General features: G+C 47.1%; 7 protein-coding genes and 1 gene segment (V, D, J or C); 5 read left to right on the forward strand and 3 right to left on the reverse strand.

Annotated features, from left to right (window-relative positions):
* LOC114800744 (casein kinase II subunit alpha) overlaps nt 1-1,842 on the forward strand; it is a 7,556-nt gene extending 5,714 nt beyond the window's left edge. Inside the window, exon 13 of the mRNA XM_028998481.1 lies at nt 664-1,842. Within this exon, the coding sequence (XP_028854314.1) occupies nt 664-797 (134 nt within the window). The 3' untranslated portion in view covers nt 798-1,842. The remainder of the gene's footprint in view (nt 1-663) is intronic.
* On the reverse strand, nt 1,815-5,138 carry slc2a10 (solute carrier family 2 member 10). 3 transcript variants are annotated; one of them, XM_028998477.1, is made up of 6 exons: nt 5,029-5,138; nt 4,600-4,646; nt 3,124-4,320; nt 2,907-3,029; nt 2,527-2,662; nt 1,815-2,311 (listed from the first exon to the last, which is right to left on the reverse strand). In XM_028998477.1, the coding sequence occupies exons 2-6, from the start codon at nt 4,601-4,603 to the stop codon at nt 2,221-2,223; spliced, it is 1,551 nt and encodes a 516-aa protein (XP_028854310.1). In that variant the 5' UTR covers nt 4,604-4,646; nt 5,029-5,138; the 3' UTR covers nt 1,815-2,220. The 3 variants fall into 3 exon arrangements, with proteins under 3 accessions (XP_028854310.1, XP_028854311.1, XP_028854312.1); XM_028998478.1 differs by having other exon boundaries at nt 5,053-5,129; XM_028998479.1 differs by lacking the exon at nt 5,029-5,138 and having other exon boundaries at nt 3,151-4,320; nt 4,600-4,695.
* A 1,372-nt stretch (nt 5,139-6,510) lies between these two features.
* tp53rk (TP53 regulating kinase) lies at nt 6,511-8,002 on the forward strand. The gene is made up of 2 exons (XM_028999062.1): nt 6,511-6,765; nt 7,429-8,002. Exons 1-2 carry the CDS (start codon nt 6,543-6,545, stop codon nt 7,911-7,913), a joined length of 708 nt encoding a protein of 235 aa, XP_028854895.1. The 5' UTR covers nt 6,511-6,542; the 3' UTR covers nt 7,914-8,002.
* Nucleotides 8,003-18,660: 10,658 nt separating this feature from the next.
* On the forward strand, nt 18,661-24,034 carry LOC114801027 (Ig mu chain C region-like). The segment is given in 7 exon segments: nt 18,661-18,751; nt 18,932-19,282; nt 19,918-20,238; nt 20,320-20,433; nt 20,924-21,259; nt 21,343-21,660; nt 23,519-24,034. Coding segments are annotated over 7 exon segments (1,854 nt in total).
* An 827-nt stretch (nt 24,035-24,861) lies between these two features.
* serinc3 (serine incorporator 3) lies at nt 24,862-32,866 on the reverse strand. Of its 2 annotated transcripts, XM_028998695.1 has the most exons (10): nt 32,714-32,866; nt 32,043-32,204; nt 30,737-30,930; nt 29,295-29,374; nt 28,461-28,598; nt 27,786-27,955; nt 27,586-27,676; nt 26,102-26,303; nt 25,794-26,024; nt 24,862-25,703 (listed from the first exon to the last, which is right to left on the reverse strand). In XM_028998695.1, exons 1-10 carry the CDS (start codon nt 32,858-32,860, stop codon nt 25,565-25,567), a joined length of 1,554 nt encoding a protein of 517 aa, XP_028854528.1. In that variant the 5' UTR covers nt 32,861-32,866; the 3' UTR covers nt 24,862-25,564. The 2 variants fall into 2 exon arrangements, with proteins under 2 accessions (XP_028854528.1, XP_028854529.1); XM_028998696.1 differs by lacking the exon at nt 32,043-32,204 and having other exon boundaries at nt 32,714-32,838.
* Nucleotides 32,867-39,997: 7,131 nt separating this feature from the next.
* Nucleotides 39,998-43,709, forward strand: LOC114801028 (WNT1-inducible-signaling pathway protein 2-like). Its single transcript, XM_028998972.1, has 5 exons — nt 39,998-40,330; nt 40,455-40,671; nt 41,712-41,960; nt 43,016-43,248; nt 43,440-43,709. The coding sequence occupies exons 1-5, from the start codon at nt 40,280-40,282 to the stop codon at nt 43,707-43,709; spliced, it is 1,020 nt and encodes a 339-aa protein (XP_028854805.1). The 5' UTR covers nt 39,998-40,279.
* Nucleotides 43,710-45,332: 1,623 nt separating this feature from the next.
* LOC114800890 (P2Y purinoceptor 1-like) lies at nt 45,333-47,101 on the forward strand. The gene has a single exon (XM_028998753.1). The coding sequence runs from the start codon at nt 45,404-45,406 to the stop codon at nt 46,412-46,414; it is 1,011 nt and encodes a 336-aa protein (XP_028854586.1). The 5' UTR covers nt 45,333-45,403; the 3' UTR covers nt 46,415-47,101.
* Nucleotides 47,102-50,834: 3,733 nt separating this feature from the next.
* On the reverse strand, nt 50,835-57,728 carry LOC114801109 (rac GTPase-activating protein 1-like). The gene is made up of 17 exons (XM_028999086.1): nt 57,661-57,728; nt 57,287-57,371; nt 56,501-56,703; nt 56,253-56,392; nt 55,826-55,895; nt 55,660-55,713; nt 55,501-55,578; nt 55,304-55,421; nt 54,313-54,470; nt 54,074-54,220; nt 53,756-53,863; nt 53,475-53,673; nt 53,105-53,210; nt 52,857-52,989; nt 51,962-52,082; nt 51,003-51,105; nt 50,835-50,921 (listed from the first exon to the last, which is right to left on the reverse strand). The coding sequence occupies exons 2-17, from the start codon at nt 57,366-57,368 to the stop codon at nt 50,864-50,866; spliced, it is 1,878 nt and encodes a 625-aa protein (XP_028854919.1). The 5' UTR covers nt 57,369-57,371; nt 57,661-57,728; the 3' UTR covers nt 50,835-50,863.
* Between the last annotated feature and the right edge of the window lie 11,544 nt (nt 57,729-69,272).

The raw sequence follows: 69,272 nt of genomic DNA on the forward strand, positions 1-69,272 counted from the left end.
ATATCTTCAGGCTGTTCAATTCCAATACTGAAGAAGACAACTTTAGTTGTCTCAACTTTAGTTGAAAAAAGCATTTGCGGTATGTGTATGTATTTGTGGATATTACCGCCATTACCTGAGGCTTATGCTACGATTTTCTTTTATAAATCAGTGGGTGCAACCTATATATATGGGCGCTATATATACCGTAATTTACGGTAGACATCTGGAGCCCTTTCACAACTCAATATTATTATCAATCATGACTTGTTTTTTTTATAATAAAAAAAATAATTGTTTTTGAAGATAAATAATAGTTTCTTTAGTCATGCAACGCTTTGTCACCCAACGATGTGGATCTGGTTGAACTTGAGCATGAGCATGTTCCTGATTGGAGCGTTTATTGTAATTAATGTGAACAGAGCTGCAGTGTTTCAGCAGCTCACGCTGAAGCTCTGGGGGTTTTTGTGTCCTCTTTGAAATATTTATGGAGAAGGTGTGTCCTGGATGTTTTATTCACACACACACACACACACACACTGTAAAAAAAAAAAAATAAAATCTTTTGTCATGTTAATGTCAGCAGATTATTAACCAGATTAGACCCCTTACTTCTAATGAATTGTAGACTAGAGGTGAGTTTTAGGCTGTAGTGATGAATGTGTCCCTCTGCTCCTCCTGCAGGCATCGCGGCGTTGCCCGCCTCCACTGCCCTCGGGCCCCTGGCCGGCTCGCCGGTCCTGTCTGCTGCCAACAGCCTGACCCCTCCGGTGCCCGCCACAGGGGCTCCTCAGTCTGCCAGTCCACTCCAACACTGAGCTCTGTGATGCCAACTTGTGGGACAGTGTTATCAGATAGGGATGTTTTCGTTTCGTTTGGAGGTGTGTGTGTGTGAGAGATCCACAGGTATTCCACTGTTCCTGAGGGTTGGTGTGTGTGTGTGTGTGTGTGTGTGTGTGTGTGTGTGTGTGTGTTCCCGTTCTGCAAAAATTACACTTCACAGGTGGTGATATTCAGTGTGTGTGTCCATGGTGTCGAAACTGAACCAAGCGGATCAGGTGTTGGGACCAAACACAGCACATCCTGTCGGGGGCCGCCTCGCCGGGTCGCCAAGCAGCTCTTCGTTTTCCGTTACGCACACGCCGTTGCCTGTTCACGAGCTGTTTCCGTAGTGATGGGACTACTGGTGCTGATCACCTGCAGCGGGCGGCGGAGTCTCCGGCGACCCAAGTCACCTGTACCTCTAGTCCCCATTATCCTCATTTATTATTATTATTATTAGTGGGTTTTTTGGTTTGTGGAGATGCTTGGACAACCCATTCGTTCAATTCTTCTTCATATTATAATTATAAACATTTATTTATTTAAAATCCTGTCCTCCCATCCAATAATAAAATAAGTAAAACCAAAGTTATTCTAAAGCTTGTGAAGACTTCAGTTCTTTTCTTTTTTTTTTCTTTTTTTTTCTTATTTCATTTAATTGAGTTCTCCATAAGTGGGAGCGTTTCTTCCTGCTTTCATCGGTTGAAGATCATGATCCAGACGGGTTACGCTGAGCTGTACGGTTTCATTCAGAAACAGTGCTGTCTGTGTTTGAATTATTTTTAAATAATTAGTTGCCACCGGGCCTTTCACAGTGACTTTAGAGGACCGTTCTGAGTTTCTTTTAACCCGTTTATAGTGCCAGAGATGACTGACGCTCAGCTGTACATATGAATATGCATATGTGAGAACCTCTGTACATGCATACGTCGACACAAATGAAGTGGTATAAGTCCTCAACATCACTGTATATATTTTTATGTCCCAATGTAGAAGACTAGTATTTGAGAATATTTGTGTAAATAAAGGTGTTTTATTTATCTGCGGTCTCTGTTTGAAATTATTTTGAATACTTAATAATAAAGGAAATGAGCTCTCTGGTAATCCAGAAGTTATAAATAGAATAGATAACACTTAAATTCCAAAAAGCTGGTTACAAAACAGATTATTTAAAAAATGAACACCATATAACAGTCCCCTGGAATTTCGTGCCATATGACCCCCCGTCCTTCCTGGCCATGCTGGGACTCTGATGGGCGATGATGAGGCTCTCAGCTCGTGTGTTGGGCCAAGGTGAGCTTCTGCAGCAGACCCTGACTGGCTGGAGGCTGCTGAGCTTCTGTAGAATCGGTGGAATATCATGTTGTGGATATGCCACTGGCCCTTCTGGTGTCGCGAGTTGTCCTCTTGGCCGGGGATCTACACCCCAGAGCCGCTGTTATCCACCCTCTGGTATCCCGGAGAAGAGACTCTATGCATCACCTGGCAGTATTCCGCACTGTTCTGGAACCTGGGGGATGTGAGGAAATCATAGTCCAGACCATGAGGGTGCTTCATTGATAAGAGCGAGAGTCTTTCTTAACGTTTGAAAAAGACATAATAGAACATTCTAGGAGGTGTTTCTTTTTTTTTTTTTTTTTTTTTTTTTTTACACCTGTTCCCTCAACCCAGTTTCCAGAAAAGCCACTAAATCCAGTGTGTGGTCCACAGACAACGTTCTTTTACCTCTTCTCACAGAGCTCCTTGTCTATCTGCTGAAGGGTCTTCCCTTTAGTCTCGGGCACCATGAAGTAAACGAATACGGCGGCTGCCACTCCGACCACTGCGTACAGCAGGAAAACTCCCGACACGCCGATCGAATCTAGAAGAGAAAAAAGCTCCCAATGTAAAAAGTGATTTATTCTGCTGGTTTAACGTTCTCAGTTCTCAGTGGCCACTGATGAACAAGGACCTGGTATAAAAATGTGACCTCCATCGTCTGCGGGAGCACAGATTTCAACCTCATTTGAAGGTTCTGGAGAAAAATGAGATCTGGCCCTTTAATCTTTAATAATCGATTTAGGTTCAGCTGGGCGTTAGAGAGTCATGTGCGTTTCTGCACTTACCGATGACATTGAGGAAGGAGAAGGTCACGACCAGGTTGGCCGCCCAGTTGAAGAAGCTCGTGAAGGCGAAGGCCCTCCCCCTCACACTGGCCGGGAAGATCTCACTTAGGACCAGCCAGGTCACTGAAACTCAGCAGCAGAAAAGTTCACGTCACCTCGACTTTGGCGAAAACAGCGTTTAATGGTCTAACGTTTAAACGGTGGAGGTTGCTCTCACTTGGACCAAATCCGACGGAGAATGCACCAACAACAGTCATCATGCAGACAAGGATGCCCCAGTTTGCCAGTCCGCGCTCATATGGTGCAGGTGCTTCAGTGAAGGCATCTCCGGAACGTTCAGCAGCCTTTGGTGTTTCCCAGGCCTGTTCCAGGCCCAGGCCGCTGTTGGTGGTGGCCAGAGATGGCATGATGGGCGTGGCATGGGTCGGTGCTGCCGCGCTGCCGTTCGCGTCCACCTTTGCCGAGCTGCACGGCCTCTTGGCGTCCAGCACCGAGTGGCCGCTCAGGATCCCGATGAGCAGCAGGCACACGGCCATCACCACGCTGCCACCAATCAGCAGCGGCCTCCGGCCCACCCGGTCGGCAGCGAGCATGGAGACGGCCGTGGCGATGACCTTGACCACGCCCAGGCCCAGCGAGGCCAGCACTGCTGAGGCGTTGCTGTGGAAACCCACCGAGTGGAAGACGGTGGAGGCGTAGAGGAGGACGTTGGGCTGCCCAGTGAACTGCTGGAAGAGGACCAGGCCGAGTCCGATGGCCGTCCTGGTCCGCATGTTGTCTTTGCTCTGGAAGAGGTCCAGGATGCTGTACTGCTTTTTGTCCGCGTCCGTGACGTCCTGGTTGGGACTGCCGGGTCTTTGAGGTACAGAAGGCAAGAACCAGATGGTGATGAACTGACCCAGTGACGGCACCATGGCAAGGCCAAACATGTACTTCCAGCCGCCCAGAACATTGGCCAGGATGTAATTTACAGCATAAGCAGCCAGGATGCCTACTGTGATGCCTGCTTCGTAGAGGGTCACCATCAGGCCCCTTCGCTTGGGTGTCACGACCTCCGAAACATAAATGCAGCAGGACATGGAGGAGACGCACATGGCGAACCCCACAGCGAAGCGGCCGAGTACGAGTGGAGTGAACGAGCTGCCAACTGCCAGGACCAAGCTGCCTCCGAGGAGCAGCACGTTGCTGGCCAGGATGGCGGCGTGGCGGCCATGCCGGTCAATAAACCAGCCGCCCACCACCGAGGCCAGCGCCGCCCCGACGAGGAGGGCGCTGACCACAGCCTCCTGCTCCAAGCAGTCCAGTCCGAACTCGGCCTGCAGCTGGAGCAGCGCGCCGGAGATGATGCCCAGCTCGTAGCCGAACACCAGCCCGCCCAGCGTGGACACGAGCGCCGCCAGGAGCACAGACGAGCCTGCAGGGTGCAGAGACCACCGCGCGTCACAAACAGGGAGGGAACTGCGGGACGTAAAGACGCTCTCGCGGCTGTTTTTACCACCGACCGCTTGCTGGTGTCGCCTTCACCATAGACAGAAATGAACCGACTGCTTACAGAATAAGGCCATGACATTTTTTATGCTTTACTGCTTTATGTTCTAGATGTTTCTTAGCAACAATTTGATGCTAAGAAACATGAGATGAGATCTTTTTCTTGCTACATTTAAAAATTGTTAGAAGTTGGACGCCCCCTTACCCATTTTCCATCCAGGGGTCAGGGACGAGTCCCGGGATCCATCCGAGCTGCAAACCAGGAATAGGAGAGCGGGAATAAAACCTCAGGACAGGACAGGGCGCACACAGAAGAGCCCGTAACCATGGCAACTCATGGCTGTTGATGCCCACTTGAGAGGGACACAACACGGGCCCCTGTTCCTGAACAGGGCATGACGGGCCTTATGATCAGATTAATAAAGGGCCTTATTGTCCGCATGCAGATTAACCTCCAATCAAATCATCCGGCCAGTAATAAAACAAAAAGCCGTCTATCAGGAGGGCGAACTGTCAGAGAATAAAGGTGCCCAGTTACAAAATGCCCAAGAAAATACGGATAAAGGTTTCAACGTTGCTTTTCATTCGGTTAATAGAGGTGTTGTAATTATTAATGCATCTAATCACCGCATACATTACTCTCCGTGCGCATCCGTACTTTTCCTCCACTCAGACCGCCTTTGTCTAGTTGTGCAGAGTGTGTGTGTAGAGTGTGAGGAGGTTCAGGATCAGCGCCTGCTTCCCATGCAGCTCCGACGGGAGGAAGTCGGTTTACGTGGCAGAGCCGCCTCCTCCTCCTCCTCCTCCTCCAGGTGGAGCTTCTTTGGAGGAACTCTGAAGGTGTCATGTTTCATCCACAGATTTGACTCTGTCGCCGGGGCGGTACAGTGAAAATAAAGAAATTAAAGATTTAAAGAATTCAAAATTAAAGAATTTAAAGAATAAAAAAAAAAGAAGATTTATTTCTGGTAGGAACGGAATAACCCAGTCCCACCAAAATGCTCTTCAATCAATCGAAAACATTTTTGTATTATTTTTTTAATTTTGTTATTCTTGCCTCATACTAAGATTGATTTGTTCTACAGTTCTAGTATTAACTATATACCAGCACTTGTAGTATACTTGTAGTATTTATTGCCAGTTCGGCCGCGCTGTTTTCGCCTAAATCTGAGTTGCCAGATTGGGCCTTTTTAAAAAACGTACACTTTCCGCAGACCGTGTTTGACCTCTGACCCCCTGCTGGAAACGCATGCCACCCAATTTCCACCCCGAGATAAAAAAAAAAAAAACGCAAAATGGACCACAATTTGAACCATGTGTCCGGCGGCGAGTGTCAGACATTTCAGGCCTTCCCGCACACCCGGCGTCCGGAGTATGGCGGCCACCCGAACACCCAGATGCATTCGAATAAAGAGACCTGGCTGACTGTGGCCGGTCCAGTTCTCCGGTCATCGCTCAGGAGCCGGATAAAGAGCCTGCTGTTGCTCGAGACATTCCTCTGTGTTTGTCCAGCATTCCAAGCTGCTCGAAAATGAATGCAAGTGGCTGATGGTTGGATCGGGTTCTGGAGGAAGTCAGCAGATAAGCATTTGTCTCATTTGTGAAGTAATTGTCACTTGTGATACACAGGAGCACAGCACACGGTGCACACAATGAAATGTGTCCTCTGTATTTAACCATCACCCTGAGTGAGCAGTGGGCAGCCATGACAGGCACCCGGGGAGCAGTGTGTGGGGACGGTGCTTTGCTCGGTGGCACCTTGGCAGATCAGGATTCGAACCGGCAACCTTCTGATTACGGGGATGCTTAACCGCTAGGCCACCACTATAAGATGAGATAAAATACTATAAGATAAGATAATATAAAATACCACAAGATAAGATAATCCTTTATTAGTCCCACAAGCAGGAAATTTACAATGTCTTGGCAGAATGTCCCGAGGGAGCAGCGTGTGGGCACGGTGTCTTGCTCAGTGGCACGTATGTAAGAACTGCGTCCACACTTTTCCCGGCTTTTTATTACTTCCTGACATCCCCAACAATTCCTTAGATGCTTGAACGATCAAGGAAAATAAATCCCGGCGCTGCAGTTCCACTCCGCGCTGACAGGCGGCGCCAGCGTCGGTTCCCCCGTCTGCCGGACGGCAACATGGCCTCGGACCGCAGCGACTCGGCCGCGCCGCTCCTCGCCGGCTGCGCGCTGTGGAAGCAGGGGGCCGAGGCGCGCATCTACCGCGGGAAGTTCCTGGGAAGAGCGGCCGTCGTCAAGCACCGCTTCCCGAAACGCTACCGGCACCCGCAGCTGGACGAGAAGCTGACGCGCCGGAGGACCGTGCAGGAGGCGCGGGCGGCGCTGCGCTGCAGGAAGGCGGGTGGGAGCTCACGGAACCCGCCGATAGCCCCCTTCCTGTCTTATTTATCAGTCGGGAATCCTGTAGTGTTTATTCATTCTGTCCCGAAACGTCGCGATTGTCCCCCGGACTACGTGTTGCCAGATTATGTTTTTTTTTATTATTATTATTTATTTAATATTTCAGACAAAATGCTTGTCGTAGCTGAGTATCGATGACCACATGTGGTCGCGACAGTTAAATGCCTATCGGATTCTTTCTTGTTTTCACGTGTGCGTTTGAGTGCGTTTTATTTCCTTATTTTTTTGGAGGGGGTGAAACTGTCTGTATCTGGCAGCAGTGCAGAGAGAGCTCCGCCCCCTGCTGGAAATCTCATGCCACGCCTTAGCCAAAGCCGCTGCATGTGGGGTTGATCTGCATTAATATTTGAGAACGTTTGACACCTGATTTTGGAGCCATTTCTCATTTAGTTTCATTCAAACAGTTCTTAGAAAAAAACCAGCATATTAAAAACGCTCACAATTTTGCGGGTAAAATATTTTCTTAAGAGTATTTGGTGGGACAGATGAGGTCTGGTTGTTTAAATGACACGAAATGAAAATGCAGAGGTTGACGTCTGGTTAATATAAATGGAATGTCACTGGTGTTGCACCTTTCCATTAATCTCATCTGTCCTTGCTGCAGGGATTAGCGTTCCAGTTGTGTACTTTGTTGACTACACCACACACTGCATATTCATGGAAGACCTGGTGGGCTCCATCACCGTGAGGGACCACATCGTCACCACCCAACAGTCTGGAGATAACCCGGAGAGTCTCGGTGGCCTAGCAGACGAGATGGGTCGTATTCTTGCCAAAATGCATGACGAGGATGTGATCCATGGAGACCTGACCACATCCAACATGCTGCTGAGAAACGGCTCGGAGGGGCCAGGCGCTGACCTGGTCCTCATTGACTTTGGCCTGAGCTACACATCAGCCCTCCCCGAGGACAAGGGTGTGGACATGTATGTCCTGGAGAAGGCCTTTCTCAGCACTCACCCCAACACTGAGTCCCTGTTCCAGCAGCTGTTGAACAGCTACACGGCCGCGTCCAAAAAAGCCCCCGCCGTCATTAAGAAGCTGGACGAGGTTCGCTTAAGAGGCAGGAAGAGATCGATGGTTGGCTGAGAGCTTTCCATGTTTATGGAAAAAAATATGTATATATTTAAGATTTCTGTTTAATTTCTGCAAATAAAACAAGTCCTTTTTTTGCTGTTGTGGTGATGCCTCTGCATTTTCTTTTAATGTTTGCGATATGGTTTTAAATCGACAGTTCTTCTACAATGTTCAACAATGTTTTGTCATCTGGGAAACCGTGAAAAGAATTCTCTTGATGGCTGAGCCCCTTACAGCAAGCCAATGAGGATTATGCAGCCTGGTATTGCCATGCATCCGGCACCATTTTGTCTTTAGTTAAGGTGAGGTGGGGTGGGGGGACCTCTGGGCTGAGGAATCTAAAGTTTCCCTTCACATGTGCACCTGTTCATCCTTCACCCAGTTTCTGTGCCCAGTAGGGCTGCAACAACGAATCGATAAAAATCGACTACTAAAAGAGTTGGCAACGGATTTTGGCGCCTCATAAACAGCGCGGAGCAAAAAAAAAAAAAAAGGACAGATACATGGCGGAGGCAGAGAACTCTGCGCGAAAATATGCAAAAGCAACATGGCACGGGAGCACCACGGCAATGATCCAGCACCTGAAACGCGCGTTTCATGAGGAGGAAGAAGGGAGTTCAGCAGCAGGAAAAGTCGCTACAGAATCCGACTTATGTTCCGTTTTGAAGTGAGGAACGTAATGTCCCTGGTGCTGGTGTTTAACTCGCCGCGGAGGAGAACTAGACGGGGACCTACAGCGCCACCTACAGGTGTGGAGGGGGGATGAAACAGCGTTCGGACTGTTCTCTGCGTCTCCGCATGGACGACTCGCCTATTGTGTCCCTACTGTTAATAACAGTAGTAAAGCAGGGGTGCTATAGTTACTTTGCATTAAAAGACTAAAGACATGTTTTTATTCACTAGCCTTTTTTGGACCATTCATTTTTCTATCTGTTGTCATGTATAGCTACACTGCAAAAAAAAGCATTTCTTACCTAGTCATTTTGTCTCGTTTCCAGTCCAAATCTCTAAAAAATCTTAAATCAAGATTACTAGACAAGAAAAATGGCATGAGAAAATTAAGTGATACTTCTGTTTGAGATTATATCTCATTAAGATTAGTTTTCTTACCCCATTGGCAGATAATTGTGCTTGTTTTAAACAAACAAGAAAACAAGAAATTTCTTATGCTATTTCATGTGTCTAGTAAATGTATCTTGATTTAAGATTTTTTAGAGATTTGGACTGAAATCAGGACAAAACTACTAAGTTAGAAAAGCATTTTTTGCAGTGTGTGTGTGTGTCAGTGTGAGAGTTTGTGAGTGTGTGCGTCTGTGAGTGTGTGCATCTGCAGTGTAGTGTAGAGAACAAGTTCTGACATTCAAACAAATCCTGTTAAATTTTCTGATTTGTATTGTTTTTATAAATGATTTATCGTTCTGGCAGCTCAGGTGGCACTTTATTTTAAAAAAAAGTCTATATATTTGGCAGATGTAAAGCATACATGTGTATTTTTTGTGTTAGTCCATTTTTATTGGGTCTGTCAGGAAGACAGACCATTTATTATTGTGCTATTAATGGCAAAAAAGAACATGTCTCACGTTAAAGACCGCCACGCGAAGACCGTCAAACGTAAAGAAACAACGGAGTGGTCAGGCCGAAGGCCTGACCACTCCGCACACGATGATATATTTTTTGCTTTGGTAGGTCGTACGGCCCGGCCACAAATCGGGTTAAAACGTGTAAAAAGTACCGTTTACCATCGTGCCGGGAACGCGTTTTTGGCTCCCTGAGGCTAACCGTTGAAGCTAGCGACCCGAAAATCGAGGCGGGGCCGAAGGCCTCGCCGAGTCTTACGATCCGACGTATGGGACGAGTCGGTGGCACCAACGGGGGTTTGGAAAACCCGGAAAAAGCCGGAAAACCGGGAAAAAGGCAATAAAAGGACACGTCTTACGTCCAAGGCCGCCACGATAAGACCGTGAAACGCACAGAAACAACGGAGTGGTCAGGCCGAAGGCCTGACCACTCCGCACACGATGATATATTTTTTGTTTTGGTAGGTCGCACGGCCCGCCCACAAATCGGGTTCAAAGCATAAAAAGTACGGTTTACTGTTGCGCAGAGGAAGAGGTTTTCAGCTCCCTGTGACCAGCCGTAAAAGCTAGAGACACGGGAGATCTGACATATTGGATGTGTTGCTAGCGCCAACAGCTGTCAGGAAAACATGGGAAATAGGGAAGGAGGCCAAAAAGGCCATGTCTCGCATTTGTGGCTGCCACGTTAAGGCCGTGAGACGCACAAAAAAAACGGAGAGGTCAGGCCGAAGGCCTGACCTCTCCACACACAATGACGTATTGGTTGCTTCTTTGGGGATTACAGGAGGGCCACAAATCACGTCCAAAACATTAAAAGTGTGAAAAAATCTGGTTTCCAAGAATTTGCGATGAAACGCTTCACAGCACACACACGACTCTGATATCAAATCGTGCGGCTTGTCGTTACGCACGGTTTGACGTATGGCTCGGCTCGGCCGGATTTACGGTCCGCGCGCAATTAGCCAAAAAGCGTTTCGGAAGCGTCTCGTAGATCTCGCCAAGGCCGACGATTTGACGTATGGTTTATCGCCGTCTGACTTACGGATCATGCACAAATTTGGGAAAACAAAAAAGTGTAAATGGGCGAAAAAAATTTATTTATTTATTATTTATTATTTCAGCCTTTTTTCGGCAATTAATGCGGGTCGTACCGAAGCACGCACACCCGCGTGTTATATATCAAAAATTAGAGCTTTGTTGCGTGAGGTGTGCTATTACTTTTATAAGCGATCGGACTGGGCCTGGCCGAGCTATTAACGCTGAAACAGAGTAATTTCCCATTGGAATGTATTGATCGCTAGTTTTAGCATTGGTAGCATTTGTAAAAAAAAACTTCTTTGAAGTGATACTGCAGTACCACATTAAAGAATTCCCATTTTACAAATTACATGCCCGCAGCTGTGACCAATGCCCGGACAGACCCATCAAAATTTCCCCTGGAATTTTGGCTTCTAGTTTTATTTTATTATTATTATAACGGCTCAAGGAGCAACATGTTTGTGCACTTTCTAAAGATTTTATAATATTTATTAGCTAATATGAAAAGGAACAACACATTTCACATTTTGCATTGGATTCAAAAGTAAGATATTTCCAGACTTAAGTAAAGTTCTGGTTTGAGAATTGAGAGGACACCTGACGCATTTCACTGTGTGTTGTACAGCAATGACAATGCATGTGACAAATAAAAAACTTTAATCTTATCATGAACGGGAAGGGTAGTGGTGTGTTTGTGATGCTTCGATTAGTATGTGGTCACCCTAATAAAGTACAGATGCCTGAAAAAACTACTATTTTTTTATTTTCAGTCTACATATTAATGTGTTTTAAGGCTAGTTCGTATTTGGTGCGTTGTTGGCCTTTAAAGTGTTAAATTGAGATAACTGTGACAGATCAGTCGCACATCCAACTTGACTTGGTTGAAGAATTTCCTGATACCCCCCAGGAATTTGCAGCGGCGCAGACGCCTCTTCAACGGTGATGGTTCATGCTCCACGTTTCTCAGGAACTCGTGCTGAAGAAGCACCTCAACACTTCGTCTCATTGCCGGATTTAGGGTCAGGGCGTCCTTCAGAAAACTGTGAAATGCTGGAGACCATTTACACCTCTCTCTCAACCGAGGAACCCTCATTTTTTGCCTCCAGTGCTTACTGAGTGAATTCCAGCTGGTTAAGAGCAGAGGAAGTCTACCTTCGGCCAGTTCCAGTAGTGTAATTCCCAGGGACCACACATCACATCTTTCATCATAGTCACCACTGAGGTATTCTAGCACAAACTCCGGGGCCAGGTAAGCAGGGGTTCCAACAATAGGTGTGGGCTTCCCCTTCTGGATTCTTGACATCAGACCAAAATCCACAAGCCTGACCTCACCAGTATCAGTAAGCAAAATATTATTTGGTTTGATGTCCCTGTGCACATACCCTTTCTGGTGGAGGTAAAGGAGAGCGGCCAGGACTTCTTTTGCCACAAATGCTACTTGGCTTTCTTTCAAGGACCCCGTACACATGTAGATGTTGTCCAGATCTCCACCTTTGCAAAGCTCCATGCAGATGTAGACCTTTTTTTTCCACTAGTATTTGTCCACGACCTTGGCGATGTTTTGGTGGTTGAGACTCTCCAGTAGCATACACTCCTTTTATACAAGAATGAATTTGCGTTTGGTGCAGTCTTGAATCTTTATAGCAACCAAGTGACCAGTTTTCAGATTCCTGGCCTTGTGAACTTTGCCAAATGCTCCTTGCCCAATGCATTTTAAGATCTTGTAATCCTCACAGGGGTCTTTAAACTTCAAAGGACCCCTCACCGTCACTGGCTGCTGTGGCTCTTTCTCTTCCTGAACCTGATGATCCTGATTAAGCTTTTCAACCTTGTGGTCCTGCAGCTGTTTCTCCTCCTGAACCTGCTGCTCATCATTAAGCAGCTTTTGGACCTCTTGGTTCAGCGGCTCTTTCTCCACATTAAGTAGCTTTTGGACCTCCTGGTTTAACGGCTCTTTTCGCCTCTGAACATGCTTCTCTCCATTAAGCAGCTTTTGGATCTCCTCCTGATCTACCTTCTTTTGGAGCGGCTCTGCTCGTTTTTTATAGCACTCTTTCATCTCAGTGAACTCAGTGCCTTTTTCCTGGAGCTGCAGAATTTGGGACAAATGTGTTTCTTTTGTCTTCATTAATATTGTTTTTACTTTGTGCATTTGAGCTGGATTCATCTGCTGGTTACAATCCTTCTCCTTGTGATGTTCGATGAACAAGGCGCTGTTTTGCTGCTAAATATATGTCATTCTGTCTTGAATACAAAATTATTTATTTAAATACTTACTGGTGGGTGGTGTCATCACCAGGGAAGCAAAATGATTGGTTGCTTCTTGATAAATTGTGAACTGAACTTCGCCAAATCTTTCTTCGCCGATTCATTCTAGTCATTGTCACGAAAACAAGCCGATTGTCACATGATTCCATCCATGTGACTGGGAGCAACACGGAAACAAGGTAACGTCACTTTGGGCATATTGGAAAATGTACTTATTAGCATGCTAATAACAGTACCCCTTGTAGGGCCCCCTTTGCTGACAATGACACAGTAGCAGTACCACTTAAAAGGGGCCCCATTTTACCAATGCTACCAATGCTAAAATTAGCATTCAATGCATTTCAATGGGCAAACGACCCTGTTTGAGCGTTAATAGCTCAGCCACGCCCAGTCCGATCACTTATAAAAGAAATAGCAAACCTCACACAATAAAGTACTAATTTAAATTTCCGATATATATCTTGCTGGTGTGCGTGCTTCGATACGACCCGCATTAAGTGCCGAAAAAGTGACTAAAATTTTATTCACCCATTGACACTTTTTTTGTTTTTCCAAAATTGTGTGTGATCCGTAAGCCGGACAGAGTCAAGCCATATGTCAAAACGTCGGTCTTGCCGAGATCTGTTTTTGGTTCTTTTTATTAAACTGCTATATTTAGCACTGGGTATTTCAAGTTGTTGTAAGTAGGTTGTGATTTTCGCTTTGAATTGTCTGTTTTAATTACTTTAAATGCTGCATTGTATAAATATTGTATTTGTTTTTTTTTGTCTATTAAAAAAATTACTTCATAAAGACGTTTGTTAGAAGGCTGATAAAGTATTGAGACCAGTTTTGGCCAGTAAATTATCATTACTTCTTGAGCATTCTCACTTCTTTTTATAAAATAAATTTATTTAAGTTGAGAAAACGTGGGTTGATGAAGATTTTTCAATATGAATGACACCAATAGCAAAACGTTAAATACAGAAATGAATAAGACTAATGGACAAGGTAAAACCAGAATTGTACTGAAAGACAATCAACAGTCCCGTGGCAAATGGTGGAGGACATTTGCGGCCAGATTCTTAAATAGACAGCATAAAAGTCCAAACAAAAAGATGGAAGCAAAAAGATGTCTCCAAGAGGAAAATACTCAGTTGCTCATGGAGCATAAGGATTGTGCGCATAAACTGGAGAGAATGCAGGCCTATACTGATCATCTTAGAAGAGGCCTTCACATGCAGCATCAATAAATACTGGCGGCTAAAGAATTAGCATTGCACCAACTAAAAATAGGCAGAGATCTCAACCAAAAGCTTCAGGACAAAATAAGGCAAGAGCAACTGAGAATCGAAGAGCTTGAACATAAGTTCCAATCGATTATCCAGCACTTTAGTGCTGACTTGGGAGACACGTGAACTACGAGTATTTTCACTAGTTTAGTTAAACGTAGTCGTACGTTTGACAAGTTAGTTGCCCATACAACAGGGTTTAGGGTTAGGGTTAAAGAGCCCCGCACATTTTACAAGAAGTCATTTACATTAAATGCTTTGACCATGCTGACCAATGCTGAATTCCAGTAGCAAGTAATGAAGCGCTTAAAGCTTTTGGGAGATTATCAGAACTCTTCCTTTTTTATTGTAACCAGGGATTCTAATGTTAGGATTCTTCCATGCATGTTTTAGGGTAGTTGTTTTTTTCAATAATAAAAAAAGAAGAAGTATTAAGACTAATTTTGGCCAGTAAATGGAGACTGAATGATTCTCATTACTTCTTGATCATTCTGACATATTTTCTATAAAGTAAATTCTTTATCAATGTTGACTATTAAAAATGAGAGAACTTGGTCTGATGAAGATTATCCAGTATGAATGACACTATAGCAAAACGTTCAATACAGAAACGAATAAGACAAATGGACAAGGTAAAATCCCAAATTGTACTGAAAGACAAACAGCAGTCCAGTGGCAAATGGTGGAGGAAACTGCGGTGTGTGTGTCCAAGCACCCCAAAAGTCAAAGGGGACAACGAGATTCCTGAAAGAGAAAAGCTCCGCAGAGAGATGGAAGCCAAAAGATGTCTCCAAGAGGAGACAAATGAAAAACAGGCCCCAAAGTGCCTACAAGAAAAAAAAACTCAGCTGCTCATGGAGCATAAAGATCATGTGTGAATAAACTGGAGGAAATGCAGGCCTATGTTAATCATCTTAGAAGTGGCCTTCACAGTGAGTATCAAAAAAGACTGGTGGATCATGAAGTGGGATTGGACATAAAACGCACCAGAGATCTCAATCACAATCTTCAGGACCAAATAAGGCAAGAGCAACAGCAAAAACAAGAGCTTGAACATGAGATCCAAATGATTATCCAGCGCTTTGGTCCTGACTTGGGAGACTTGCTGCAGATTTTGACGGCAGCCGATTGGTCCCAGCCAGACATGAAGTGCTGGATAATAATCAAATAAAACAAAAACAGAACAATCGTTTGTGTCCGTTTTTTTTATGCTATTCCTTAAATAAAATTATGACTCTGGCTAAGTGTTAGGTGGGAAAAAAGAACATAAACACGATCCCACTTGGGATTCGAGACACTGCATTTTATCACACTGTGCCACGGATTCGCCGAAAAGGCATCAAGCAAGTCGACGTGATATGGGCCATTCCTGCTTAATGTTTTGTTTAAATCTTTTCCAGCAGCGAAGCGTCTGAGGACTTGCAAAGAGTAGAAGGTCAACTGGGTTCAGTCAAGTTTTATTTAACATGCGCATGGGGGAAACTCGACATTAGCACTCCCACCTGTTAGTAAGTTCACAAGCACATTTCTACCACTCTAGGTGACGCAAGATAGAAAACCAGCCTCGCACCGGTTAGAACTACGGCGCAATTCAGCGGGACACAGAATCCTTCTTTTATCAGCCTCTGTCCAGCAAAACACATTATGTTTTGAAAACATTTTAGCCTTGTGCATCACCAAGGTTGGAAGTAAGATACAGCTGTCTTCTAACTGTTCCGTGGCTAAAGGTGATGGTCAAACAACATGTGAAAAGTCCTGGCTATACATTTTTACTTCACACATGTTCATCTGCTGGTTATAGTCTATTGGGACACGCCCATGTTAATCTGGTCACCCTGCACATGCAGACATTAATACATACGATATAAAATGGTCTGGTGATGGACACTCATAACGGACAGCTGCCCTTGACCCCTTTTCATTAGGTTGTAAGGATTAAGACACCAGCTTTCTGTGTTGACATGTGTGTTACGTTCTGGTTCTTTTATGTGTTGTGTTGCAGGAGGCCTGGTGAACCCACCAGTTTCTGCTACGGACAGCTATGGACAGCTACGGTTTCCTTTTTTCGTGGCTGCGCTTGCCGTGCCATCCACCCACCTCGGTAGCATTTCCTGTTTTCGGCGTCAACATTGCGCATTGTGAGTGCATGAGCAGATCTTCCCCCAACCACGGCCGCCAGCAATCTCACTCAAAGCTAACTTCAAAACTTGAGAGCCCTGCACAAAACAAAAGTGGATCAAATGTGAAGTAAAAGTAGTGTATGTGCAAGCTTTTTATGTACATTTCACATCTACTCATTTAAAAAAATTAGACTAAAAATTCCCTCTTCACGGGATCTCCGATCCCAATTGAATCTATTCTCCTTTGTTGACCCTGGCTGGTGGAACAACTTGCCCTGCTCCATTTGACTAGCCAAGACTAGCCAAGACTACCACCACCTTTAAGAAACATTTGAAAACTCACTTGTTTAAAAAGTATTTCAAACGAGTCTAACACTAACACACGCACACTCACAAAAATAATAATAATAATAATAATCGTCTAGCACCTAACAATTCCCTAGCATGATCTATTCTTGACAAGTTAGGCCTTATCAGGGCTCTTAGTTTTGTAACTCAAAATCTATGGTCCTGAGAATTGCTGATGTCTTCTCCTTGCAAGTCGCTTTGGATTAAAGCGTCTGCCAAGTAAAGTAAAGTAAATTACTTCACTATCCTTAGGCTCACAAGCATGCTCCAAACCACAGACAGTCTTCACATCACTCAGTGAGAGGTTTTTCCATAGCTCAGTGTTCTCTTCTGCCAAATTACGTTAAAGCGAATCGGTGTCAACATTGTCCTTTTTTGACATCAAACTTGACATCAAAGCCATGTGTGGCAAGAGCTGCAAGCCACCTATGGCCATTGGCATTTAACTTCCCAGTGGTCAATACCAGTGGTGAGTGGGTTGTTATCCGTCATTATGGCGAACTTTACCCCATACAGGAAGTCATGAAATTTATCAACTACCGGCCACTTGAGTGATAAAAACTCGAGTTCTGCTCAGCAACACTCCTTTGAGACATACGTTTTACTTGCCAACACCGGTGCACTTGTAAGGCATTTAATGATGTCACAAAAAGCCTTTGTACATGACTCCCCCATCGAGAGCCGAAAGGTTTATTCTCCTCTCGTCCTCTGTCCCTACACTCTACTTTTTCCCATTCCATTTCGGAAGGTCTGTCAACGGCTTCACAATAGCAGAATACTTTGCCACGAATCTGCAATAGTATTGACGAAATTCGAAGAAACGATCTAAGTGACTTCAGATCAATCGGCTTCAGCCACTTGGTAACAGCCTCCAACTTCTCCGGATCTGTAGCAATTTCATGAGTTGACACAATATGATCCACATATTTGACCTAAGACTGACAAAACTGACTCCAGTGACATTTTGAGACCTACCTGCTCTAGGCATACTATGTTCCTCATGTTCCTCTAAAGTCGCTCCAAACACATTCAAGTCTTCAAGATAAACAAGGACTTGCTGCAAATTCATATCACCAACTGCTCTCTCAACTAAGCATTGGAATGTCGCAGGGGCTCCCATCACTCCCTGCAGCATCTGCTCAAACTGATAGAAACAAAGGGGGCATATGAACGCTTCTCCTACTAGCAATCACAATAGGAGATTTGTACTGGCTCTCCGTTTCCTTAATCACTCCTGCATCTAGCAATGGAGATGCCTCCTCACATCCTCTATGTCTGCAGGCACTAGTCACCTGGACCTCTCACAAAATGAGCAAGTGTCCACAAGACGGATTTGATGTTCCACGCCCTTGGCTAGACCCACCTCCCATTTATGAAGTAAGAAAACATTACAGCTCTCCTTTCACACCGTCAAGACAAGGGAGTCACCAAAATCAATAAAATGTGCGTCAATTTCTTCCCCTTCCCAGCAGAATTAGCCAATTCAGTAACATATACTCTCCCCAACAGAGTACCCAGAGGTGACCACTATGACTTTAGGAACTGACTGACAAAATTCAACCTGACTAGTCACACACTGACTGTCATGTGGCAAAATGGTAAATGGGCCCATCCATCTCCTGGTTCCTGCAACTTTCAGGGCATACACAGAGTGTTTATCATAGCTTTTGCCACCTGTTTTGTGACCAAACAATCAGTGGTCACACTCCTGGGGTCACAATTCCGTACTGTCATCAAGCCTCAGCTCAGGTGGAACCACCTGAGGATTTACCTTTTCGTGACATTCGCACAGAACCAGCAAACCATCAGATTCATCACGGAAAGTTCTACCCCACAGCAATACAAAGCATGAAACCAATAACTAAAATTACATTCTGATTAACAATGTTCCCAGTGGTGCCTCCATCTTGTCTAAAGTCCAACATACTTATTTTACATTTTAACGTCGTATTTCTGATCGATATTAGGAAAGATTTGTTTAAAAAATTCACAAATCAAATTCCATACACTTGGTGCAGATAACATGGTTCCCAGTAGTGATTGTTCCCGCACTGCATGTGCAGGCTGAACTTTGAGCTCAGTCTGAGTCTGATGAGGCGTGGCCAAGGCCAGGCCCTTTGCTTTCATGGTGAGCCTCATGGACGTGGTCAGGAGAAAGAAACCGATCCGAATCACCCAAGTTTTAAACCGCCTCGCCGCCATCCTCTTCATTTGCCTTCAGTGTGCAGGTTAGTCATTCAGATTCACCTTGTTTTTATGATTATTGATTTAGGTTGAAGCATTTGCTGCATGAACATTTATTGATTGTTAGGTTCTTTGGATTCAACCTGCTCCACTTGAAAACTCATGTTGTTTCTGAGCTGGATGTTTGAATGAATAATGCTTTTTGGTTTCTCCTTCTCTACAAGCCTCGTCAGAAGGTTTGTCAGCCTTTCAGGACACTCTGGTGGGAAGCCCAGTCACGCTGGCCTGCCCGTTCCCGCTACCACCGGGCTCAAAGCTCACAAACGTCTCTGTGTGGTGGAGACTGGACCGCAGGAGCAGTGCTGGACACACCCACACCAGGAACATATTTGTGTTTGACGTAGGAAACATCATAGAACATTCTGCAGGATACAAGCTGAGCCCGGACAGGCTGCTCCAGGGTGACGCATCTCTGAGTCTGGACAGTGTGCTGGTCACTGACGAGGGAAACTTCACCGGCACAGTCCTGGTCAAGCCCAACGAGTATCAATGCTCAGCCCAGCTCCAGGTCTCAGGTATTCTGGTTTCTTTGTATTGTTTTTTACTTTACTTTACTTTACTTTACTTTACTTTACTTTGCGGACGCTTTTATCCAAAGCGACTTACAAGAGGACGACACCAGCAATTCTCATTCGGTTTCTATAGATTTTGTTACAAAACTAAGATGCCTGATAAGGCACAACTTGTCAGGAAAGAATATGCTAGGGAATTGTTAAGTGCTAGACTAAAAAAAAAGTACTTTGTGCAGTGTGTGTGTGTGTTAGACTCGTCTGTAATACTTTTTAAACAAGTGGGTTTGCAACTGCTTCTTAAAGGTGGCGGTAGTCTCGGCTAGTCGAATGGAGCAGGACATGTTGTTCCACCAGCCAGGGATTGGGACCGGAGACCCCATACATGAATTATCTTTCAAATCATTATAAAATGGTGAACTTACTACTTTGCTAGACTGAAAGAACTGTTTTCAGTAGGAAACTGTGCTGTCGGTAGACCATAGACCCAGTTTAAAGAGTTGAGAGCCATAAGGTTGTAAGTTGTAACAGCTTTTTTCCCCAAACCGGTTCATGATTTATTTCCTACCATATTTTCACTGCCACATATTATCAGCAAACATGCTGAACAACACAAAGTGAAGGTTTGTGTTTCTCTGCAGCACAGCCCTCGCTGTCCCTTCCTGAGGAAGTCAGTGTCCTGGATGGAGAGAAGACGACCCTGTTCTGTGACATATCTAGATTCTACCCGGAGCAGCTGGATGTGGTTTGGCTGCAGAAGAACGGATCCCAGGTCACCTCAGCAGATGGCGACATCTGCACCGGCCTCCCGGCGCAGAACCAGAACCACACCTTCAACCTGAGGAGCCAGATCACCGTCCAGGGGGTCCAGGCTAAAAACGACGGGGCCGTGTACATCTGCCAAGTGCGTCATCGAACGTTCCCCCAGCCCTGCCGCAAACATGTCACCCTGCATGTCATACGTGAGTCTGGCAGGGAGTCGGTGGGGTCACGGCTGTGGTTTAGTAGTGTCTAGATCAGAAACATCTCTGTTTCTCCTGAAGGACCCGAGTCACCTGCAGACCCCACAGCTCTCACAGCAGCTGCTGCCGTTTCAAGCGTCCTGCTGGTGTCTCTGGTCATCGGGCTGCTGGTGTTTTACAGATATTTCCACACGGGTGGGTGTCGAATTATACAGATTTATATAAAGATATCAAAAATGAGAAGGCTGATAAGGGTGTAAAATGCACATATAAATAGCAATTGGCTTGAAAGTTGAGAAGTAATGGGTCACATGATCATAAAAAGATACAGCCCCATTAAGCATGATTCTGCATGTGGTCCAAAGGGCGCACACGGTATTAATATTTAGTATGTGATCATGTGTAATTTTGTTTGCATGGTTATATGAGAAAAGAGTTTATTTCAGCTGCATACTTTGGCGTAGCTGTTGTAAATAGTTTGCAAATGGACACTATGAGAATGATAATCAGAATATAAAATTATGTTTTTTTTTCTTTTTAGCAAGAAGCATGTCTATTTTATCTAACAGGTGCAACTACAATTATATTGACGGCTTCATGACTTCAACATTCACACATTGATAATCAGACTTCAACAGCCTTTAAGCAGAACATTACAAATAGTGTAAGAGACTTGTTTTTCCAGAATCCCTCAGTGTGTCGGAAATCTGCACCCCGTCCATCATCTGCGCCGGAGCTCAGGCGGACATCAGCTGCACCATCAGCGGGGTGAGGCTGAGGGAGCTGAAGGTGCGGTGGTTTAAAGTTCCAACATGTGCGACGTCACCGCAGGACGCCTCGGACACGGACCCACTGATGCCCATAGAGCTGTGCGGCCAGTCACAGATCAAGTCCAAAGACAAGACCCATATCTCAGTCCTGCCACTCTGCCTGGTCGTGGGTGATGACCACTCCGTGTACCGCTGCATGGTCCAGTACAGAGGACGCACTGTCACCAAGGAAACCACCATAAGTGTGAAGAGTGAGGAGCTTGTTGAAATGAATGTCTACAGGAATCATCTACACAATCCATGACAGAATATAATGTTTTTGTTTTTTTGGCAGTGCATCCTTCTGTCCTGCAGATATCCAGCCAGCCCCAGATCCCTGAGATCAGGCAGCCGCTGGTGCTGTGCTGTCGGGTCGAGAGATTCTACCCTGCCCACATTGACGTGGAGTGGTGGAGGCAGGACGGAGAACCCATCAAAGAAGTGGTGAAGTATGGGCCCTTTGTGGACCACAATCATCTCCGGAGTGTCTGGAGTCAAGCAATGCTGCAGGTCTCTGCAGAGGATGAGGGAGCGGTGCTCACCTGTCGCGTGACCCACAGTAGCTTCTGTGGACTGCGGTACCAAGACCTGACCTACCGGATCAGCACACGCGGCAAGATACACCAACCACAAGCACATAAGAACCAAGTCACATAACCACACCACAAAATAACCTGTTCCCGATACACCAACCACAAACACCACAAAACCATGTCACACCCATAACCACACTACCAAATAACCTGGTCATTATACACAAACCATAAACACCACAAAACCACGTCACACCCATAACCACACTACCAAATAATCTGGTCATTATACAAAAACCATAAACACCACAAAACCACGTCACACCCATAACCACACTACCAAATAACCTGGTCCCGATACACCAACCACAAACACCACAAAACCACGTCATAACCCATAACCAACTACCAAATAACCTGGTCATTATACACCAACCACAAACACCACAAAACCACATCACACCCATAACCAACTACCATATAACCTGGTCATTATACACCAACCACAAACACCACAGAACAACGTCACACGCATAACCAACTACCAAATAACCTGGTCATGATACACCAACCATAAACACCACAAAACCACGTCACACCCATAACCACACTACCAAATAACCTGGTCATTATACACCAACCACAAACACCACAAAACCACATCACACCCATAACCACACTACCAAATAACCTGGTCCCGATACACCAACCACAAACACCACAAAACCACGTCACACCCATAACCACACTACCAAATAACCTGGTCATTATACACCAACCACAAACATCTCAGAACCACAAACATCCATACCACACTACCAAATAACCTGGTCCCGATACACCAACCACAAACACCACAAAACCACGTCACACCCATAACCACACTACCAAATAACCTGGTCATTATACACCAACCACAAACATCTCAGAACCACAAACATCCATACCACACTACCAAATAACCTGGCCATGACACACCAACTACAAACATCTCAGAACCACAAACACCCATAACCACACTACCAAATAACCTGGTCATTATACACAAACCATAAACACCACAAAACCATGTCACACCCATAACCACACTACCAAATAACCTGGTCCCGATACACCAACCACAAACGCCACAAAACCACGTTACACCCATAACCACACTACCAAATAACCTGGTCCCGATACACCAACCGCAAACACCACAAAACCACGTCACACCCATAACCAACTACCAAATAACCTGGTCATTATACACCAACCACAAACACCACAAAACCATGTCACACCCATAACCACACTACCAAATAACCTGGTCATTATGCACAAACCATAAACACCACAAAACCACGTCACACCCATAACCACACTACCAAATAACCTGGTCCCGATACACCAACCACAAACACCACAAAACCACGTCATAACCCATAACCAACTACCAAATAACCTGGTCATTATACACCAACCACAAACACCACAAAACCATGTCACACCCATAACCAACTACGAAATAACCTGGTCATTATACACCAACCACAAACACCACAAAACCATGTCACACCCATAACCAACTACCAAATAACCTGGTCATTATACACCAACCACAAACATCTCAGAACCACAAACATCCATAACCACACTACCAAATAACCTGGCCATGACACACCAACTACAAACATCTCAGAACCACAAACACCCATAACCAACTACCAAATAACCTGGTCATGATATGCCAACCACAAACACCACAAAACCATGTCACACCCATAACCAACTACCATATAACCTGGTCATGATACACCAACCACAAACATCTCAGAACCACAAACACCCATAACCAACTTCCAAATAACCTGGTCCCGATGCACCAACCACAAACATCTCAGAACCACGTCATAACCCATAACCAACCATCCAACAACTTGGTTTTGTTTCCTGCAGGCACCTCCCCAACCATCAGGTTCATCCACTGTGACCCCACCAGGCCCCAGGTTGGGATTATCTGCACCCTGAGCCTCTGTGTTGAGGACTTTTGTCCAGATTCTCTGTCTATCACATGGTCCAGAAATGGGCAACCAGTTGATGCAGGAACTTTCTGCTCAACCCCAAGTCTCAACCTCAAGGGTCTATACTCACAGTGGACATTCCTGAAGGTGACCCCAACCTGGCAGGACCAGGGGGCATCATTCAAGTGCCGGGTGGAGCACAGTGCCCAGAATGAGGCAGAGGAGCGAGAGTTCCTTATGGACCTGATGGACACATGACAGCCTGTTTTCCTGCAAATCCAGTTGCTAGGCAGTGGAGAAGAGGAATCTGAGAGCCACAGGAACCTATAGGGACTATCCTACATGGGAACTGCCCTAAATCCAATAAGATAAGATAATCTTTATTGTCCTTGTCACTTCTCAAGGAACACCGAAATTTAAGGTGCAAAAATTACAAATGGCACTGGATTTTTACAGTCTATTACACATTGTGTGAAGATATTGTGCATTACTGCACATAGTGAGGTGGTATTGCACATTTATGGAGATATAGCACATATGTGGATAACAGTTTATTTTGAGTTTTAAGTCTGGATTGCTTTTGGACAAAAGCTCTTATTAAGGCGGTTTGTCCTGGTTTTCATTGCACTGTATCTTTTGCCTGATGGCAATGACCGGTGCTTTTTTTTTACCAGCATTGTGAATTCTAAATTTATTCTAGGGTGGGGAGGGGGCAGTAAATGTTTTTTCTGCAGACCTGATGACTTTGTTCATTCCGTTCAGACACACACACACACACACACACACACACACACACAGTCCATACACTTTGTGTGGAACAGTGGTAGAAGGCAAGGAGCAGATTCTTGGAGAGCTGGCACAGTCTGGAGCTGGAGAGCTGGTACAGTCTCTGCTGCGCCTTCTTAGTCAACAACAAGCTGCTGAGTTCGAGCTTCTTCCTGAGATGAGTGCAACCTCTGCAACCCCGGGGCTGAGGCTGAGAGCAGTGGAGGTGTGGGGACCTGACAGAAGGTCCAGTATCCAGCTGCGGGTGAGTGATGGAAGTCCCACATCACCAGTTGTTGGCGGCCTGCTCAATCTGACCAACATATAAGATGTGTTGATGAAAGTTGGGGAGGAAAATTCTTCACGAGTTCCACAATCTGCAGAATGAAGGTGAGTTTTTTTCCTAATACATTCTGGGAAGAAATGTTCACCTTTTTTCATTTAAAAACTCGCTTTCTGTGTTCACATGTGCACAAACACACAAACAAAAAGAAGAACACAATCACACTGAAATTGTCATTTCAATCATTTTTGTTTTGCACAGCAGAACAAGTGGAAAAGAAAACCGATATATAAAAGAGAACACACGTAATGTTTATGAGTAGAGGCATAAATTGGTCCTGTGCACAATGTACATCGGCCACATGTGGGCGCCACGTACAATATACAAATTATCAACAAAAAAAAGGAAATAAATATAAACAAATACAATCAGGTCATTCTTACACCATGAATGTAAATTCTTACACCATGAATGTAAAGGTGCCAAGGTTCAGACTCTATTGTACTATAAAAAATTACATTAATTACAAAAATATTTCTGCCTTTGGCAGAGGGTTTTCATGTTTGAATAGCTCAACTGTTCAAAATATCATTCGAGAGTGAGACAAGTCGTCACTGACAATCATAAGGCATCGTAAGGCATGGTACTAAACACAGCGGACCAGGAGAACGGTGGCTAGACATCATGGTGATCTCAGCAGCAATGGGCTTTCTACATAATACTGCAGGTCTTACAGACTGAAGTGCACCAGTACGGATGGTGTGGAAGGCAAAAGTGCTTTGGGTCTTATTCAAAAGTAAAGCACAACTTTAAATATAATGTACAGACTAACCAGCTAGGTGTCTTACATGATTAAAAAAAACTTGAATTTGTGCAAACTAAAGTGTAAAAAAATATATAATTCGAAATGAACCAAATGGTCAAGGGGCGGGGCTAGCTGAAGTCCCGGTTTGTGAGGATCATTGGGGCGATGAGGGTCCAGACATACAGGGACAGACACACCCAGCTGGAGCTGATCTTCACCCACACCGCTGGCCATTTACTGCTCATAGCGCTGTACTCGGCATCAGGGCTGCGCCGCGAGAGAACAACGGAAAAAAATTCTCACAAACACAGGAAGACACATACGAACATCATGGAGGTGAAGGTGGGCGGAGCTCACCTGTACCAGTTGGTGAGGGTCATCATGATGTAGAGGGAGGCGAGGAACAGCATAAAGTGGAAGAAGCAGTAGCTGTACTGCACTGTCTCTCGCTCATTGTCCTCAACCCTGCGAGGACCCCCGCTCTCAGTCACGTCCTCGAGGGTTCCCACAGACGTCTCCTCCAGGACTGCCGCGTCATTGGATGAGAGCGTCAGCTTGTTCACCTGGCTTTTGTTGGAAGAGCGAATGCTGGACAGAAGAGAGCAGAGGGCATGAAGGACCAAACAGAACAACCGAGGTTCCCAACATCTCTTTCACCAGCCTACCTGGAGTACAGAATGCAAAGTACAAAGATGGCCAATCCCACAATGCTTTGGGCATCCCACCACTGCAGGTATGGGGACGTTGGGACGGGTTCCTCTGTGCCCACGATGATGACAGCCGTCTGGTTCTCCACCTCCAAGGGAGGGGCTGTTGGAACAGCCATCTGCTGGAAGATGCTGAGCAGGCTGGGGTTGCAAGTGCGGTCTGTTCAAACAGGAAGCATGTTGTCACATTTTTAAAAAGATAATAAAATTTGAAATGATCGTCATTGAAAGTAGCACAGCACACGGTGACAACGAAATGTGTCCTCTGCTTTTAACCATCACCCTTAGTGAGCAGTGGGCAGCCAAGACAGGCGCCCGGGGAGCAGTATATGGGGATGGTGCTTTGCTCAGTGGCACCTTGGTGGCTCGGGACTCGAACCTTCAGATTACGGGTCTGCCTCCCTACCTGCTAGGCCGCCACTGCCCCAGAGTTACATTTTCTTAAGTAAAAAAAAAAAACTTTATGAGTAGATTTAAAACTTTTTACTATACGACAGATGTTGCCAAAATATCTAACAAGTTTCACCATTTGCACGTAGCAACAATATTAACATGACACCATTTCACCAATCAGACGGAGCCATGCAGTCACAAGACTACACACAAACACGGAATGTCTAAATACATTGTGTTCTTACTTTATATACATTGTGTTCTGACTATTTTTTTTTAACGAATACTTTTTACTTGTATTTGAGTAATATTATTTTGGATTAATTCTTGGCTACTCTATATATGTGTGAGTGTGTGTGTGTGTGTGTGTGTGTGTGTGTGCATGTGTGTGTATAGATATGTTGTTCTAGATTTGAGTTGATTTGGAGCATTATATTAAAATGTTCAGTTGTGTTTACAATTACGTACAGTCTTCATGCTCTGAATTTGTTATGAAGCTTCATTGTATTAATGTTTTATTCTTGTTGACCGTGACTAGTCTCAAAGATCCGGCAATTCAGTGGAAGTCCAAAATTTTCCACAGTCAGATAATTCTCACTTCTTTTCACCACCTCTAAAATTTAACCAATCAGCACCAAATGCAGTCACGACCCATTAACCATTCCAACATATTTTACTATGAAGCACTGGTACAGTTATGAATTTGTTTCTGTAGCAGCTTAATGCAAAATATATTCAAATCGGCAACAGAAACAGCATAATCGGAAAAAAATTAATGTATTTAAATTCATTAAAAATAAGTTTTGCATATAAATAAGTGTAACTGGACAGACGTGGGTCCTCAGTGACGCTATATTATGTTTTTTCTGCGCAACTGTGTCCGATCAGCCATGTTCCATTTGGCGCACTAGAGCGCCTCCTAGTGCACCTAGGCGGTGGTGAAGGTAGATTGTTTTTCGAGTTCCCATTCGATCATTTCACCGTTTCTCTAGGATTCCCTGGCTGTGTATTTTACACGGTGGCCATTAACACAGATCAGGGTCTCTCACCCGGCTCGTTGGTCATGGCTGACCAGGTCAGGAACATGGTGTACAGAGTAATGATGGAGGACTGGAGGAGTCCAGATTTGGCCTGAGATTCCTGCAAAACACAAAGAAAACCATGAAAAAAAAAAAGAAGAGGCCAAGTGAACATGTGGATTGAAACCTGGCTTCATTTGCATGTGCCCATGGAACCCCATCAACCTCACCTGCACTCTGGGTAAAACTGAAACAACCGAAGCCACAGCGCACAGCAGCGCGTTGAAGGTGATGAAGAACTTGTTGAGTCGACAGCCCTCTGGCCGCGTGTAGAAGGCGTAGAACAGCGCGGCGGCGATGAGGGACAGGGCGTAGTTGAGCACTGTTACGGACAGCAGCGCTGTGGGTGGAGATTATGGGGCGTAATCAGATTACAGTGCACAATGGAAACACCGCGGTGACTACAGCCATGTGCTCGGCTCTTTAGGAAACCAGGAGGCTTTGTGGTCACGAGTCTAAAAACAGACGGGAGCCTGAGAGAGAAGGAGAGCCACCGTCATTTCCAGACGGAATCTTTAATACTTTCAAGACCTTTATAATCATTATTAATTAAGCGGAGTCCCTGATTAGGAAGGATGGGATGGAAGTTTCCGAGGGAAACCACTCGTGTTTACTGCAGATGCTGCAAGTGCGCGGATGATCCGATAATCCTGGGATAACATTGCTGTTGCTGGGGGCTCAGATACAGTTAGTGTTATTGCCGGATGAAGAGCAGCAAACACACACACACACACACAGCTAAGCCTGAAATGTTTGAGATATCTGGAATTTTCTTTTTTTTTTCCTGCTTGGAACACTTTTGTTTTGTGACCCTCAGACTTGAGGTCGTTTTCCAGGCAACGTACCAGCATACCACGTTCGAGAATCCTCATTCTCCATCCTGTCCACCCACGACTCGTTCCAGGAGTGGGCGAAGTCCACCAGCAGGACGAGCTGGATCAGGATGAAGCAGAATGCGCCGCAGGTCCCAACCACAAACCACACTGCCACCGGCAGAGAGAAAGTTCGTTAACATTTCACCTCCACTCATATATAAATGGGGTGATTAGTAGCCTAGATAGTAGCCTAGTATAAGAATGTCTAATAAATGCTGTAAATATACACTATCAGTCAAATGTTAGAAAACATCTACTCATTTATGGGTCTTTACCTTATAGTAAAAAACTGAAGGAGCAAGTAGGTGAATGTAGGCACGGAGGAGCATGCATGGGGCAGTAATGGCCTAGCGGGTGAGGAAACAGACCCGTAATCAGAAGTTTCCTGGTTCAAATCCCGAACCGCCAAGGTGCCAATGAGGTCCCCTTGATCCCCTGCCCACTGCTCACCAAGGGTGAGGGTTAAATGCAGAGGACACATTTCGCTGTGTCACCGTGTGCTGTGCTGTAGTGTTTCACAATGAAAATCACTTCACGTCACTCATGAAGCGACTTTGATGATGATGATATTGAACAAAGCAGCTATGAAGGTAAAAACAGATTCATCTGATTCATCAATCATTTACCAGACACCCTTATCCAGAGCGCCTTACAATCAGTAGATACAGGGACAGTAGATACAGTCCCCCCCAGGGTTAAGGGTCACAATGGCAGTGAGGTCTGAACCTGGGTCTTCTGTGCCTTACCCACTAAGCTACTACCACCCGGTAGGCTGCTGCTGCTACTACGACTGCTACCACTTACCGCGAGTAAAAGGCCCCTCAGGAATGTAAAAGGCACCGGCGCTGACCGCCACCATGCCGGCGATCTTAAAGAACCAGAACCTGTGAAGGCCAGAAGCAGAAGCAACACGTGAGTTCGGATCAGCAGGCAGCAGCGAATGAAAGAACTCCTCAGTCAGGGCGGTCATCTGATCTCGCTGCATGAAGGCCGTGTGACCAAACTCACTAGATCTCGTCTCATATTAATACGTCTGTAAAGGAGCAGAAGCTTCGTTTAGCATCTGTCAGATGGGAAACTTCCAGGTCCATGTCCTTTCATGCATTAATGGTCAAGTGTGGGGGGTGTCAACTGTAGGGCCTGTCAAAGCCCATTGAGACATACTGTATGTGATTTTGGGCTATATAAGAAATAAATGTTGTTATTGTTAATGGAGAGTCACCCACTATCTCCCCTCACCAACAAGTACTGTCACCAGGTGGCCCAAAGGGACGGGAGAGTCTTGATTCTTGTGTCAGGGGTTCTTTTTGGACAAGGCAGAAACACCAAAGGACAAACTGATTGGTCTGACTTTTTGTTGACAGGGGGCCGTGGTGGCCTAGCGGCCCCGTAATCCCCACACGCTGATCATTCTCATTTATATTTACAATATTTATCAGACGCCCTTATCCAGAGAGACAGTCAGTAGTGAATGGGACAGGGACGATGGTAGTAAGTGGGATTTGAACCTGGGTTCATAGGCGAGTGTGTTACCCACTAGGCCTACACACTCGCCTATGAACCAGAAGACCCAGGTTCAAATCCCGCTTACTACCATTGTGTCCCTGAGCAGGACACTTAACCCTGTCCCTGTAACTACTGATTGTAAGTCGCTCTGGACAAGGGTGTCTGATAAATGCAGTAAAAATGTAAATGTAGGCAACTGCCACCCTACTGGGTCCAGGCTCCTCGCCCGCTCTCTGTATTTCTCCTTTACTCTAATTTTGGTTTTTCTGTAACGCTGCAACCATTTTACATAAAACAATTTCCATGTAACTGCAATAGTAGTTTACCCGAGTTCATAAATTAGAAACGGTTCATTACTGGAACTTCCACGCCGATGTGTGGCCAAGTAACATCAGAAGAAAAAAAAATACATTGCTAATAATTAATGGAGTCAGACACCAAGTTGGATTCGCCGCCGAGTTGGATTCCGTTTTTTACTAGGAACAATTTTAAACGGAGCCACTCGAAAGAAAGAAAACAACAATCTCTTAGATGAATCGATAGTTAATAAATCTAGTTACGTAGCAATTAGACTGTGAACTTTAACCCTTGAGCCGGGTGCCTGCAAGGTTAAGAGGTGGAACGTGTAAAAACACCCTGACTGTCCTCGGAATATGACCAGTAGCTCCTCGCCAGGCCAACCAGGAAGCAGCACCCATTTCACCCACAATGCATTGCAAAGCAACCTAAAGATTCTGTACCCGTTGTGAATCGCCGCTCTCGGGTCCCGGCTGTTCTTCACGTTGACCGTGAGCAGGGAGAAGGCCAGGAAGCTCACGCTCATTCCAAAGCAGACGCGGTACACGGCCTTGTAGCCCACGAACATCTCGCAGTTCACGTGGCCACTGATCCCGGCCACGGCGGACGCCGCACCCCCACTGCAGAGCCCGGGGATCTGCAACAGAGGGAACCCCGCCGGCTTGATTAGGGTGGCAGTTCGACTGTTCACCCCTCACCCCAACGCCTCACTCTGCTATGTATTCTTCTTAAAAAGTGTCCTCCCTACACGCCGTGTGGATAAAACCCCTTTTATATTTCACTTAACTTACTAACCAGGCAGCAATGCAACATTGTTCTCCATCTGTAGACTTTCGCATTCTTCAGCGCATCTCTACATATCAACACGTTCACATAAAGGTCCCCTGGCATGAAGTATTTTTTGCTTTTTGTATCGGCCTTAGTGTGCCCTAATACCGCATCTTACTGCATACTGTAAGTTTATTGACGAAATTCAGCCGCAGTGCAGAATTACAGCCACTTTGATCCGGTCCCACGGTGAGATTTCCCCGGACGCGCCGTTCTGGCATCTGTAGCTTTAAATGCTGCAGAGAGGCGGGACGAGGAGGAGAGCGGCCTATAGAAGTTGAGCGGCCATTCGCGGAAATGACGTCATCGACACCGTCCACCCTGTCTTGCTCAGGGTAGTAAGCGGGATTTGAACCTGGGTCTTCTGGTTCATAGGCGAGTGTGTTACCCCCACTAGGCTACCACCACCCATGGCGCAGGCAGGAAGTCGTGTCGTGTGTTCTTCAGAGTCTCGCAGGACAAGACGAAACAATTGAATTTGTGCTCATTTTTACATCCAATCACCGAGCAACTGCAGTGCTTCACGTGTTTGGAAGCCATGACGGTCGGTGGAGATCATGTTTTAGGGGAGGGGCGGGAAATTCTCTGCGAAGAACAACACATGAGAAACCGGGGGTAACCTTTCCCTTTATGACGTCATAAGGGGACAAATTCCAGATCTGAGCTGCTGCTCTCTGAACGGTGAAGCCGAATGACCAAAGGTCTCTTTGTACATATCGCCATTTCTAGCCACTGCAGGACCATAGACAGGCTCGGGGAACAAAGTGTCATTTTCATGTCACGGGACCTATAATAATAATTAGTATTTGTGAATTTTCAATTTCAGGGTCACTGTTGGGAAGAAGCCCCTCATTGGTTTCACTGCCGACTGAAACTTTGGCAAAAAGATGGCGGAGTTGGATCCTCTGGTGGTCCTCTCACCTTCCTCAGCTGCTGGTCGACCCCCGGCGACAACATGACGCAGGAGACGACGGTCCCCAGCAACAGGACGAGGGCGTAGATCACGCGGGTGACGATGGAGTTCTTGCTGTGGGGGCAGCACCTGCAGGTCAGGCAGGACGCCCCGCTGCACAGACACGGGACCTGAGAGGGGAAGGGGGGGGGCAGGACTGGGGTTGACGTGACGCCACACCGCCGGTGCGGTGACGTCATCGCCGCGGCCCCTGCGCCTTTAAGACACCCGAACGGAGCGCCCGCGATTGTAAACAAGTTAATCCAAGGTCACGTAACCGCAAGCGCGCCATTGTACGACATTTACGTGAAAAAAACAGAATCCGCGACTTTTCATAAACCGCTTGCTTCTAACGTGCTTCTGACGTCGTGATTTGTGCAGGCGGTTAACGCCGCGTTCCCGCGTCGCAATCTCAGGATTTTATTTTACTTTATTTTATTTTTTGACTGGTCAGTATTGGGTTTAAGAAACGCTAAGACATTATGACGAAATTAAGACGTTATTCCGACGATAATTCGGGTTCGGATTGGATTCCAGACGGTGACCTGTTGCGCGCGCACTGGCATGAGGGGCAAAATAAAACTTTGATAATGAATTTAATTGAAATAAAAAACAAAAATTAAAAAAAACAGTGACGTACCCAGCTGGACAGAGAACAGACCCCCAGCACTGCGCCCATGGTGCCGCGCCCGCCGGGTCCTCGTCTCTCAGTAATCAGCCCTTTAATAACGCGCCCCGCTGTTCTCCTCGGGGGTTTCTCACAGTGCGTCGCTGGTGGTGACGTCATCACGCAGCGTACTGTCCCACTTCAAATAATACAACCACTAAATGAGATTACTAAAATCGCATTACCTCGACACAGTAATAACGATGGTGATAATATTGTAATGTGTTGTGTAGTAAGTATTATTATAATGGTATTGTAACAGTTTGCAGGCCGTCGTTGTTGGGTGGTGGTAGCCTAGTGGGTAAGAAGACCCAGGTTCTACTATTTGAGTACTATTTTCAGACCCAGGTTCAAACCCCACTTGCTACCATTGTGTCCCTGAGCAGGACACTTAACCCTGAGTGTCTCCAGGGGGGACTGATTTTAAGTCGCTCTGGATAAGGGCGTCTGAGAAATGCTGTAAATGTAAATGTTGTTGGGGACTCTGCAGTGAATCCTGACTGTTGAACTGGGAGTCGAGGTCACGGTGATAATAGGTGAGCACAGGAACACCAGGGACATCAGGGACACCAACGGGACGTGCAGGAGCAGGTCTGGAATGAACGTCTTCTCTCTGACCTGGAATCGCGCATGTACAGTGCAGGTTTTAATCTGTAGTGAAACTGATTAAAAAGGTTCTTCATCCCTGCAACAGTTTGGTTTGAATATTTATAAGTGGAAAAATGCATGAATAATCCTGATTAAAAAGTTGTTGATGTCGATGCGGTCGGTCTCTCCCAACTCTGAAAACTAATGAACGGAGACATCATGTCAAATCAGGAAATTAGGCAATAAACACTTAAGGTGAATCAGTGTTTGACTCAGAAGTTTTTTTTTTTTTTTTTTTTTTTTTTTTTTTACATTAACAAGTTTTACCTACATCTTTTCCTCCTTTCCGTTCTCTGATGAAGCATGTGAAGTTATCAGGAAAAGTCTTCCCTTTTACAGATGGGCACAACAAGGACAACGTGAGACAAGTCCCATCGGTAGGCATATAATCATGCACGTCAGGCCCTCGTGGTCACCGCAGTTTGAGAACTGTGGTCTCGCCCTGGCGCGGTCGCCATCCTGTGCAGTATAAATATTCCGGCCACATCCGGTTTCTATCGCCACCACTTCCTTTTCGGAAGGTTTACATTTAACTTCGCTCCTTTGAAAGCTTGCTGCTACAGTCTCTGGTCGAGAAGAAGGGCTAGGCATCTGTAACCTTGGATCTCTCCTTCCTACTTCAGCACCTAGAAACAGACCAATCCAAGTCGAGTCATCGTTACCGCCGCATAATTAGCTATCCAGCTCCTGCGGAAATGAACCAGACCGGAAAAGGATACACAGTTTGCCGGGTTCAGGGTTTGTTTAGGCCCATTATTATTGCATCAGTGTCGCAGTTTTTCTTCCATCACGTGTTTTCCCTCCCGAGAAAGATTATAGTCCAGACTTAGAGTCCAGACCTTCCACTAGGATCCTTGTGACCAGAACCCTCAAGCTCCCTGTTAATTCTGATATCTAGTGATTTTGCATCTGTCCCATGTCAGTTGTCCACCTCCCCAGTTTCAGAATTGATGAGGAGACAGAGCGACTTATCCAGAGCGACTTACAGCGTGCTTCCATGTTACCATGGATGAAGTGATCAGTTCTGGTTCACTAGGACCCCCAACTATGAATACAATTTTTTATTCACTCTGTTCTAGTTTCTATACAGAAGTCAGACAAGAAGAAGGTTACAAGTTCATCTAAATATTCTCTAAAGAGGAAGGTCTTGAGCTGCCGTGTGAAAGTCACAAAGGAGGTTCACCTCAAAAATGATGTCTGGTCTTTCTGCATTCAGTTAAATTGACACTTCAGTGCCAGCTAGTTCATCTTGTCCTGTAGCCTCCTCAGGCATATTTCTGGACCCGGTCAGGCGTCCTCCCTATGTGGAGATGGGGCCTAATGTCCTATTTTTCCACACTTGTACCGAGCATCTCCGCTGTGCGGGACGTCTCCCTCCGTTCAGCGGCCTGCCCCTCTTTAAAAAGACATTCAGTCAATGCATCCAAGATGAATACAGCCTTTAATGCTTGAACAAGGTGACAAATTTTATTATAAAAGAGGAACACTCAATGAAGCTAAAAAAAATAATAATTAAAACGCATAAAAAGTCAAAAAATATTTATCAAAATATTTTTTAATCAGACATTTACTGCCTTCTTCCACAATAAAAGAAAGAATAAACCACACGCCAGTCCACATGTTCCCCGCTTTTTGAGCATCTGTCTGCGGTTAAATGGAGGTCCTGTTTCACTAGGTCACGCTACGCAAAACAGTTTCTTATGATCCAAAGGAGATGATTATGGATAAAACGCCATGAAAATATTCATTCTCATCATCAAGAATAGGAGATTAAGCAAAGGTCTTAACAAAAACACACAGGCTAAGGGAGTGTACAGACGTTGATATTGGCGAATGCATGCGCAAACACGAATAATACCAAAATGCAGAGATCTTCCAGGATCCGGCCGAATGGGGCATGAGGGCAGCGTCGTCCTCTTCTTCTCTGTGTTGTTCTCGGTGTTCCTGCGCAGGGTGGGGCAGGTGTTGGACTAGCAGGTAAGTAAACAGACTGTAATTGGAAGGTTTGCTGGTTCGAATCCCGAACCGCAGAGGTGCCACTGAGGTCCAATTGATCAAGGTACCGGTCATGGCCGCCCACTGCTCACCAAGGGTGACGGTTAAATACAGAGGACACGTTTCACTGTGTCACCGTGTGCTGCGCTGCAGTATCTCACCATGACAATCACTTCACTTTCTTTCTCTTCAGTTCACAGGGTTGTTGTTGTTGTTCTTCTCCTCTTCTTCTCTACTTCACCAGTTCACATGGTCGTTCTCCGGAAGGATTAGAGAAATGGCCTGCCTGGTCAGACCAGGGTCACACTGAGGTCGACCTGGGTTCTGCCACACGGCGGGGCAGTGGCGTGCTCTCCACCCCTACAGATCATGGAAGACCATCGTTACAGGGTCACCACCGCTCGTCAGGACTCACGGGATATCTTTCCTTTTCACATTTTGCGGGAAGAACCTGGACTCACCACAGGGCGTTTTGCTTGGCCCGGACTCGCCACCGGTTCCACGGGTCTCTGCCGTCAGGGTCCCCATCTGCGGAGGAGGCCCGGCGGGTTCGGTGGTTGGTATCCGGATGTCTCTGGGCTGCAGTTTCTTCCTCATGACGAAGGCGAACTGCCTCTGGGCCTCGTCCAGCTGCCGCAGGCGGGTCAGGCGCTGCTGCTCCAGCCTCTTCAGCGTCTGCCGGGAGGAACAACGGAGAACCTGATAGTTAAAAAAACTGCAAAAAAAGTCATTATTGTCCTTCAAGAAAAGAACAGAGTAGTTAAACTCAGCTCTATTAATGAAGTGGGTGACCCCTGACCTCGGAACCCATCCGTTTGTACATTTACATTTAATGCATTTGGCAGCAGCCCTTATCCAGAGCGACTTACCAACGTGCTTCCATGTTACCATGGATGAAGTGATCAGTTCTGGTTCACTAGGACCCCCAACTATGAATACAATCTTTTTATTCACTCTGTTGTAGTTTCTATACAGAAATCAGACAATAAGAAGGTTACAAGTTCTTCTAAATATTCTCTAAAGAGGAAGGTCTTGAGCTGCCGTGTGAAGGTGCTCAGTGACTGAGCTGTTCTGACCTCGAGGGGAAGTTCATTCCACCACCGAGGGGCCAAGATGGAGAAGAGTCTAGATGAGCGTCTTCCTTTTACCTTCAGAGATGGAGGGACCAGGCGAGCAGTACTGGAGGCTCGGAGTATACGAGGTGCAGTGCGAGGTGTAACAAGGGCTGTGAGGTAGGATGGTGCTACTCCATGTTTGGCTTTGTAGGCCAGCATCAGTATTTTGAACCTGATGCATGCAGCTACTGGGGGCCGGTGGAGGGAACGTAGGGTAGGGCGGTAGTAGCCTAGTGGGTAACACACTCGCCTATGGACCAGAAGACCCAGGTTCAAATCCCACTTACTACCATTGTGTCCCTGAGCAAGACCCTTAACCCTGAGTGTCTCCAGGGGGGGGACTGTCCCTGTAACTAATGATTGTAAGTCGCTCTGGATAAGAGCGTCTGATAAATGCCATAAATGTAAAATGTAAAACGTAGCAGAGGGGCGGTGTGGGAGAACTTGGGAAGGCTGAAGATCAGTCGTGCTGCTGCATTTTGCATGAGTTGTAGAGGTCGGATGGTGAGAAGGTTCGTACCTTTGCGAGCTGCTTCTGCTCCCGGACGAAGTCCTTGTTCGCCGCGGCGGAGGCGCGCATCAGGTCCGGCGCGCAGCGCGCGAACACCGGGTCCCGCCGGTACAGACGCGACAGGGACGCGGCGGGGTTCGCGTCCATGTTCGGCTCCTCGCTGTCCCCTCCCGACCCGGACACCGGCCGCCGGCACGCAGCTGGAGGGGTCTGAAAGGCCCGTTACTCTAAGACGAGTTGTTCCTCTGGCCGCCGCAAGGGGGCAGTATGACACCAAGCAGCCTGCAGGACGCCAGAGAGAAAAACAAAGATATTTTAAATACTATTAGAGCAGAAAGACAGGAATAGAATAGCAACATAAGAATATGAACGTCGTGTGTAGGACAAATAAAGTGCTATGAATTGAACTGTAGGCACATAACACCAGTCAAAAGTCTGTACGCCCCTGCTCTGTGGCGGTCACAATTCCCGAATGAGAATTGCTGGTGTCTTCCTCTTGTAAGTCACTTTGGATAAAAGGGTCTGCCAAGTAAAGTAAAGTAAAGTAAAGGCCACAGAGACGAAGATGGAGCCATGTTGAACAATCCCCTGTAAAAGACATGTTTGATTTAAAAGACATGTTTTTACCTTCATGGCCACTCTGTTCGTTGTCATTGTCACCAAAGTTGCTTGATGAGATGCTGATTAAGGTGCGTTAAGGATAAGAAAGTGTTCAGCACAAACCTTCAGGGCTGCTGGAAAGCGTCCCGAGAATCTACAACAGAGTGAATAAAAAGATTGTATTCATAGTTGGGGGTCCTAGTGAACCAGAACTGATCACTTCATCCATGGTGACATGGAAGCACGTTGTAAGTCACTCTGGATCAGGGGCGTCTGCCAAATGCCTTAAATGTAAATGTTAAATGAGAGAAACCAAGAATGTGAATGTTTTTTTTACATTCACAACTCATAAATGAGTAGGTGCGTCCCAACTTTTGTGTGTGTGTGTGTGTGTGTGTGTGTGTATATATATATATATATATATATGGTTAAATATGTGCGCACAGTTGTTAGGCATCAGTAGAAAGTCTGTTCTGGGCACAGACGGGCCTTTGGAGCGAAGCGGCGCCTCCCAGTAAAACGTGTGAGCGGGGGAGGGGCTTGTAAAATGCCTTGAAAAACCCCATTCACCATTCAAACAGAGTCCAAAGCCAGAGCGTCTAAATGGCACAAAAAAAACGTGCGGAGGCTCAGATCACTGGCTACGCCCACACCTCTGTACAGGAAGCGAGCCAGAGACTTTCCCATCAATCTCCATCGTCATCATCATCAGCCCAGCTCCATCTATGGGATGCCAAGTGTCAAGTGCATGTTCCTGTTCACAAAACACATTTTGTCAGGCCACGGGGTGAAAAGGACGCGTTAAAAGAAGTGATTTTAATAACCAGAAAACAAAGGAACCAGCGTTGTGGCCTGACACAAACACACGTTGCAAACCAACGTTGCAACACAAAATGCAACAAGGCGTTGGAGGGTATTGATTTTGTGGGACAGATTGCATTTTGTGCATGGAAGTAAGCACTGCCATGGTTAGCCGTTAGGATTTTCGGGTTTTTAGAAGGTAGACCAGAACACATCACAATATGAAACGCAGTGGGGAGGAATTATAGAAGCTCTATTTGCCATTGTGTACACTGCACTGGGTCACACTCCTAGGTCTATGTGACAAGGCGTGCATAGAAACGTAGTAAAAAGTGGTGGCAGAAAAGTGAAGTAAAAAACCTGTGTAAACCTGGCAATAGATAACAAATCCCTTCCGACCACGACGAAGTCAGTCACACCTCAGTCGAACGCGGCTTTCCTGTTTCATGATTATCTTCACAATCGGTACCTTCCGCTCTGTGGGCATCTGGCTGCAGCGCCAGGTCCGGTTGAGGCCGATCATGTCTGAAATCTGTGTGCCCTGAGGTTGAACGGTTGATTTAGCTGAAAATGCTGATGTGCCAACTTACGTTGGAAAAAGACGATTATCGTGCTGGCATCAGTCAAAGCATCAAATATTTTAGAAGATTTGCACCGTAAACGTAATGCACCGCGTGCGGACATATTGCATAAACTCCACATACTACAGAAGTAACATCACGTTTCCAGTGAATTCACTGTTCCGTTTTGCACAGCAGTATTTGTACAAGTTTTTACTTCACCTTCATTCAATTCACTTGTCTAGCTGTCTGTTGTCTACATGCTTTTTGTTAAATGCCCGTGTCCCATCGCACACGGTCACATTATGTCTGTATGTAACACTGTTTAAATGTTACATGCAGCACCAGGTTCCCGGAGAAGCGTTGTTTTGTTTCACTATATACCGTCTAACATGTATGTAGGCTGGTAGTAGCCTAGTGGGTAACACACTCGCCTATGAACCAGAAGACCCAGGTTCAAACCCCACTTACTACCATCATGTCCCTGAGCAGGACACTTAACCCTGAGTTGTTCCAGGGGGGGACTGTCCCTGTAACTACTGACCGTAAGCCGCTCGGGATAAGGACGTCTGGTGGGATAGGGGGCAGTGGTGGCCTAGCGGTTAAGGAAGCGGCCCCGTAATCAGAAGGTTCCCGGTTTGAATCCCGATCCACCAACGTGCCGCTGAGGTGCCACTGAGCAAAGCACCGTCCCCACGTACTGCTCCCCGGGCGCCTGTCATGGCCTCCCACTGCTCACTCAGGGTGATGGGTTAAATGCAGAGGACAAATTTCACTGTGTGCACCGTGTGCTGTGCTGCTGTGTGTCACATGTGACAGTCACTACACTTTAAATGGCGTAAATGTAAATGGCAATAGAGCTCGGCTTGACTTGACCTGAATAATTTCCTGTCCGCCCCAGTTACCACAGATGTTCGAGTATTGAGTCATTTTCACACGAACCGGATGACGAAATGATGTGAGCATGTTCCAGCAGGATTTGATCGGTGTTTTGATCAGAGTTCTGGATTACTGGACTGAAGTTGTAGTTTCCTCTTCCCCAGGTCAGCCTGACCAGCGGCGACCAGCCGTGGACCCGGGCACGCATGGCGCGAGGCAGGAACAGGCTCATTTCAAATGCAAACAGCTCTGATATTTTTAGTCTTGTTTAATCAAATGTGCCAGGGGTGAGACCAAGGCCGGCCGAGCGGAGAGGCTTTGTCTTCAGGTACCCTGGACCCTTCGCGTGACATCAGACGCCAGGTTTAATAAATGGAGGAGGCCCTGCGGACGTCCCCGACAGAAGATCGCGGACACGCCGGCACCCGGGATGAGGAGGAGAATGAGGAACGGCGCCTTGTTCCTGTTCATGCTGACGCAGGTCTGTTCTTTCTCAAACTCGGCTACAGGCCCAGTTCGGACCAGCGTTCCACACAGGGCCACGTTGATACGGAGAGGGCCCCGCAAACGTGTGCTGACCTTTCCACCCTCTCCGCCCGTGCCAGGTGGGGTGCGGGCCCTGCGCGCGCCCGTGCCAGTGCCCCGGGCCGACGCCCCACTGCCCCCACGCAGTGCCGCTGGTGCGGGATGGGTGCCAGTGCTGCATGGTTTGCGCCCGGCAGGCGGGGGAGCCCTGCACGGACGTGCACGTCTGCGACAGCCGCCGGGGTCTGCGCTGCGACTTCAGCGCCAGCTTCCCGGGAGGACCCGGAGAGTGTGTGAGTGAGTACCAACTGGGAAATATCTGACTGGCCAAGTTCAAATTCAAATTCAAAATTTATTTGTCACATACATAGTCATACACGGTATGATATGCAGTTAAATGCTTTAGCGACGGCTACAGACCACAGTACTGCAAATGTTGCAAATATACAATGAAAACCAATATGCAAATATTGCAAACATAACCAAATATTATAAAAGTAAAGTGTATTGATTGTCACATGTGATACACGGCAGTACAGCACACGGTGCACACAGTGAAATTTGTCCTCTGCATTTAACCCATCACCCTGAGTGAGCAGTGGGCAGCCGTGACAGGCGCCTGGGGAGCAGTGTGTGGGGACGGTGCTTTGCTCAGTGGCACCTCAGTGGCACCTTGGCAGATTGGGATTCGAACCAGCAACCTTCTGATTATGTGGCCGCTTCCATAACCACTAGGCCACCACTGCCAGACACTTTTATGTCTTTAACCTAAAACATAAAATATGTGTAACAGGTAGGGTGAAGGTGTGCAAATAGGTCAAAGTATAAAGTGACAAAGTGTAACAAGGTAAATGTGCAAGGTAAAAAGAGTTAAAAATTAAATTTAAAGTTTGTGCTAATATTTCTAGGGGGATTGAGTCCAGAAGTGATTGAGAGTGAAAGTGAAGGAGTTTTATTGGCGTTCCATGAAGTGTTCATATTGTTGAGAGCTCGTTTGGCCTGCGGGAAGAAGCTCCTCCTCGTTCTCTCCGTGTTGAACTTCAGGGAGCGGAAGCTTGGGGACATGGTATACATTTAATTCACATTTACATTTACAGCATGTACCAGACGCACTTATCCAGAGCCACTTACAGTCAGTAGTGACAGGGACAGTCCCCCCTGGAGACATTCTGGGTTAAGTGTCTTGCTCAGGGACACGATGGTAGTAAGTGGGATTTGAACCTGGGTCTTCTGGTTCATAGGCAGGTGTGTTACCCGCTAGACTACCACCTCAAATTTAATGATGGGTGATAAATTATTCGGTACGATCGGCTCCATGTGGGTGCCGCCGTGTGCAGGTCTGAACTCTCTGGGCTGCGAGCTGCATGGCGTGCGCTACAGGGAGGGCCAGACGTTCCAGCCCTCCTGTGCCCAGCTGTGCCGCTGCATGGGCGGCGGCCTGAGCTGCGTGCCGCTCTGCCCGGAGGAAGTGCAGCAGCCGGACGACAGCTGCCCGCACCCGCAGCTCCTGCGCCAGCCCGGGAGCTGCTGCCCGCAGTGGGCGTGCGACGGCCTGGAGGACGCCAGCAGTCCAGAAACATCCGCAGGTGCGACACACACGCGTGCGGTTCAACAGTTCAACATTCCCGCCGACCCCGGGCGTGCAGGCATGATCATTTCCTTCCAAGAGCAATAACACACAGTGCGTGTGGTCCCGCAGTTTCCACATTCTGCACATAAAAAGCCACAGACTGCTCATCACCAGGAAGCTGCGACCGTAATGGGACGATAAAACACTGCGTTGGCTCTGCCATTTGCTAATAGCCCGAGCTGAATTTTCCCCGTGCTGCATAAGATGTGGCGAGAAGGGCGTGGTCACTAATGTATGTCTGGTGTCAGTGGTGGGTGTGCACATGGGGTGTAATAGGAGTGTAGCGAATGGAGAAAAGGGAGGAGATGGACGTTAGGCTACACCTGGGTGATTGTCATTGGGTGAAACACGGCAGCACAGCACACGGTGACACAGTGAAATGTGTCCTCTGTATTTAACCATTACCCTGAGTGAACAGTGGGCAGCCATGACAGGCGCCCGGGGGGCAGTGTGTGGGGACGGTACTTTGCTCAGTGGCACCTCAGTGGCACCTTGGTGGATCGGGATTCGAACCGGCAACCTTCTGATTACGGGGCCGCTTCCTCAACCGCTAGGCCACCACACTTGTGTCACGTATCGACAGGAAGGGGTTTAAATCTTCCTGGACGAGGGAGTAGGGAGTGTGAGAGCTATCAATCATGCCTACAGGCTGATTTTTTTGGGTGGATAGTTACATTTACATTTACAGCATTTACCAGGCGCCCTTATCCAGAGCGACTTACAATCAGTGGTGACAGGGACAGTCCCCCCCCCCTGGAGACAGTCGGGGTTAAGTGTCTTGCTCAGGGACACAATGGTTGTAAGTGAGGTTTGAACCTGGGTCTTCTGGTTCATAGGCGAGTGTGTTACCCCACTAGGCTACAACCAGCCTCCTCTCCAACATATAGAATACTGTGTATTCCTGTTTCCGTTTATCTGTTTATTTCAGTAAATTCTGAGGATGTAAATGCTGTGTTGTCAGAGACCTTGAGCCACTCCCACACACACAGTTGCCTCTTGTCCTCTCCATAGCTGGCGTTGCCAGGCAGAGCGCCCCACTGCCACCCCAGCTTCCTGGTGTTGGACAGGACGCGCCGTGTCTGGACCAGACCTCCAACTGGGGCCCCTGCTCCCACAGCTGCGGTCCAGGCCTCTCCACCCGCACCTCCTACAGCGCCGCTTGCCACCACCAAACGCACGCCCGCCTGTGCCAGGTGCGGCCGTGCCAGGCTGCCCAGGCGCTGCCCGGGCGCGGAACGCCACTGGTGAGTGTCAGAGACGCAAACAGCGGTCGCCACTTCCTGTTCTGACAGGGATAGAAATGGCTCCCTCTCTCATTAGATCATCGGAGAGCCACGCGTTCCGCTTGGAGGTCATTTCCTGATTAAACAGGGCTGGAGAACTCTTCATCTCGGTTCCGTTGGTCCCGTTTCTGTTTTTCGCCTGAATGCCACAGGGCCCGGCGGAGTGCAGGAGCAGCTACCGCTCCCCGGTTCCCGTTCTCCTCCAGCACCAGGGCTGCCACAGCGCCCGCGCCCTCCGGCCCGTGCTGTGCGGCCTGTGCTCCGACGGCCGCTGCTGCAGCCCCCGCCGCACGCGCTCCGCACAGGTGCTGTTCCGCTGCGCCCGCGGGCGGAGCCTGCTCCTGCCCGTCATGCTGATCGAATCCTGCGTCTGTCACTACAACTGTCCCGGGACCAGGCACCCCACTCCGGTCTGGGTGTAAATACATCCCATATCAACACAACGTCTGCATGTCAGATATGTACGTTTCTTTTTAGAAATAAAAGCTGGACCATAACATACTCTGTGATGTAATTATTATTTAAACAGCTTAACATCCAAAGTTATATACAGTACAGGCCAAAAGTTTGGACGCACCTTCTCATTCAACGTGTTTTCTTTATTTTCATGACCATTTACGTTGGTAGATTCTCACTGAAGGCATCAAAACTATGAATGAACACATGTAGAGTTATGTACTTAACAAAAAAAGGTGAAATAACTGAAAACATGTTTTATATTCTAGTTTCTTTGCTCTGATTACTGCTTTGCACACTCTTGGCATTCTCTCGATGAGCTTCAAGAGGTCGTCACCTGAAATGCTTCAACAGTCTTGAAGGAGTTCCCAGAGGTGTTTAGCACTTGTTGGGGTCCAGCTCACCCCAAACCATCTCGATTGGGTTCAGGTCCGGTGACTGTGGAGGCCAGGCCTCCACTTTTTGTTAAGTACATAACTCCACATGTGTTCACGTTACACCCACATCAGTGAACAGGGACATTTCGGCTTCAGGTTTAAAATTAGGCTAATTTTTCGGGCTCCGGCGCCGTGACAGCTGGCCGACAGCTGAAAGTTCCGCAGTGGTCCGTAAAATCCAGAAGGAATGCTGGTACAGCTAACCAAGATGACAAAACAGGTCTTATCCCATGGAAATTAATTACCTTAGAAATTCTTACAAAAAAGAAAGAAAGAAGAATGCAGTTTAATTCCTATAATGTCTCACCCATTACAGCAAACCTCACTGGTCCTCATAAAACCCCAAAGCACAGCCTGTCTCATTTTGAAAAATGTGTCCTTAAAGTAAACAGCCTTGTCCCAACCCAGGCCCAGGCTTACAGATAAGCGCAGGGAGACACTTTCCCACTATTGTCCAATCCCTGCTATCTCGAAATCTGCAGGAAACCAGTCTGGGCTGATCGATTTTTTTTTCCTGCATCCAGATTTGATGAATACTTTATTGTTGGTGGCTGAATGGGATTAATAACACACCGCAAATCTGGTCTCTGTTCGATGTCTGAGGGTGATTTTTTTAAAGCTGTACTGTCACACACATGCAGCCCGGATTGTTATTCTTTAAAAAAAACAGCTATTGACCGGGTTAGAGAGGAAACTATGGATTAAAAATCTGCACAAATACACCCGTATAGTACACTTCATTCATTTCTACCCAGCAAGAGCTGAATCTGAGTTGTTAAAGATCACTTAAGGTTTTCCTACAATAAACACTCGGTGAAGCTGAGATTTACTGCAAAAATGAACACACACACGCACACTGGAAAGGTTCTGGAGAGAGTACCGAGCAGGTAAAGAATCGACTCTTTTTAGGTCAGTTCACCTAAAAGATTCGACTCAGTCCAACTCCGGTTGAAATGTTTAAGGCATTTACCAGGCGCCCTTATCCACAGCGCCTTACAATCAGTATTTATCAGCTATTATAATTACATATATTTGAGTACTGGTTGGGCGTCGCTATCTGTTAAACGTAAGAAATCTCCAGATGTGCGCGCAACGACACGACTCGTTCGCTCAAGAGAGCCGGATCCGTTCGTTTGCGCAAGATCCGTTCGCCGCGACTCCTGCATCGGGACCGCTCAGGAGTCCCGGCGCAGCTGCAGTCCGGGACCGTGTCGGGGTGCGAGATGAGCGCCGACTCTCCGGGCAGCGGGAACCAGTCGGCGTGCGCCATCGACCTGGACTTCACGCACACGTTCCTGCCCGTCGTGTTCGTCGTCGTGTTCGTGGTCGGACTCGTGGCGAACGCGTGCGGCCTGAGGTCGGTGTGCAGCCGCTGGAGGAAGCTCGGCGACGTGAGCATCTTCATCCTGAACCTGGGCATCGCCGACCTGCTGTACGTGTCCACGCTGCCGTTCCTCGTCTCCTACTACGCGCTGGGCAGCAGGTGGATGTTTGGAGAAACCTTCTGCAAGGTCACACGCTTCTGTTTCAACCTGAACCTGTACGGCAGCATCGGCTTCCTCACCTGCATCAGCATCTACAGGTACCTGGGCATCGTGCACCCCATGAAGGTGAAGGGGAAGATCAACTCGCGGCTCTCCGTGGTGGTCAGTGCGCTGGTCTGGGCGCTGGTCATTGTCCAGATCAGCCCCGACATGTTCTTCAACAAGACGGCGCCGAATTCCTCAGACTCGTGCTACGACACCACCGCAGACGGCCTGGCCGCCGCCTACCTGCCCTACAGCCTGGGCTGGACCTTCACGGGCTTCGTGGTCCCGCTGGCCATCATAATCCTGTGCTACGGACACATAGCCTACGTCCTGACCGCCAACGGCAGCATCAACGTCCTCCTGAAGCAGCGGTGCCTCAAGCTGGTGGTCGTGGTGACCGTCCTCTTCTCCATCTGCTTCATCCCGTTCCACGTCTTGCGGAACCTCAACCTGCAGACCCGGATCGCCAAGCTGCGCGGCGAGTGCCACCACTCCTTCGACGACATCTACTTCGCCTACCAGATCAGCCGCGGCCTGGCCTGCACGAACAGCGCCATCAACCCGCTCATCTACCTGGTGGGAAACGACGACTTCCTCCTGCGCCTGCACCGCCTCGGCAGAGAGGCCCGGCGGACCCTGGCGCGGTGCGCGGGCGCGGCGGCGTACCGCCGGGCCCACGAGATGGACTCCATGGGGGTGGCCTAGCGGGTAACACACTCGCCTGTGAACCAGACGGCCCAGGTTCAAACCCCACTCACTACCATCGTGTCCCTGAGCAAGACACTTAACCCTGAGTGTCTCCAGGGGGGGACTGTCCCCTCGCTTCCGGAACAAACTGCGTTATTAGGGATAATTAAAACGCCGTAGCACTTCTTCACCGGGCGTCCTCGTGACCACAGGGGGTCAAAGCGGCGCTCGGTCGATCTGTACACTGGAGCCCGGCTCGTGGCGTCCGCATGCATACGGGATTTGTGACGTTAGGCTTTGAGTGGATCCGTTTTATCAGTTTGCTTTCAAATATGGCAAAAAATTGGCGTTCTCGGGCATTCAGATAATGAGAATATGACGAAAGAGGTATTTATGTGATGTTATGAATGATATATTACACAATACTCTGTTCTTTAGACGATTTCCGACCTTTTACAGCATCGTCTGGTCACTTGGTGTGATTTGGTGCCAGTCTGTATCTGACTGTATAAACATCACTATTACATCTTTAAAGTGAAACAGATACAGAAAAGAAGCACTTGTTTAAATGTCTATGCTGTTTCAAGAACAAATATGTTTTTTTTGTGTGTGTATATATCTTCATATTATATATATTATAAATGAAGGCTGTGTGTAAGCATTGTTTACAGTATTGACCAGCATTCTGTATATGCTCACGTGTAATGACGGTATTAAAGGATGAATAATGTTAAACGAGCCCCGGCGTCACCGTCCCAGTACAGATTTGCGAGCCGGCACGACAGAAACACACACACACACCGTGCGGGGCGAGAAGAATGGGTTTACAGTGCGGGGTAAACATTCGGCCTTATGCAACCAGTGTATTTTGCCCTCCCTACAAAATATGAAAAACGAAGGCCACCCACAGAGGGCGTGCGAGGGGGCGGAGCTCGTTCAGCATCCGGATCAGTCCGGGACCCAAGGCTGCCGATAACGGGGTGAAAGGTCGCAGTGACTCTAGGGCAATAAATGAAGGGCACGGGACACATTAAAAAGGCTCTGAACAGGGCGTAGACAAAAGGAGCCGCTCCTGGCCCAGAAGCAACTAGAGATTGGGGTGGTAGTAGCCTAGTGGGTAACACACTCGCCTGTGAACCAGAAGACCCAGGTTCAAATCCCACTTACTACCATTGTGTCCCTGAGCAAGACACTTAACCCTAAGTTGCTCCAGGGAGACTGTCCCTGTAACTACTGATTGTAAGTCGCTCTGGATAAGGGCGTCTGATAAATGCTGTAAATTTATGAAACGAACAACTTGCTAAAGCCTGTTTGCACATGGTGCATTTGATTGCCTATTACCAGACCCCTTATCCAGAGCGACTTGCAGTCAGTAGTGACAGGGACAGTCCCCCCCCTGGAGACACTCAGGGTCAGGGTTTGAACCTGGGACTCCGTGCTCTTCTGGTCCATAGGCGAGTGTGTTGATGTGCGCAGAGCTCTGTTGCCACATGTTGATACATCACTGTGAGGGGTGTGTGTCAGGCTACGTTGCACAAATGAGCCTTAATGCAATTTTATATGTGTGTGTGTATATATGTGTGTGTGTGTATATACATATATGTGTATATATTCCCAGAATGCTGACAGAATGGACTTCTTTTGACTGGGTGGGGTTCTTCTCTGCGCCTCTGTTGCAGAACACGGGCACATTACAGCACGCACCCGTCCACAGATTATGAATCAGTCATGCGCGCGAGCCGACAGCTACTGCAAACAGTTTGGAATCTGTGTCACTTGGCCGTGATGAATTTTTTATGGCTCTTACCCTCACACACGCCTTTTTCCTCGGAGTTCAGGCATGAATCAGGCTGTGCGCTCACACAAAGCCTACGGCTGGCCCCGGCTCCCCAGGGAGGCCACTTCTTCCAACGCGCAGTTAAAACAAAGGTGTGGAATTCGTCGCGCTGGAGCAAAGACACACGGCGGGCAAGACCTTTCACCCGAGAGCGCGATTCATTCATCGCCCGGCCCGCTCGAGCCTGGGACGCAGAGGACGATGCCGCGGTCAGCTTCCTACGTGTTCTGCAATTACAGTTCATATTTATTTATATCTGCACAACAGCTCAGTCCTCATCAACCTTTTCATCTTGTTTATATTAACGTGGACAGCAAAGAAAGAATTTCATTGTAGAGAGAAATGTCATTTCTCTGTACATTTACCAGACGCCCTTATCCAGAGCGACTTACAATCAGTAGTGACAGGGATAGTCCCCCCCCTGGAGACACTCAGGGTGAAGTGTCCTACTCAGAATCAGAATCGTATTTATTGGCCAAGTAAGTGCAAGCACATACAAGGAATTTGATTCCGGTAGATGGTGGCTCTCAAGTACAGAGTAGAAAACAACAGCAACAAAAAACATCAACCCTAAAGTTGAGTAGTTGATCTCTGGAGAAAGTGATGTGATCTGAGTGACCAAACACGCAGAAAATAAACAAAAAGAGAGAACGTAAGAGAGAGCCCAGTACCGAGGCTGCCATCCGCAGCACCATCTTGGATTCCTCAGGGACACGATGGTAGTAAGTGGGGTTTGAACCTGGGTCTTCTAAAAGTAAAGTAAAGGGAAGTGTTTGTCACATGTGATACACAGCAGCACAGCACACGGTGCACACAGTGAAATTTGTCCTCTGCATTTAACCCATCACCCTGAGTGAGCAGTGGGCAGCCATGACAGGCGCCCAGGGAGCAGTGCGTGGGGACGGTGATTTGCTCGGTGGCACCTCAGTGGCACCTCGGCGGATTGGGATTCGAACCGATCTGATTACGGGGCCGCTTCCTTAACCGCTAGGCCACCACTTCTGGTTCATAGGCGTTACCCACTAGGCTACTACCACCCTACACATGAAAGTGTTCATGTACACATGATTGCTCAGTGGCACCTTGGTTTCGAACTGGTGACCTTCTTATTACGGGCCCGCTTCCTTAACCGCTAGGCTTCAGTAGTATCAGACAGACCCTTAAGATTCTGGACAGATTCACTCTGAACTGTAGGACCACATGAAGCGTTTAAGGAAGTGGCCCCGTAATCAGAAGGTTGCTGGTTCGAATCCCGATCCGCCAAGGTGCCACTGAGGTGCCACTGAGCAAAGCACCGTCCCCACACACTGCTCCCCGGGCGCCTGTCAGGTGGTAGTAGCCTAGTGGGTAACACACTCGCCTGTGAACCAGAAGACCCGGGTTCAAATCCCACTTACTACCATTGTGTCCCTGAGCAAGACACTTAACCTTAAGTTGCTCCAGGGAGACTGTCCCTGTAAATACCGATTGTAAGTCGCTCTGGATAAGGGCGTCTGATAAATGCTGTAAATGTAAAATGTAAATGTCATGGCTGCCCACTGCTCACTCAGGGTGATGGGTTAAATGCAGAGGACAAATTTCACTGTGTGCACCGTGTGCTGTGTATCACATGTGACAATCACTTCACTTAACTTTAATCTACTGTCTGCGCCTCTTGAATCACCATTGCCAGAATGACCCAGTTAAACCAGCGGGAACATCTCGCTAATGTCATATAGACTGGCACCAGGTCACTCATGACCAGATGACCATCATTTCCAGCAACAGCGGCTGGTTGGATGGAATTAGGTTTCCTAGAATCATATCTGTGTGGGGAAATCATTTCAGATGTCAGTTGCAGCATTAAGGAGCTTGAGGTCCTTCCACGGAAAGCCCCATCCAGTGAGGTGCTTCTGTTATTTCTATGAATGATTTTAATAATAATACCCCAGGCACATGCAAAGGTCGAGGTTCATAATTAGAACTACTATTGTTACTGAAGAACAGAACGATGTTTAACTGCATTGGGAGAAACATCAAATGTTTCTGTCAGTATCTCAAGGTGCTGGTTCCCTCTGGGATCAATATATATCTATATAAAAAAAAATGTAGTGTCAAAATGTTCTTCTGTAATTGTCATGTATTTTGCAAAATGCATGCTGGAAGTCATGAGAAGTAGACACAAATGTCACATGTCAGTGTTGAAAATACATTAACACCCATCAGCAACAGAAATAAATCCAATGTGCACCTTTCACAATCAGAGGCTGTATTTGTTTCTATTGTAGACATCATACATTTAAATGAGACATGATTGAGTATTCAAACAGGAAATTTAGCAATTCTTAAAAGGTACAGAGAAGTGATGTAATTCACAGGCACCAGTTAAAGTGATTTTATAAAAAACACACAGTCATTAGAGTACAGTATGTGAGACAGGTGCTCGCTGCTGATTGGCTGCAGTATGCAATGCATGAAGTGTGAATTGTTTCTGGTTTCACTCCCCTTCTAAAATGTGTTAAATATATAATATATATGTATATAAAGACAGGCATGCGCTGAGAATCAGATCTCCATGGTAACAGTTAACCGTCAGTTAGATTACAGATTCCTCTGTAGTTCGTCTCCATGCCTGGCATCAAGCACCTCACCTATTTCAGTAGTGGAGTGGAGAAGTAGCCTGTAGAGCTTTTGTTCTTGTTCTTAAATCTGTTAAAATGGCAAGAAAAAGAAGGTGAACTGCGTGAAAACAGCTTTCAATGGTAGTATGTGTGTTTGTGTGACCCTTACATGGGAGTGGTCAGTGTAGACTTCATACGTTGGGTGAGGGAGCTGGAGGAAGGGGTTTTACTCATCTGCCACTCTGGAGTGGTCACAGGGCCCAGAATGCTCACTATACACACACACACACACACACACACAATCAAAGTTTTCACAGGGCTCAACTTTGTATATTCTCAGCAAGCAGCAGTTTTTAGCAGAAAGTTTAAGTTGAACTTTATTGTCATTTCAGCTACATGACAGTAAATAGAGAAACGAAACAACATTTCTCCAGAACCTGGTGCTACATGTAACATTTAAACAATTGCAACACAGGTTCTGGGTGTCAAATCGTGCGTCGGCTCATCCAGCGCATCCAGTAGGGAGGGGTCACTGTCACAGGCAGCGGTTTTAGTCCCGTCGTTTGTGACCGGACTAAAACCAAATAATAAAAACAGCGGCCAGATTGTTTTATTTCCTTGCAGGATGCTGGTTATGGGCAACATTAATGTTGGCTCTCTCGCTATCTCTCTGGTCTACAATATTGGCTAATATAACTGCAACCAACAGTATAACTACTAATATAACTGCAACCAATGGCAGTGGTGGGTACTTAGCGGTAAAGGAAGCGGCCCCGTAATCAGAAGGTTGCCGGTTCGAATCCCGATCCACCAAGGTGCTGCTGAGGTGCCACTGAGCAAAGCACCGTCCCCACACACTGCTCCCCGGGCGCCTGTCATGGCTGCCCACTGCTCACTCAGGGTGATGGGTTAAATGCAGAGGACGCATTTCACTGTGTGCACCGTGTGCTGTGCTGCTGCGTATCACATGTGACAATCACTTCACTTTCGTATAATTAAACAAACACTCTCTGTAAAACTGTTGGGTAGTTACTACACATCTTGTACATTCTGTGCAGGAGGAACTATGAAAAATGAGAGCCGTCCTGTGTGCGAAGTTTTGTTACGTTGAGGTTCGGGCAGGCGTACCTTCCTGCGCAGGAGCGCCGCCATGCCGACTGCCCTCCCCCCTGCCAGAGCGCGTTTCTTCCAGATTCACCACAAACCGCCGCCAGTACTCCGCAGGCAAGCCAAGGAGACGCTCAACAACCTGTAAACACAAAGAAACGGGGAAAAGACTGATGTGTATGCGGCTGAGAGACATAAAAGCAATTTTGTTTAAAGGGATCTAAATGTTCGGGTAAATGTTTTGCAGCTTTTGCACATTTCCATGTAAAAGAACCGGGGGGAAAACAGCTTGTTGCTGGGCAACAGAAAGTACAACAAATCTGGAAAACAAGAGAAAGGGAAATGTTTGCTTGTCCATTCTACATCTCGGCATCCTTTGTGGATGAAATGGAATGTAAATTCATATCAAAAATGATTGGAGACAGACATTAAAGAAAATTTTGTGCGTGTGTGTGTGTATTGGTTGAACTTCATTTTTAAAACACAAAAGGTAGAGTTGGAAGGGAGCATAATTACAGCCATAAAGTTTTATGACAATAGTGCTTCCTGATAGCTGCTTTGTAAATGTTTAATATTATGTTAGCTATTTCAGGCACTTTTAGCATGCATGAAATATGGGAAATATGGGGCAGTGGTGGCCTAGCGGTTAAGGAAGCAGCCCTGTAATCAGGAGGTTGCCGGTTCGAATCCCAATCCGCCAAGGTGCCACTGAGGTGCCACTGAGCAAAGCACCATCCCCACACACTTCTCCCCGGGCACCTGTCATGGCTGCACACTGCTCACTCAGGGTGATGGGTTAAATGCAGAGGACAAATTTCACTGTGTGCATCGTGTGCTGTGCTGCTGTGTATCACTTCACTTTACTTTACATTTAAAAGGTAAAAAAAGCTCATTTGTTTCAGTGTCCGGCTCTTACCCTCGGTTGCCGCTGCATGTCCTGCAGGAGGGTCATGTGATCAGGCTCCAAAACAGCATGGCCAACAATGGTGGGCCCAAAAACTCTGGCCAGGTTCACCTGGTCCATTTTAGTGGCCGGGCTCCCTGCCACCCTGCAGGTTCAGGAGAAACAGCAGGGGGTGAACGACCCTGATCAGCTTTTAACACACACACACACACACACGCACACACACACACACACACACACACACACACACACAGACTCACCTCTGCAGGTGCAGCATCAGGAAGGCCAGTGTGTCTCTGTTAGGTACTGGCAGCTGGCTGATGGTCTGGAATGTGGCTGCTATGCTGTTGTCATGATCTCCTATTTCTACAAAAAAAAAAAGAAACATTAAAAAATACACCAATTGAAACATTTTAAGAGGAAAGGTGATTCGGATGTGCAGGAAATGCTGGAGACGAATATCAGAATAATGCTGCCGCAGTACAGATGATCAGCATATTAGCTCGGCCCTGAACGTAATTCAAATCTAATTTGGGAAAGCTGCTCCACCACTATCACAGGAAATTGGGTTTAAACCTGATTAAGGAATTAAACAAGGAGGGCGAACAGTCAGTACATGATGGGGCGCACCTGCAGCCTGCATGAAGGCGCGGTTGAGACGGAACGTGAGCAACGGCTCCGGAAGGTTCCGCAGGAAGTCCTTCAGCAGGCCGGTGATGGCGTGGACGTCGTCTACCCGAGCCAGCGGAAGGGCCGTCTTTGTGCGGAGAAACGTCTCTTTCAGCTCTTTCACCACTCGGTCGGGTCCCGACACGCGGTACAGCCCCACCTTTCAAATACACACACTCACTTTAACAACATCACTTTTTTTTTTAACTGCTCACGCCTGTTGGTGACAGCGATGAGCCCACCTCATGCAGCCCCCTCATCTCAATCTCGCTCGCACACTGAACGAGCAGAGGAGGAATCATGGGTGATGATGCAGGGACATACTCTGCCAGGGGACCTTGTACACACCTCTGAAGAAAGGAGAATTTATGGGTAAATAATACAGCATATACTCCACTCGTTTATTGATTGTTTGTAGTGTGTCTTTCTGGTCTGCCATAAAAAGCATCATTAGACGGAAAATAGCGGAGTGTTTCGACGTGTGCACTACAGGGCATTATGGGTAACCACTTGGCCATGGCCTGGGCGTGACTGTGGTCTGAGCGTTGGGGGAGTCATACCTCCGAGTTGTTAACTGGACTGCAGGGAAGCGGGCAGCGATTGCGGCACTCCACGTGGGCCACGATCCGGCACTCGCGGCATCTCAGAGACAGCTTCCCAAATTTGATCCTTTTCCCGCAGGGTGTACATGTTTCGGGCCTGATCACCTGGGGGGGACAAATTGCATAGGGCATGGCTGAAATGACGGTTCAGCATTGGGATTTTGGAGATGTTTCTACATGTTTCTGATGGTCGTTACTGTTTTGGAGCTGAAGATGTGGGCCCTGGTGGATTTGGGGGTGCAGGGTTCTCTGCTGTCTGCTCGGGCTCTTGGTGTGTGCGGCTCTTTAAACACGCCGGAGGCGTCACTCACAGCATCTGACTGGGTGTCGGGACCAGAGCAGCAAACCTGAGGGTCTGAGAGCCAAAAAGTAAATATCTACGCAGACAGGCACTGCCAAAAGCAGCAATTAGTTTGAGCCGCTACAGCATCTGAAGTCGAAAGTCAGAGGGATTTGCGTAAAAAGCCTGCAGCTCTGGACATTCAGATGCGCCTATAAAAGCAAGTCTGCTCTGCCAAAGCCTCTTTAACTGTAAACATTTATAAGGAACAAATGCGTCACATGCAGCAAAGTCCAATGTTGTAGAACAATGGCTCTGAATGTACTTAACCAAATTTTTTTTAAAAAACAGAGTCACGTTGAGGGGGAGGGGGTATTCCCCACAAAACAGAAACAACGTAGATTAAACTCTAAAGGGCATTTTAATGAGACCGGTCCACACATTAATAGGGCTGCACAAAAAAAGGGGGTACGCAGGTACACAGACTGTGTGTGAAAGAACCGTGATAAGTTCATTGGTGACATTTCTTTGCTATTCTACGATAGACCACCTTGCATTTACAGCATTTATAGACGCCCTTATCCAGTGTGACTTACAATCCAGTCCCCCCTGGAGACACTCAGGGTTAAGTGTCTTGCTCAGGGACACAATGGTAGTAAGTGGGATTTGAACTTGGGTCTTCTGGTAAATAGGTGAGTTTGTTACCCCACTAGGCTACTACCACCCAGCCACCTTGCAGAAGTAGCAAAGAGGTCAATAGCTACAGGCCTACAGATAAGCTCAAGGGACAGCTTCATGCAATCTCTGATTGAGAAACGTGGAAACGAGTGCTGTATTGGAGAGTGAAAGGGCCGACAGAAGAGACCAGCCCTGTGAGTTTGAGACGGTCACATGACCAGTCCTCTCACCATTTGAACGTTTGACTCGGTTCCAGTGAGGAACGGTCTGAATGCTGGCTACAGCCTCGATGGCTCCCCCTCTGGCAGGTAATGTAACTGTCGTTGTGGCCACTATTGACTGGTTAACCTAATGAGAAAATAAAAACACAGTTTTCAGAGGCAAATTCAATATTTCAAGTGATTTTTAAAGCAGCAGAAACACTCACCCTCTCAGAAATCCGACCCAGGGATCGAGGTTTCTTCCCATTGTCCAGGGGCCCGTCCACCATTTTACCAGAAGATCGCTGAAGCCGCACAACATTTACCGATTAATCTCTCAACAACTCCCCTTATTAAGTTTAAGTTTAGATACTGGAAATTCATACCCTTTTCTGGCGCCTTTTCAGACGGACAGCCCGGACCCCCGAACTGTCCCAGTCCTGGAAGACGGGAGACGTTGAGAAGTGGAACACAGAGTTCTCATGGGCATGAAACATATAGCCTGTGATAAGAATCGTTCGGGAAACTGGTTTTAAAAAGCTGCAAGTTTACCACAGAGGTGTCCGTTTTGTCATAGCTGATGTCCGATAAGATGGATGCCGACTCGTCAATAGCGGACAGCCTGAAAGGCCAAACATGCAATAGTAAGCAACAAACACAGCATCACAGACATGGAAATGTCATACAGTGCAAGTAGTGTGCTCTGTTTCCAGTCTAATATGACATGAAAATTTGAAATTGCTATTTGCTTTGATCTGGGTAATTATTACAATACAATTACTAACGGAAATACCGGAATCTTGCATTTGCATAATATCTCAAGAGTTCTGTTCCCTCACAAGCTCAGGAATCAGCTGGTGAGGGCTTCATCACCCAGCCGTAGTGTGTTCCCTCACACTGGGCTGGTCATTATACTAAGGTCAGTGCAATGGGGCTGGTTTAGAGTGGGTGTGGTCAGCCCAGATTGGTGGGTCAGTACCGGCGGCTGGTGTTTGGGCACAAGGTCATCTGGGAGCGAGCGTTGAGGAACGCCAGAGCAGAGCGCTGCTCCTCGTTCAGATGGAGGCTGGTGGATGCTTCAGAGATTAGCAGGTCCCGGATCAGCTGGATCTGTCGGTCCTGCGGTACCAGAACGACACAAAAGGGAACCAGTTAAATAAATACAAGTAACTTGGTCAGGTACTCCCTGCTCTACCCCGGTTCCCCCGTCCTAGAACCGACACCCACAAGCTTCTCGCAGTCGGCCTCTGCCCTCTGGCGGCGGCGGATCTCCACGTCCACCTGGTTGCGTGCATGTTTCAGCTTAACCTCCAGGGCAGCTTTCTCCGTCTCCATTTCGGCCAGCATCTCTCGGCAGGAGCTCAGTTCCTCCTCCACACGCAGCCACTGTCCACGGCATTTCTCAAAGTTCAGCGCCACCTGGAGGAACTCTGTATGAATGACACATACACACAATGAACAGACATTAATTAACAAAAATGTTTTCCCTACAACTGTTCTTGTTCAAATAAATTGTTAAATTTCCAGAAAACTGTGATCATAATATTTATTGTGAATGATAAAATATTCATAAAATATCCCTTTGGGATCAGTAACTTATCAATGCATCTGTATACTACCCGATTGGACAAAGTTATTTATTTTCAGAGTTTGGTCAAGTTACTGGTCAAGGAGCCTGAAATGAAACGAGACAGGAAAATGTTTGGGGACCCCGAGTTACATGAAGGTCACAATTCACTCATCATACTGCTAAACGCTGCCATTTCACAGTGACACTGAAAGTGTATATGCACCTGATGAGGAAACATGAATAAATGGCATCAGTGTAACTGTCAAATCAAGTTGAAACTGATTGTTCATTGTCCCAAGCTGCAGTTCTGTGGCCAGACACTGAGTGCCAGTGAACGGACGGAACGTGACAGACCGCACGTCCGGACTCTGGACGTACAGGACTGAGAGTCGACTCCACCAGGTCCAGTTCCACACAGGTAGAGGAACTTAGGTTCTACTCACGAGGTTCTATGTCGTCATTAAGGACCTCTGCCTGAGCGTACAGGTTCTCAAGCAGGTTATACAGGTTGGGCAGGACCTCCATGACCTGCAGGCCAACCAGACCAGAGGGAAGTAATTAACAAATAAATGTGAATATGAATATAAAAGCCATTTAAGAAATGCCTTAGAACAAAATAAACAAGAATAATGTTATATAATGTGCAGTTGAGTTAAAAGAACCTTCATGTCTTCACTTATGTCCTTATATGATATAAACGTCTAAACACATATGCACTACAACTGCACTACAATATGCACTACAATTTTATACTTTAACCAGCTGCGCATTAAGACATGAAGTAGCTGTTAATGCGAGTAAAATGTCTGCTACTCACGACTGTAAAAGAGCTAAGAACCTTGCTGGTTCCCTCAGCCCTGACGAGACTCCATCTCCCCCTCTCCGCCCGGCTGTTCGCCTCCTTTCCCTTTCAAATCCCCCGCCAGCCGCCAACCAATCGTGTGACGCCTGGTGCTGACGTCAGTGCCAGGGCGCCGTTTGATTGGCCAATCTTCTTCGGGATTTTTATGCAGATTATCGTACACGGGAAGTGTACAAGTACTCAGAGAGACTTCGGGGATTTAGAGTGTGTAAAAAGACAAAATATGACATTGTGCACCGACCCATAATATAGTGCAGGTCCAGACAAACTAGACAAACCAGCAATATGATAAAATATCAGTGTATGGATATATATAGTATATATAGTGTATAATATGATAATAATAATAATAGTAGTAATAGTGATGTAACGATGAAAATGAATACAGATGTATTAAAGGTGCAGAGGTGCTGTTGTGAAGAAAGTGGAAAAAAGTGGCTGAGTGTGAGTTCTGGTGTTCAGGAGCCGGACAGCCTGAGGATAAAAGCTGTCCCTCAACCTCGCAGACCTAGCTCTGATCCTGCTTTATCTTCTTCTATATAACTTTACTTCACTTTACTCTACTTTACTTATCAGACGGTTTTGTCCAAAGTGACTTACAAGAGGAAGACACCAGCAATTCTCATTCGGTTTCTATAGATTTTGAGTTACAAAACTAAGGCCTAACTTGTCAGGAAAAAGATATATATAAATACACTTACATTACAGTTACAGAATTTATCAGACGCCCTTATCCAGACTTACAATCAGTAGTTACAGGGACAGTTTCCCTGGAGCAACTTAGGGTTAAGTGTCTTGCTCAGGGACACAATGGTAGTAAGTGGGGTTTGAACCTGGGTCTTCTGGTTCATAGGCCAGTGTGTTACCCACTAGGCTACTACCACCCTTCAAATAAATAACTCTATTTAAATGTAATTTATACAGCTAAAAAACAATATGACACGACATGGTAACTGAATCTATGTTTAAAATTTTGGTAAAAAAAACGAAACTAGTTCACTTTAGGAAGGGTTGAATGGCCCACACTACAGCAGTGGTTCTCTTTTCCTTGTTTGGTGCGGTGTGGTTCAGCTGATCATCTCATCAGCTGCTCATCATGAAGAAAGCTTCTTGGTGTTGATATTAATATAAAAAAAAACACGGACACGGAATAGCTGCCATAGAAAGAGAAGGATAGTATTATGAGATTTTAGTAGGTTTGATTTGGTCTGTAATTTGTGGGTACCTTCACGTTGGACCCTTTTTGCTGCAGTGCTCACTGTGGCCAGTAGATGGCGGGGTCGTTGCAGAAATGTTTCCAGTCCGACAGGGGGCGTCTTCATTACCAGCCGCCAGCGTGGGTTTATGAAACGAAACAGCTGACCGGTCAAAAAATAATAATAATTAATGAAAGGATCCAACTAGTGTAAATGACAGATGGTTTTCAGTGTTACATGGGACAACAATCGGAGACTAATGGGCTGAAAAGATTTCTGAACACATTTCTGTGTGTGAGGCTACGGAAAAAAAACCTGTTGTTGTCCCGTCTTCACAAAAGACACACTGTCTGAAGAGTAAATGGGTTCTGTGTGGCTGAGAGTGGAAGTTAATGGCATGAATGGGAAGTGCAATGCGCTCCACCCTTTGCTGAGGCCAAGTCTGCATGGTTATCAGCCAAGAAAGCCAGAGCCAGGCTTGGCCGGGCAGTTGCCAAAGAGCAGATTTAACGTGAAATCAGGCTCCTAAGAGGGGGTAATGGTTTCAAAGGAGCAGGTTGACGGCACACAATTCTAAAAGGGAGAGCTATTATTAACACATGGTGCAGAGGGTCGGACCTGGAAACTTTTGCGGATGATCCTGGAAATAAAAACATGCAGATATGGGCATATAGTGCAATCAGATATCTGTTTATTGACCAAAATTACCGCACAGTGCCACTGAAATGTACTGTGATGGGTTACAGCAACACAATTTGTGGCATAGGTTGCGGTGTTGGATGCAGCGTCCTTAGATACCCTCGTTTGATATGAATCCCCCCCAACATGACCCAGTTTAAGCCCCCTGCAGAGAGTTCTGATGGTCACTTCTGAGAAATCAGACGATACAGAGGACTCTCGAGGAATGTGTTCCACTGCCGGACGGGCAGAAAGAGATCACCAGGCCTGCTGAATCTCATTTAGCCCCAGTTCGCCCCCGTTTGGTGTTTCGGCGCGGAAATCTCCTCTCGACCCCTGGGGCAGAGGTCAATAGAGGGTGGGTGGGGAGCGGCGCTGGCCGGTCCACCTGTCTGCTTTCTTCTGCCCTGTACCAAGCGTACTCTCACGCCGGCTGTGCCTTTTTGATTGAAAGTGAACGACAAATCTACAACTTAAAAAACTACAGTAGTTTTTTTTTACAAGAATCTCATAGACCTGACACAGTGACAGAAGCGTTTCCCTGAGTTTTCCTGAGTTTCCCTGAGTTTCCTAATGTCTTCTGCTATAATACATAAAAATGTTCATTTCACATTACTCAACACAGTTATAAATCCAGATGGTTTGATTTCTAATCGTTAGATTGTCTATTTTTAACAAAAGACATGTATTGTCAGGTTGTCAGTGCATACGGTCCTAATGTTGATGACGCCTAGATCGCGCTCTTGTCCTTGAGGGCGACCTCAACTTTGGACTAAATAAAGAAATGGACAGGCTTAGTACAGCTGGAACTCAGCGTAATTGAGACTCTATAAATCTAGTTACACAGTACATGAGCAACTATGGAGCAACTACAGCTGTCAGAGTAAAAACTGGAGATTTAACACATTATTGCTTAAATATTAAGATTTTATTAAATATTTTTTATAAAGAGCAGATCTCATATTTCGAATGTGAAACCTGCCTGGAACACCAGCATCTGTTCTCTGGGCAGCAGGCAAAGCTGTAGAGAAAGAGAAAACAAATGTACTCAGGAATTAGAAGAAACCATTAAATCCTCATAAGAAAATTTTAATTATCAATACAACATTTTTAGCACAAAGACTTTGCTTGCAAACTTTGAACATGGTAATAAATCTAGTCAATTTCTTGCCAACCAGTTAAAAATACATTTTAAAGAACTACATGTGCTGTTAAAGACTTACATGGGGATACAGGATATGACCCTGAAAGAATGAACACCACTTTTAAGGACTTTAACAAATCTTCATACTCATCACAGATAAACCCATCTAAAGACAAACTTGATCAGTTTCTTGAAAACACAACCCTCCCGAACTCTCCACTAACACCAGGCGAACTCCAGGAAGCTCCGAATAGTACGCCAAATAAAAAGGCCCCAGGTCGAGATGAATTTCCAGCTGAATTCTATAAAGAATTCTGGACAATTCTGCCACCAACTTTTTGTCGAATGTTACATGAAAGTAAGGAAAATGGTAGACTTCCAGCTCATATGGACTCTGCCAATATGAGTCATTCGCTGAAACCAGGCAAGGACCCTACTTTTCCTACCAGCTATCGCCCGATATTCCTTATTAATGTTAGTAATAATTTGCAAAGCTCTCTCAAAAAGAATAGAGAGGATAACCCCTCTCACAAGTCATCCCGACCATACACAGAAATACACGCAGATTATTAAATCTGATAGACTATTCATGCAACAAAAACACTGAAATGGCAATATTGTCTCTAAAAAAGCATTTGACAGAGTTAACTGCAATTTTGCTGCTTTATAATATTTGGTTTTGGACATTTTTTCATCAACTTCATTAACAGAAATATTATATAGTTCCCCAACAGCATGTGTCAGGACAAATGACCAAACGTGGGGCACCAGGCAGGGACGTCCACTCTCCCCCTCACTGTTAAAGGTATTAAATGCAGGAATGTGGAACATAAAGTCACCCTTTATGTGGATGATGTGTTCATTTTTCTCAGTCTCACTGAGGAAATGACACTAATAAACCTCTCAAGAATATCAGACTATTCGATAAACTGGTTAAAATCTACAGTCCTTCCAAATAATTTCACCTTCCAGATTTCTTCTTCCATCCCACTACAATCTGGAAATGTAAAATATTTAGGTATTAACGTTTCGCCAAGCCTGGAAGATATAATTAAATCAAACCACATTCCACTTTTAAAGAAGGTAGAAGATGACCTGGCCAGATGGAAATCTACAGCATTTACATCTACAGCATTTATCAGACGCCCTTATCCAGAGCGACTTCTACCCGTATAACTCATTGGAAGGGTCGCCTCAGTAAAAAGGATGGTTTTACCAAGAATTGATCCCAAGCAAACCGTCATCTGACTGGTTTAGGTCTCAGGACTCCTCTGGAAGGCCAATACGCCACTTGAGAAGTATTATAACGCTGCAAGGAAAAAGGAGGATTAGATCTACCATACCTTTTATTACATGTTGTAAGGTGGTTAAAACCTACTCACCTAGATGAGCCTTGGCTGGATGAAGAACAGGCACCATGCAATAAAATCGGTATTTCAGGGTGGTAGTGGCCTAGCGGGTAACACACTCGCCTATGAACCAGAAGACCCGGGTTCAAACCCCACTTACTACCATCGTGTCCCTGAGCAAGACACTTAACCCTGAGTGTCTACAGGGGGGGGGACTGTCCCTGTAACTACTGATTGTGAGTCGCTCTGGATAAGATCTGTAAATTTCAGACCTACAGTTCATTAGCTCAATTATCGAACGACACCTATGCTTCAAAAGCATCAGCATCAGCATCAGCTCGTCTCTGACAGCATGGTGGGAGTTTCTAGAAAAGCCTGGGTCGCCACTAATCCCATGCAAACGTTCATATTCAGTATTTACTGTGATTTATAGCGATGCTGCTTGTGGCAGCCACCACCACCCCATTTCTTCATTCTCCTCCACCCTCTCCCTCCTCTGCGTACCGACGTTCTGTCCGACTTCTCTTCATCTCACTCCTTTTCTCCTCTGTCCCCCGCTCATGTCTGTCGCGTCTGTGCGTTACTGACACGCCGGGGGAAGAAAGCGAGCCGCCAGCGGCCGCGCTGGTTGCCAGGCACCTCGGCCAGTACTAATCCAAGAAAGGCTTACACCGCCGGCTCACACTCTGCCACTTCTAAGTGGCATTATTGATTTCATGTGATGAGGGTCTATTTTTAAAGCCCTGACCGGGCTAATGCTGGAAACATTCTCACGATGGTACCCACCATACACACCCGTCCCCACACTCGCTGTCGGCAGAGATAAAACCTGACACCCCCAAGGAACATTATGTATTGGGATTCGGCTATCAGGAGCAGGGCGGGGATTCTTTTCAAGGGTGGGAGTCCGATTTTCCCCCTGACCGTTCTGTCACCTTTTCACCCGTCTTCAAAAAAAACCCCCCAAAAAACCTTCCACTGTCAGTCATGCGACAGCGGCACGGTAAAAGAGTCGTTTCCGTACGGCAGGCGTCACAACGTTCCCCTGCCCTTTCGGATTCTTTTTTCTTGCTGCACGGTTACACGAGAGAAATGCGCCGCCGGGCCCAGGTTGCAGTGCGGTGCCGGCTGCAGTGATTTCCATTACTGCAGGCAGGGGCGCAGCGGGGGTATTTATATCCTGGCCGGTGATTTAAGCCGGAGGATGACTGGCGCACGCTGGGTTCGCCAAGCCGGCTGGTCCCGTACTGTACTTTCCTCTCTTCACTCTTCACATTGCTGCACGGCCGATGCTTTATGCGGGTTTCCTGCCCGCTTCGGTAGATCCGGTAGGCCTAGCGGTTAAGGAAGTGGCCCCCGTAATCAGAAGGTTGCCGGTTCGAATCCCGATCCGCCAAGGTGCCACTGAGCAAAGTCACCGTCCCCACACACTGCTCCCCGGGCGCCTGTCATGGCTGCCCACTGCTCACTCAGGGTGATGGGTTAAATGCAGAGGACAAATTTCACTGTGTGCACCGTGTGACAATCGGTATTTTGTACGCAAAGTCGTCTGGTAGCAGTGAGTCACCAGCGAAACTTGCGGCTGCCGTTAATATTGTTCGTACTGGCCGCCGCCGACACAATCGTTCAACTCTTTCCTCCCCCGGCAGTAGCGCTCGGCTGAAATGTGAGAGCCGAGACTCGAGCGGGACAGAAGTCAGTTGCGGTGACCCCTCGGACGCGTTCAGCCAAAAGCCTTTTGTCTGAACGCCTGAAGTGCTAACGTCATCCGGGTGGGCTCCACAACAACCGCTCCGTCCCCCCGTCCCCCCACCGCTTCGACTGTGGGAAACACGTCTGCCCGCGCCTCCTCCTCCCCGTCCCCAAAAAGGCCCTTTTCAGATTCCACCAGGCCCCTTTCATCTGATGTACAGTCAAGACGTCGTAAACCCACACAGTAATCTGCGTTCAGGGCCACAATGAACAAAACCACCAGGAAGGAGACAGAACTGGGGTGACTGTGTCCTCACACGGACTGCCGCTGCGGGGGCGGCGGCGTGTTCTGCTTCCTGGCGCAATGAGAACGTGACCTTGAGTCGACCTCAGGCCTGGCTCTTGTCAGCTTCTACCTTCTGAATGGCCCCACGCAGATACTGGTGGACCAGCAGGGATCCGGCGGTTTAGGCAGCGGCAGAAAGGTGCGGTAGAGGCCTGGTGTCTAACACGCTCGCCCATGAACCAGAGGACCACAGTGTCCCAGGTTCAAACCCCAATTACTACAATTGTGTCCCTGAGCAAGACACTTAACCCTGAGTGTCTCCACTCGCTCTGGATATTTCTCAAGTGAAAGTGATTAATTGTCACATGTGACACACCAAAAGCACACAATGAAATGTGTCATCCCCTGAGGGGGCAGTGGAAGGAGCAGTGGGCGGCCATGACAGGCGCCCGTGGAGAAGTGTGTGGGGACGGTGCCTTCATCAAGGGGACCTAGGCCGTTCGGGATACATATTGGGTAAAAGTTTGTAATATGTTTCTGTGTGCGGATTTGCTGATCAGTTCTAGAAGACCAACGTTTGCTAAAGTACAATTAATATAAGTGTACTTATTATACTTTAATGTACTTTAATGTGATATTTTGGCACACTTTCATTGTACTTTTAGTGTGCTAAAAATATTTCATTAGTTCAACTAAAGATGTATTTAAGTACAACTTGACTGTAGTAAAACTGACACTGAAATATGTTGAGTGAAAGTAAAGTGAAGTGATTGTCATTGTAAGACACTGCAGCACAGCACAGAGTTGACACGTGTCCTCTGTATTTAACCATCACCCTTGGTGAGCAGTGGGCAGCCATGACAGGCGCCCGGGGAGCAGTGTGTGGGGACGGTGCTTTGCTCAGTGGCACCTTGGCGGATCGGGATTCGAACCGGCAACCTTCTGATTACGGGGCCGCTTCCTTAACCGCTAGGCTACCACTGCCACAAAAAATATGTCGATTAGTACATTTTTATTACATATTTAAATAAAACACAACTTATGAAGTTGATGGGAGTATATGAAAATCCGTATATGAAAAAAAAATTTTTAAATTAAAGCTATTGTAGTGCACTATTAACTACTGCATTAATAAAAACACATTTTAAGAATATTAAGACATATTTTTTGTGCCTGGGAAGCCCTGGAATGAACACAACTGGCATTTTGCACCAGGGGAGCTGTGTTGGTTCTGTTGCTTGTGTGTGGTTGTAAAACAGCATTTTTGAAGATGTGTGAGAAGCTTGTTGTACAATGAATCGGCGGCCAGTTTCCGATGCATGCTGGGAAAAAGACGTCCAACGTGACCGCCGCTGAGCCGCGGGACGTGTACGTGCAGAAGGCTTCATCCCGCCTCACATGATGAAAGTACAGACGCTTATGAAAAGGCCGACGGAACACACACACACACACACACACACACACACACACACACACACACCTGTCATGCTGTGTCATGTGATCAGAGAAATCGTGGCGGACAGTGTGTTCCACATTTAGGCAGGCCGATGATTCTTGTGCTGCCGCAGCGATGTCCCGCATTCTCGCTCACTCTTATGTCATAATCAGAGTCGGGAGTGTAGTCGTGTAGATTTAGATTTATTTATGCATCACAGGTGACCGAAGCGCTGCACAAGGAGGCATGTAACTTACACCGTCCCGGCGAGGACATTAAAAGCAGCTGTTTCGCCACGTTGCCGTCGGTTTCAGAAGGAACAACGTACATCGGCGAGTCTCGGGCGTCCCTGACCCTGTCTCCAGTTCACCGATTCTCTGTCCTTGGACCATTAGCCCCTGCATAGCCGGAACGTCCCCCAAGGCCCGTGGCCCTGGTGGACATGTTATGGATACTGATTCTGGACCAGCTGACTCGAACATCGTGTGCGTAAATTGGGTGTGTGCAGGTGTGTCTGAAGATGTCCATGAGGCAGAAGGCGCATGGGGACGTCTGTCCAAAATTAGCCTGGTACTCCCTGTCCCCTGAGATGAGGTGGAAGTATCTGCGCTGTTATGTAGTTCTTATGTAATGTGTTACATGCGCAGCGTTTTTTTTTTTTTACGAGCGGAAAAACGGCGGAATCGAGTCCTGAAAATGACACCTGGACGCCATGCGGTGCGATGGGAAACGTCACCGTGCAAGCCTTCTTCGGTTGAATGGACGTGTCTCCTTCCTCATGACCTTGCTGCGTTATGGGGGACCCGTGCAGGGGGGGGTGTGACAGTCAAGCCACTTCCAGGCCCGCAGCCAGGACTCATCATCTGCTGCTGAAACCCAAGCCGCCCTGTCACTCTTGTTTTATAATCGTAACATTCTCGGCTTTGCCGTGTGGGCCGGAGACGCAGTGCGTGCGCGTGTGTGTGTGTGTGTGTGTGTGTGTACATGGGCTTTTGCGGGGTGTTGATGAGCCGCGAACACCCCAGAACCCCGATGGACCCCAGTCTACGAATTCAGTTAGGATTTGAGATGCACGTTATGAATTGAGGTGAACGGCATGGTGTGTGTGTGTGTGTGTGTGTGTGTATGAGAGAGAGAGAGAGAGAGAGAGAGAGAACGTTGGCTCAGTGCACGGTGGGTGAAACATCATCTCTCTGAAGATTAGAAACCTGCAGTATGTTTCGCGGCCCGGAACGACGTCTTCGCTCTCTCTGTCCCTCAGGCTGCAGCGCCTGGGCTTCCCCCAGCAGCAGAAGCTCTCAGCGCCGCTGCGGGCGTGTCGCCGATGCCGTCGCCGCGCTCTGTTTACTCCGTTTCCTGTTACCGACGCGGCCCAGCATTATTATAGAGTCATTATACAACAAAAGCAGGTGGTGAGATCTCCATGTCTGACCGCTCCTGCAGATGGACCCAATCCCGGGCCGCTGGGGGCTTTAAGGGGGACATATTGGACAGACGTGCCTGGCGGACTCGGTGGCAGCGCTGAGGCTGGTGTGTGCCAACTCATTTATCAACGGGGCTGCAAAGAAGAGCCTCTCACATTACAGAGGTTCCAACCCCCAACAATGACCAAGGCTAAAAATACCCATCAGCCCACAGGGTATGTCCCCCAAGTGCAGTTATGTCTGAATGTACACACACACACACACACACACACACACACATCAGTCCAGTCAGAAACACCAGATATGTGTAACATGATATGAAACTTGTAACACATTTCTTCTCCTTATTTAGGGATGGCTGTTTTTTTGCATTAAAATCCCATAAAAACAGATACACACACGCACAGATACACACATCTGTGTTCATGTGTGTGGGAATTTTATGTCACGTCTGCACCAATCAGCCAGCACCTTTCGTGGAAACATGAGCTCTGAAGTGGCTTGTGAGCGGGTTGCAAAGCAGAGCATTTTAACATTCTAATTCTTATCACATTCTCAGAACTTTTTCAAGGTTCCAAACTCTGTCCACCTGTCGCACAGAATCTTTCTTTAAGCCTAATGTGGCAGCAACAATGTGTATGTGTTGCAACGTGCAAAGTGTCTCAGAAATCATCCAGTTCATTTCCTGTCAATCATCCAGAGACACTGCCTGCCCATAGTGGGTGAAAGATTGAAGTAAATAGCTTCAGGCACCTTGCAGTTCGTTCAACAGTTACTATAAAAACGTTACTATTGGCTTGCAAGCTGTACCGTGTGGCGTGGCAGAGTGAGATGGAATGTTCGTCTAGATGAGAAAAGTAGCCTGGAAACTCCTGGCGGGTGAAGTGCAACCAGCCACCGGGGGCGCTGTGGCCGTGAGTTAAAACCCTGGTTTAAGTATTAAGAATCTTTATAACTCCGAAATAGGAGCAATCGTGTTAAAAGAAGATAGATGTAGATATAAGTGTCAAATTGAGGACTGGAATGTGCATGAATGTATGTGTATTTGTATGTATATATATAAACATCTGTAAATTGAGAAAAAACAGACTGTTCGTTTGTTCTTGTGTGTATTTTTTTTCGTTCTGCTCTTCTGTGGATGTGATTTTTTCAATTAAAAAGCAATAAAAAAATCATTTTACTGCAGTCTTGTCATATGATGCATAAGAGAAAGTGACGTGATTGTCATTGTGAAACACTGCAGCACCCTAACCGTCACCCTTAATGAGCAGTGGGCAGCCATGAAAGTACCTTGATGAAGGGGACCCCAGTGGCACCTTGTCGGTTCGGGATTCGAACCTTCTGCTTCCTTACCTGCTAGGCCCCTACTGTCCCATCACATGTAAAAGGTTTTGTTAAAACATATTCCATGTGTCTACATAATGCGTTCATATAGGAAAAAATATCAATATCAGAGGTCTATCGATGTGTATATAGATCAAGTGTTCAGTTCATCAGCGGTAAATTAAACTCATTGGCCTGGAGCTTAGACGAGAATGAGCTTTTGCAGCTGAATGAGTGTTGAAGTGCTGCAACACGAGCGAGAGTTTGCCAGCGAGGGCAGGCCGGCGGCGCGCTGGTGAGAGGGACCCTCGGCGTGGCACGGCGCGCGTCTTTGCAGACACATGACCCCCGACGCGGCGGGCGAGAACACAGAGTTTCCTGCGCCGGGAGGAATGGTGTGACACGAGACGCACATGTGGCATCAAGCACATCCTCTCACGCCGCCCGAGTGTTGCATGACAGGCCCGGGTTCAAAGGTCGGATGCCAAAATGCTCACGCCTGCACATCTCCACATTTGGAAGGCGGCGTTGTGCTGCGCTCTGCAGTATTTCTGGCGCTGCCTTCGGCTCGGGCCCGGTCGAGCGCCCGAAACGAAGCCGTCTGGAGGGAGCGTTGGGGCTCGCACCCTGGGTAAATCCCGGGTTTAACCGGAGACCCTGCAGCCGGGATTTGGCGACGGGCGTCGTATCGCCTTGCCCGCTTTTTTCGGCCGCCCGCGTTTCCACTACATCTGCCAGAAATTAAAAAAAGCCGCCACGGCCGAGCGTCTGGCCAGCCGCGGCCGGGCAGCCTTGAGAAAAGGAGCCGCCTGGGCCGTGCCGTTGGTGACATCCTTCTCATTGCGGCAAGGCGAGAAAAGGTGCGTGTTTTCTGCACGGCGCCGTGGAAACCTGGCGTGTAAGTGTGTAAGCATTTGCTCGCCGCGGTGAGCGCGAAGGCCGTGTGCCAGGCCTGCAGCCAATCAGGTGCGAACTTCCCGAAATATTCAGGTCACAAACGTTGCCACGCCGCCGAATCGAGTTACAACCTTGCGCCCGGT

Source organism: Denticeps clupeoides, chromosome 12 (genome assembly GCF_900700375.1).
Source record: "Denticeps clupeoides chromosome 12, fDenClu1.1, whole genome shotgun sequence".
In the NCBI taxonomy this organism is placed as follows: domain Eukaryota; kingdom Metazoa; phylum Chordata; class Actinopteri; order Clupeiformes; family Denticipitidae; genus Denticeps; species Denticeps clupeoides.

Bases quoted from the DNA above. Each gene is read 5' to 3' on its own strand.
- tp53rk (XM_028999062.1), top strand. From the start codon at position 6,543: ATGGCCTCGGACCGCAGCGACTCGGCCGCGCCGCTCCTCGCCGGCTGC. The intron at 6,766-7,428 runs GTGGGAGCTCAC...TCCTTGCTGCAG, and splicing joins GCTGCGCTGCAGGAAGGCGG to GGATTAGCGTTCCAGTTGTG.
- LOC114801028 (XM_028998972.1), top strand. From the start codon at position 40,280: ATGAGGAGGAGAATGAGGAACGGCGCCTTGTTCCTGTTCATGCTGACG. The intron at 40,672-41,711 runs GTGAGTACCAAC...CGCCGTGTGCAG, and splicing joins AGGACCCGGAGAGTGTGTGA to GTCTGAACTCTCTGGGCTGC. The intron at 43,249-43,439 runs GTGAGTGTCAGA...TGAATGCCACAG, and splicing joins CCGGGCGCGGAACGCCACTG to GGCCCGGCGGAGTGCAGGAG.
- slc2a10 (XM_028998477.1), bottom strand. The intron at 2,663-2,906 runs GTAAGTGCAGAA...TTTCTCTTCTAG, and splicing joins CTCCTTCCTCAATGTCATCG to ATTCGATCGGCGTGTCGGGA. The intron at 2,312-2,526 runs GTAAAAGAACGT...CACATCCCCCAG, and splicing joins AAGGAGCTCTGTGAGAAGAG to GTTCCAGAACAGTGCGGAAT.
- LOC114800890 (XM_028998753.1), top strand. From the start codon at position 45,404: ATGAGCGCCGACTCTCCGGGCAGCGGGAACCAGTCGGCGTGCGCCATC.
- serinc3 (XM_028998695.1), bottom strand. From the start codon at position 32,860: ATGACGTCACCACCAGCGACGCACTGTGAGAAACCCCCGAGGAGAACA. The intron at 32,205-32,713 runs GTACGTCACTGT...TTCCCCTCTCAG, and splicing joins TCTGTTCTCTGTCCAGCTGG to GTCCCGTGTCTGTGCAGCGG. The intron at 26,304-27,585 runs GTGAGAGACCCT...CTGTTTGAACAG, and splicing joins AGCCATGACCAACGAGCCGG to ACCGCACTTGCAACCCCAGC.
- LOC114801109 (XM_028999086.1), bottom strand. From the start codon at position 57,368: ATGGAGGTCCTGCCCAACCTGTATAACCTGCTTGAGAACCTGTACGCT. The intron at 53,674-53,755 runs GTGGGCTCATCG...TGTATTTGAAAG, and splicing joins AGATGAGGGGGCTGCATGAG to GTGGGGCTGTACCGCGTGTC. The intron at 53,211-53,474 runs GTGCGCCCCATC...TTTTTTTTGTAG, and splicing joins CGCCTTCATGCAGGCTGCAG to AAATAGGAGATCATGACAAC.